Source organism: Hyla sarda, chromosome 1 (genome assembly GCF_029499605.1).
Source record: "Hyla sarda isolate aHylSar1 chromosome 1, aHylSar1.hap1, whole genome shotgun sequence".
In the NCBI taxonomy this organism is placed as follows: Eukaryota; Metazoa; Chordata; class Amphibia; order Anura; family Hylidae; genus Hyla; species Hyla sarda.
The window spans coordinates 291,668,205-291,740,293 of NC_079189.1; positions in this window are offsets into that span (position 1 = coordinate 291,668,205).

The window sequence follows — 72,089 nt, forward strand, 5'->3', positions numbered from 1 at the left end:
CGGAAACGGTGCTTCTTCAAGCTGGTATACCTGGCCACATCATCCATGACTCCTTATATAGTCGTCATGGTGGGAGGGGCCAGGGTAAGCTGTCATAGCACAATGCACGTAGGATCAATGGGAAACATAAATAAATGCACGTGATAAAAACACATCAAAACGTCACAAAATCCTGCATCAGCTACACAGTGACTAAGACAAGAAAGACGATGTACTAAGGTGGATAAAGCAAATACAATAAGTATATTCAAGGAATTATAAGGAATGGAGCCAATTCTAGACCATCATTGAGGCCGAGAACACCTGTCGCTTCGAGTCGCATAATCCAATAAGCCTCTCTACGTAGGAGGGCGGTGTGTCTGTCACCGCCTCTAGGTGGAGTAGCGACTCTTTCAATTCCGGCAAATTTCAAGACTAGTGTTGAGCGGCATAGGCCATATTCGAATTTGCGATTATTCGCGAATATATGGACGAATATTCCTCATATATTCGCTAAATTCGCATATTCGTAATCTCGTTTTATTTTCACATATGCGAAAAATCTCGGATGCACAAATTCGCATATGCGAAAATTAGCATATGCGGAAATTCGCATGCCAGCCTCACACAATAGTATTAGAGCCTTCTTTACACCACACAAGCTGGAAGCAGAGAGGGATAATCACTGTGATGTGTTATGTGAAAAAAAAAAAAAAAAAAAGAATATTCGTAATTACAAATATATAGTGCTATATTCGTGAATATTCGCGAATTCGCGAATAAAATTTGCATTGCGAATATTCGCGAGCAGCACTATTCAAGACCCCAGGATTGCCAGGATTTTCCAACCAGTGTGCCTCCAGCTGTTGCAAAAGTACAACTCCCAGCATGCACGGTCTGTCAGTGCATGCTGGGAGTTGTAGTTTTGAAACAGCTGGAGGTACAGGGTACATTCACACAGGCAGGTTTACAGTAAATTTCCTGCTTCAAGTTTGGGCTACACTACCACAAAATAAAAGGTGAAACACTACATATTCACCCCCTTACACTGCCCCCCCCCCCCCCAATAACAAGGAAAAACGTATTGTATGGCAGTGTTTCCAAAACGGAGCCTCCAGCTGTTGCAAAACAACAACTCCCAGCATTTCTGGACAGCCACTGACTGTCCAGGCATGCTGGGAGTTTAGCAACAGCTGGAGGCACCCTGTTTGGGAATCACTGGCATAGAATACCCCTATGTCCACCCCTATGCAATCCCTAATTTAGGCCTCAAATGCGCATGGCGCTCTCTCACTTTGGAGCCCTGTCGTATTTCAAGGAAACAGTTTAGTGCCACATATGGGGTATTTCCGTACTCGGGAGAAACTGAACTACAAATTTTGGGGGGCTTTTTCTCCTTTTACCCCTTATGAAAAGAAAAAGTTGGGGGCTACACCAGCCTGTTAGTGTAAAAAAAATAAAAAAAATTTACACTAACATGCTGGTGTTGCCCCATACTTTTTATTTTCACAAGCAGTAAAAGGAAAAAAAGACCCGCAAAATTTGTAACGCAATTTCTCCTGAGTATGGAAATACCCCATATGTGGACGTAAAATGCTCTGCGGGCACACAACAAGGCTCAGGAGTGAGAGCGCCATGTACATTTGAGGCCTAAATTGGTGATTTGCACAGGGGTGGCTGATGTTACAGCGGTTCTGACATAAATGCAAAAAAATAAATACCCACATGTGACCCCCATTTTGGAAACTACACCCCTCACGGAACGTGATAAGGAGTATAGTGAGCCTTAACACCCCACAGGTGTTTGACGAATTTTCATTAAAGTTGGATGGGAAAATGAAAAAATATTTTTTTTTCACTAAAATGCTGGTGTTACCCTAAATTTTCTCCTATTACCCCTTGTAAAAATGTAAAATTTTGGGGAAAAACTGCACTTTAGTTTTTTTTCTCATTTACACATCCAACAAAAAGTCGGCAAACACCTGTGGGTAGTTAAGGCTCACTGTACCCCTTGTTACATTCCTTAAGGGGCGTAGTTTCCAAAATGGAATGCCACGTGGGTATTTTTTGCTGTTCTGGCACCACAGGGGCTTCCTAAATGCGACATGCCCCCCTAAAACCATTTCAGCTAAATTTGCCTTCAAAAATCCAAATGTGACTCCTTCTCTTCTGAGCATTGTAGTTCACCCGCAGAGCAGTTAATGTCCTAACATGGGGTATTTCCATATTCAGAAGAGATGGGGTTACAAATTTGGGGGGGCATTTTCTCCCATTACCCTTTGTAAAAATGGTAAATTTGGGGAAAAAACTGCACTTTTGTGAAAAAAAAATTTTTCCATTTACACATCCGATTTTAACAAAAAGTTGTCAAACACCTGTGGGGTGTTAAGGCTAACTGGACCCCTTGTTACATGCCTTGAGGGGTGTAGTTTCCAAAATGGAATGCCGTGTGGGGTTTTCTGCTGTTCTGGCGCCATAGGGGCTTTTTAAATGTGACATGCCCCCCAAAAATCATTTCAGCAAAATTCAGTCTCCAAAATTCCATTGTTGCTCCTTCCCTTCTGAGCCCTCTACTGCGCCCGTCGAACACTTGACATACACATATGAGGTATTTCCTTACTCAAGAGAAATTGGGTTACAAATTTTAGGGGGCTTTTTCTCCTATAACCACTTGTAAAAATTCAAAAACTGGGTCTACAAGAACATGCGAGTGTAAAAAATGAAGATTTTGAATTTTCTCCTTCACTTTGCTGCTATTCCTGTGAAACACCTAAAGGGTTAAAACATTTACTAAATGTAATTTTGAATACTTTGGGGGGTGCAGTTTTTATAATGGGGTCATTTGTGGGGTATTTCTAATATGAAGACCCTTCAAATCCACTTCAAATCTGAACTGGTCCCTGAAAAATAGTGAGTTTGAAAATTTTGTGAAAAATTGGAAAATTGCTGCTGAACTTTGAAGCCCTCTGGTGTCTTCCAAAAGTAAAAACATGTCAATTTTATGATTCAAACATATTGGAAATGTGAATAAAAAAAATTTTTTTTGGGAATATCCATTTTCCTTACAAGCAGAGAGCTTCAAAGTTAGAAAAATTAAACATTTTCACATTTTTCATCAAATTTGGGGATTTTTCACCAAGAAAGGATGCAAGTTACCACAAAATGTTACCACTATGTTAAAGTAGAATATGTCACGGAAAAACAATCTCGGAATCAGAATGATAACTGAAAGCATTCCAGAGTTATTAATGTTTAAAGTGACAGTGGTCAGATGTTCAAAAAACGCTCTGGTCCTAATGTGTAAAATGGCTGGTCCTCAAGGGGTTAAGGAAAGGTTGTATCTGGTATAATTTTATACTGCTATCAGCGGGTAAGAAAAATTCTGAATGCGTTTACTTAACCCTATTATTAGGATTTTAACTGTGTCAGATTTTATATTTCTATCCTTTTCATATAATTGTTTTAAGTCCTATAACGTTACAGATATTTGGAGGAAGGAGAGAATTTTTTATTAAAAGCTTTGAAATAAAATCTGTCTTAGGTTCAGTGAGAAAGTTATTTCTTTGCCTTTTTCAGCAGCTACTAGGAATATCTTAGTAACAGAATGTAAGTATACGCTGTACAATACTAGCAGCATAATGTTATCCCCTCCTCCACCTCTACTTTTGTGTTCTCATTGTTAATTTGTTTCAATGAAAAATGCATTCCTATAAAGGGCAGGCTGCAGAACATGAGGCCACTGATAAGGACAGTTGTCTCTTTCTCTTTTTGTTATCTGTCTGATCGTCTCAGGACTTGCTTCACTAACCTGGCCTTGTTTCAGGATGTTTTTTTCCTGTGAGAACAGGACTCTGAAATTGAAGGGGCCGAGAACCCATCGGTGTTCATGGGGGATGTTCACACTTTCAAAAATCTTTTGTTGTGAGTACTTTGGTAATGTGGAAGATGGTGAACAAAGTTATAAAATTCTCCTAACCCCCAACCAGGAAATATTTAATGTGAAATCCCACACGTATTTGTTTCTGTGTCCAGCGCTTAACCATTTAAGGCCGTGGTTTTATTTGAATAATACAGTGATTATTGTATTTTTTTTCATCTCTGCATTCCAAAAACAATAACGCTTTCTATCAATGTAGCTGTAGGCTTATGTTTTGTCGCATTACTTACATTTTAATGGCAGTATTTTGGGGAGCATGTAATGTATTGAATAAGTAATTTTCCTTACTTTATTGGGGATAGAAAAAACAGCTTTTTGTATGTATTCAGAAAAATGTATATAAAAAAAAAATTCATTAATCTGCAAATACTGACCAAAAAATAGCTTGTAGTAAAGCATTTTGTTTAAGGGGGAAAAGGGTCTATACTTTCAACACATGAATAATATAGTGACATACTTTGGTATTGCACTGTTATTGTAAAACTGACAGGTAGCCTATTAGGTTCTGCCTCTGGCAGTGCCTAATAGACTCTCGTATGTGGCAGACTTGGGGCCTATAATAGAAAACCATCTGCACCCCATTATTGCATTGCAAGGGTGCTAATGGACTAAGAGGGAGACGTCCTATGTAAAACTGCCCAGGTACAGCAGTCAGTATTGACCCCAACATGTAAGGGGTCAAACAGCCAAGATCGGCATTACCACTGATTCAAGTCATTTTAACAGGATTAGAACTGACACCCACCAAGGATGGTACAGGCACAGCTCTGTAGCAAATAAACTACATACATTTTTTACACAAATATCAGTACAAATTCTAAAATATTTTCTGGATATGTATTAATTTCCATTGCTAATATAGCACAAACATACTCTACAGCATAGTGCATATGTTTTGTTGTCACTCACTAAATGTGGGAGAACTGAACGAGGTTGACAGCATTAAAGGAACATGGGGGGGGGGGGAATTTCTCAAAACCTGTCCAGAGGAAAAGTTGTGAAAAATGAAAGAAGTGACCTGATTGGTTGCTATGGGGAATTCAGCAACTTTTCCCCTGGATAGTTGTTAATAAATCTCCCCCATTGAGTATGTGCACATGTATGTTCTAAAGCATAGTTTTTACGGTCGGTTACATACAGTGGGGATGGGGGGGAAGTATTTAGTCAGCCACCAATTGTGCATGTTCTCCCACTTAAAAAGATGAGAGAGGCCTGTCATTTTCATCATAGGTATTTTTAAAGAATTTATTTGCAAATTATGGTGGAAAATAAGTATTTGGTTAATAACAAATGTTCATCTCAATACTTTGTTATATACCCTTTGTTGGCAATGACAGAGGTCAAACATTTTTCATAAGGTTTTCACACACTATCGCTGGTATTTTGGTCCATTCCTCCATGCAGATCTCCTCTAGAGCAGTGATGTTTTGGGGCTGTCACTGGGCAACACGGACTTTCAACTCCCTCCAAAGGTTTTCTATGGGGTTGAGATCTGGAGACTGGCTAGACCACTCCATGACCTTGAAATGCTTCTTACAAAGCCACTCCTTCATTGCCCAGGTGGTGTGTTTGGGATCATGCTGAAAGACACAACCACTTTCATCTTCAATGCCCTTGCTGATGGAAGGAGGTTTTCACTCAAAATCTCACGATACATGGCCCCATTCATTCTTTCCTTTACACGGATCAGTCTTCCTGGTCCCTTTGCTGAAAAAACCCCAAAGCATGATGTTTCAACCCCCATGCTTCACAGTAGGTATGGTGTTCTTTGGATTCAACTCGGCATTCTTTCTCCTCCAAACAAGATGAGTTTTTACCAAAAAGTTCTACTTTGGTTTCATCTGACTATATAACATTCTCCCAATCCTCTTCTGGATCATTCAAATGCTCTCTAGGAAACTTCAGACGAGCCCGGACATGTACTGGCTTAGGCAAGGGGACACGTCTGGCACTGCATGATTTGAGTCCCTGGTGGCGTAGTGTGTTACTGATGATAGCCTTTGTTACTTTGGTCCCAGCTCACTGCAGGTCATTCACTAGGTCCCCCATGTGGTTCTGGGATTTTTGCTCACAGTTCTTGTGATCATTTTGACACCATGGGGTGAGATCTTGCGTGGAGCCCCAGATTGAGGGAGGTTATCAGTGGTCTTGTATGTCTTCCATTTTCTAATAATTGCTCCCACAGTTGATTTCTTCAAACCAAGCTGCTTGCTTATTGCAGATTCAGTCTTCCCAGCCTGGTGCAGGTCTATAATTTTGTTTCTGGTGTCCTTCGACAGCTCTTTGGTCTTGGCCATTGTGGAGTTTGGAGTGTGACTGAGGTTGTGGACAGGTGTCTTTTATACTGATAACAAGTTCAAACAGGTGCCATTAATACAGGTAACGAGTGGAGGACAGAGAATACTCTTAAAGAAGAAATTACCAGTCTGTGAGAGCCAGAAATCTTAGGTGACCAAATACTTTTTTTTACCCTGGAATTTACCAATTAATTCATTAGAAATCTTTCCCCCATTCTGTCTCTCATAGTTGAGGTATACCTATGATGAAAATTACAGGCCTCTCTCATCTTTTTAAGTGGGAGAACTTGCACAATTGGTGGCTGACTAAATACTTTCTCCCCCCACTGTACTTAACTACAGTCCTGGCGAGTTCTACATAATGTAGTTTACAATCTGGTTCCCCTAACCCCTCTAGGACACAGCCCATTTAGGCCCTTGAGGACACAGCCCATTTTCCTTTTTTTGCATTATTTTTTCCTCCTCACCTTTTAAGAGACAAAACACTTTTTTATTTTTATATCCACAGAAACATATGAGGGCTTGTTTTTTGTGTGTTCAATTGTACTTCACAATGACACCTTTCACTTAAAAAATCATCAATTCTGACATTTGGTATTATTTTATAAGCACTGATAGATACAGCACATTGGCACTGACCTCTTTACTTCCACGATCTTTCTATTTCTCATGGCTCAGCTCATGGAGCTCAGCTGCCTTACAGGTACGTAGCCTAGTGCCTCTGCCCGCGATTTACAGTCAGTCCACAAAAATGCATGAAAGAAGAGAACGGGGGCACTCACAGTTAGCTGCCGATACCACCAAGCTTCTTTATTCTTAATCCCGGTGCACACGAATATACATAGTCGGCGGGGAGCCAGTCACATACAGGTGCATGATAGCTATTTCGAGCTGTGTCTAGCGCTTCCTCAGATCACACCGTTTTTGTTTCAGGTGCCCCGCTGACACAAACTGACACCCGCTGTGCACCGGGATTAAGAATAAAGAAGCTTGGTGGTATCGGCAGCTAACTGTGAGTGCGTCCCATTCTCTTCTTTCATGCATTGGTATTATTTTATGTTTTCGCCATTCATCATGTGGGATTATAAACATTATATTTTTGGACATTTCTACATGCGGCAATGCCAAATATGTTGTGTGTTTTTTTGTTTTTTTTTTAACTTTTTTTTATGGGAGAATGATTAAAATTTTTATTAGGGGAATTAGTCAGATGGTGTGAACTTAAATTTAATAATGGAAATGAATATCAGGGGATGGATGGGATTTTACAGTCAGGGGGTGTGAATGTTGTACTTCTCACTGTATAATCCTGCCCATCTTCTAATATTCTCTCCCATCATTAAAATTAAGACCACGCCCATCTGTCTGATTCCCTGAAGTGCCAGACAAACTATAAACCAGCAATTTTAGAACAGAAGGACATTTTTTAAGAAACTATAAAAAGGTCTCTGATTAGGATACTCTAAGCTATTCAATGATAATTGCAATTTTTTTTTTTTGTGTTGGCCACAGGTCCTCCTAAACCTCGAAATAACAATGGGCATACAGGTACACCCTTCTTGCCTGCAACTTAATGGCCAAAGGCTTAATGGCAAAGGACCAGCATGCCACAGATCGTTAAATGCCTATGAAGGGAGCACAAGAGCTGCGATCACTTCATAGGTGGTTAGTGATGGCTAATGATGGACAGCGGCAATACCCCTGCTGCCTGTCATTAATCTGTTAAGGACGAAGGGAGATCCTGTATGCCCTCACAAGCTGAGCGCACTTCATACCCAGTGGGTCCCGACTACTATCAGCAGCCAGGACCCGCGGTTAATCCCATGCATCGCCAATCGGACCGATGACCAGCATTAACCTTTTATATGCTTCGATTAAATTGATTGTGGCATCTAAATGCGGGTTCTAACATTGCTGGTAGCTCAGTGGAGTTCATCGGGACATCCGCAGCAAAATTAACCGGTGCTCTGATGTCCCCAGCCAGCCATGGCAGGCTGGAGCAGCAGAGCAATGATAACACTGACCAATGCTGAGCCAAAGCACAGCCTTGACCAGTTTATGCAATCACAAGATTGCATGTTATACACCCTATGGGGACAAAAAAAATAGTAAACACTGAAAAAAGAAAAAGTTAATAAAAGTGAATTAACCCCTTCCCTAATAAAAGTTAGAATCATTCCCTTTTTCCATTTTTTTTTTAAATAAAATGTGAGCAAAAACAAACATAAACATGTGGTACCACTGCATGCGTAAATTAACAAACTATTAAAATATAATGTTAATTAAATTTTTATGGTCGTGGTGTACACGTAAAAAACTACTAATCAAAGTCTAATATTGAGGATTTTTGGTCACTTTGTATACCATAAAATTGTGTTATATATTGTGTTATATATACCACAGATTGTGTTATAAAATAAGCAATGTCATTACAAAGTAAAATTGGTGTTGCAAAAAACAAGCCCTTATATGGGTCTGTACATGCAAAATTTAAAGTGTTATGGTTTTTAGAAGTGGAGGAGGGGTAAAAACGGAAATGCAAAAATGAAAATTGGCCTGGTCCTTAAGGGGTCAACCCTTCAGACATTGCTAGTAGCTCAATGGAGCTCATTGGACCTCTGCAACTTACAACATGTTCAGTCAAGAAATGACTTGTTGTAGATAAAGTTATGAACAAATAGCAAATTTTCTTTAATCTCATTTAGCTGTTTTATATAAAATATTGTCTTTTTTGGCATTTGTTTTACATATAAATGATGTTAATAGCTGAGAGGACTGCCTTTAAAAATCCAGCTGCACAAAGATCTTCATGTATAAGTGATACTGTAATGAATGACACAATATACCCATCTAGTGGTTGCCTTGTGAACATTTCTTGCTTTTCTGCCAGCAAGTTTCTGCTTCTCTAGAAGACAACGCTTGACTGAACGTGTTAATGGATTATCAGCGACTTGTGATGTGCGGATTTAGCAAAACTATTCAAAATCCCTCTGTGTTACCTAGCCGCACCTGTGTCCTGCACACCAGTTATCAGCAAGAAGTGCCAGCCTTAGTAAATCTGTTGCACCATAGGCAAGATTCATACTGATTAAAAAAAAAGTGTCACATAATATGTTATACTTGGGATGGGTATGTGTACGGGGGGGGGGGGGGGGGAGGAAGAAACAAAACTAGAAATTGCTCCTAGGTTTTTTGTCCATAAGATGTCAGACATGGCATTGTACCAACAGCATCAAAGGTTGCCCTTTCACCTGGTCCAGGGGCATATAAGACTGCTGTGTCCCTCAGGTCTTCATTACAGAGAGCAGCTCATGCAATGATTAGCACATTGTCCTCAGGGGATGTGCTACCTGCCACAAATAACACAGCTTTGTTTGTCTGAGCAGCTGCCAGTCTCTGAGGCCTTCATTATATTACACGCATCTGTGTTTAATATCACTCAGTGCTACAAACACTTCCTAAAATGTAGACTGAGCCCCGCAATTGTGCATGTGCCGTGAGGCTGACCTAGTCTACAGAACTTGATCTCTCTCCTGGGCAACAGATAACAGCCAAAAAAACTGCTATAAAAAAAATAAATAAAAAAACAGGGAAATTTTCAAATGACCAAGAAGTTTCTACTGGGATCTAATATCCAGACATATAACAGAAACATTTGCCGTGTGACTGTAGGGGGTTCCACACTTTTATCCGATCAGGGGTTAAAGAGCAAAAATCTGAATAAACTATTACACAGGAACTGTTTTGACACCTAAACTTTATGGATTGTGGCCTGATTGGGAACACATTCTTAACAAGTGTCTTTACCCAAGCGCATGTATTTTATTTTATTATTGCATTGGAGCGATATAGCAGAATATGCCCATAAGCAGCTGAAAACCCACTAAAATGTGCCCATAAACAGATGACTTTCTGTGTTGAATTTCTATATTCCCCAACTCAAATTCTAAATGGAATTTTGTTTTTAATGGTCAAGAATACAAATATAAAACTTGTATCCATAAGGCTCTAATCTTCATTGGTTGTTCCATCACATTTGACAGAAAGAATAGCATATGCATATTGGGGGATATTTATCAAAACTTGTGCAGAGGAGCGTAACGACAGGTGAAATTTTAATTGAGGTAGCCTGATTCTTGGCTGTGTGTTTTGGGTCATTGTCAAGCTGGAATACCCACCCACGTCCCACCGATTTTTAATGCTCTGGTGTTACCCAAGATTTCACAGATATCCATAGTCTTTTTGATGCAGTTGTCCTGTCCCCCTTAGCAGAAACCAAACCCCCAACCCCTAGCCTAAAATTTCCACCTTCATGTCGCATAGAGGGGATGCATTCCAAATATGATGAGTTGAGTCAATGCCAAAGAGCTTGATTTTGGTCTCATCTGACCACAATCATTCAGATGTTCATTACCAAAATTCAGACAGACTTGTACATATGTTTTCTTGAGCAAGGGAACCTTGTGGGCAGGGCTGCCATCAGGGGGGTAAAGCCAGTAACCTAGGAAGGGGCTGGGCTCCCAGGGGGCCCAGGTGCCCAGCTGCACCCCCCTGCACCAGCCCCAGCACATAAGTAGAAGGCCACTGTTTAAACAGCAGTCTCCTGCTTCCACTGGTGTAGCTATAGGGGTCACAGCTGCGACCCAATACTTACTGCCACCTGTCCTCTCCTCCTTGTATGAGCGGAGGCTCTTTCAGGCAGCAGCACAGTGGAGCGATTAACTGCCAAACATCGGGCTGTGTATGGGATGGCAGAGGACCTTAGGTGATGTCATTACCATGTGATCAGTCACGTGGGTGGGAGGAGCCTCACTGCTATGCTAGGGTGGCCCAGAAAGAAGTTACTGTATAGGGGTGTGAGGTGCAGAACTACGTCCTATACAGTTCTGCGTTCGCTCCTCCCCTCCGCTATCCGAGGATTGCCGAAGATACAGCGAGGGGAAGGGAAGGCAGAGCAGGGCAGGATACAACTCTGCACCTCCCTCAGCTCTGTACGTGCAACCCCAAGCTCCGCTTCTGAAACATTAATGAAGCTGTCTAATTGGTTTCCATGGGCAACCGCAGAGGTGGAAAGGAAGTGGCACAGAGGGGATCAAAGGGGGGGGCAAAAGATATGGCACGGGGGGGGGGTTGAAACAGCACAGGTGGTTGATCAAGGGGGCATGAATAAAAGTGCACAGGGGGCTAGAAGCCTGATTTGTACTGCTGATACTGGTATCACGTTGTGCGTCATAGGTTGCACAACGTGATACGTGCAACTGGCTTTACAGTGAGGGGTGTCCAGGGGGACCTGGCCTTGAGCTGTGTAAGGGGTCCCAAAAAATTCTGATGGCAGCCCTGCTTGTGGGCACTGCAGGGTTTCAGTCCTTTACAACATATTGTGTTACCGATTGTTTTCACTGTGACTATGGTCCCAGCTGCCTTGAAATCATTGACTGGATCAACTCAAGGCAGCTGGGACCATAGTCACATGATAAGAAATCAGCCCAGAACTACATAGTGTAGTTCTGGGCTGATTTCTCATCAGTGGAACACAGCCCCATGAAGCCTGTGACAGAGGGAGATTGACAGTTATTTTGCGTTTCTTCCATTTAAGAATACTATAATCATACTAACTTGAAAACTTCTCACCGAGCTCTTGGCGATGGTATTATAGCCATTCCAGCCATGTGTAGGTCTACAATCTTGTCCCTGATATCCTTGGACAGATTTTTGGTTTTGGCCATAGCAAAGAATTTGAAATCTGATAGTTTGCTTCAGTCTTTTATACAGGTAACAATCTAGTAACCTGTAAAAAAGAGCCATAAATCCTGCTAATCCTGCTAAAATGCAAATCAGTTCATAACTTATTTGATATGCGTTTTCCTGGATTTTTTGTTGTTGCTAATTTGTCTGTCTAACTTTTCATATAAACCTAACATTAAAATTATAGACTGATAATTTCTTTGTTCATGGGCAAACCTACAAAATCTGCAGATAGTAAGATATATGCATTGTCTTTTTACCTTTGTGCCTGTCAGAATTTAGGATGATTATACAATATAGAAAGTAAAATGAAACACACACATATATTAAAGAGGTAGTCCAATTTCGAAAAATGTGTCCCCTATCCGCAGGGGAGTCCAACCACTGGGACCTTGCTGCTGCGGAATTCCGCTCAGAAATTTTGACACATGAACATAGCCTTATAAAACACTTATGGGCCTCCCCAACAGTTGAAGCAGCAACACCAGGTGTAACAATAATATTAAAATAGTGCTGAAGATCAATAGGTATAATAGAATCTACCACTAGCAGATCCTGAAGCAAGCTTTCATTCAGGCTCTGTCTCCATGCAGGGGTAAGTGGAGGCACTAGTTCAAGGATTGTTAAAATCACTGCATGGTCCGAGAAAGAAATGGGGCATATGTTTACTGAGAGAACTAATGACAAATGTGAATGGGGAAAGAATAGTCAAAAATAGTACAGATTATAGCGCTGTGAAAAATAAGTAAAGTCTTTATCCACTGGGTAGAGAACTCCACACATCAATAAGTTGAAAGGCGTGAAGGGAATGTTTCCCTCTGCGCAAGGCACAATAGGATAGGGAAGAGTTCCTCGAGGAGGTATGTAAATTGGGGTGCAAAGCCAAGTTAAAGGAGTACTCCCATGGAAACTTTAATTTTTTAATCAACTGGTGCCAGAAAGTTAAACATATTAGTAAATTACTTCTATTAAAAAATCTTTACCCTTCATGTACTTTTTAAGGGCTGTATACCACAGAGCAAATGCTTTTCTTTTTGTATTTCTCTTCTGTCACTATCACAGTGCTCTCTACTGACCTCTGCTGTCCATTTTAGGAACTTCCCAGAGCAGTATATGTTTGCTATAGGGATTTCCTCCTGCTCTGGACACTTCCTAAAATGGACAGCAGAGGTCAGCTGAGAGCACTGTGGTCGTGATAGAAGAGGAATCAAAAAAGAAAAGCATTTCCTCTGTAGTGTACAGCCTCTAAAATGTACTGGAAGGATTAAGATTATTTAATAGAAGTAATTTACAAATTTGTTTAAGTTTCTGGCACCAGTTGATTTAAAAAAATAAAAGTTTTCCACGGGAGTACCCCCTTAACCACATATGGACCCAGGGCGTACAGGTACGTCAAATACATTTTTTACACTAACATGCTGGTGTTGCCCCATACTTTTTATTTTCACAAGTGGTAAAAGACCCCCAAAATTTGTAACGCAAGTTTCCAAAATAGTATGCCATGAGTTTTTTTTTTTTGCTGTTCTGGCACCATAGGGGCTTCCTAAATGCAACATGCCCCCCAAAAACCATTTCAGCAAAATGTGACTCCTTCTCTTCTGGGCAATGGCAAAGCATTTTACGTCCTAACATGGGGTATTTATATACTCAGAAGAGATGGGGTTACAAATTTGGGGGGGGGGGGCATTTTCTCCCATTACCCTTTGTAAAAATTGTAAATTTTGGGAACAAACTGCACTTTAGTGAAAAAAAAAATTTTTTTCATTTACACATCCGACTTTAACAAAAAGTCGTCAAACACCTGTGGGGTGCTAAGTCTCACTGGACCCCTTGTTACGTGCCTTGAGGGGTGTAGTTTCCAAAATGGTATGCCATGAGGGGGTTTTCTGCTGTTCTGGCACCATAGGGGCTTCCTAAATGTGACATGCCCCCCAAAAACCATTTCAGCAAATTTCACTCTCCAAAATTTGATTGTCGCTCCTATTACCCCTTGTAGAAATTCCAAAACTGGGTCTACAAGAACATGCGAGTGTAAAAAATGAATGAATTTTTTACCACTAACATAAATAGAATACGTCACAAAAAAAGGATCTCGGACTCAGAATGAAAAGTAAAAGCATCCCAGAGTTATTAATGCTTAAAGTGACAGTGTTCAGATGTGCAAAAAATGGCCGGGTCCTTAAAGGGGTACTCCGGTGAAAACCTTTTTTCTTTTAAATCAATTGGTGGCAGAAAGCTAAACATATTTGTAAATTACTTCTATTAAAAAATCTTAATCCTTCCAGTACTTATTAGCTGCTGAATGCTACAGAGGAATTTCCTTTCTTTTTGGAACACTGATGACATCACGAGCACAGTGCTCTCTGCTGACATCTCTGTCCATTTTAGCAACCATGCATAGCAGATGCATAGCAGATGTATGCTAAGGGCAGCATGGTGGCTCAGTGGTTAGCACTGCTGCCTTGCAGTGCTGGGGACTTGGGTTCAAATCCCACTAAGGACAACAATAAATAAAGTGTTATTATTATTAATATAATAATGTCAGCAGAGAGAACTGTGCTTGTGATGTCACCAGAGAGCATTCCAAAAAGAAAAGAATTTCCTCTGTTGTATTCAGCAGCTAATAAGTTCAGGAAGGATTAAGATTTTTTAATAGAAGTAATTTACAAATATGTTTAACTTTCTGCCACCAGTTGATTTAAAAGAAAAAAGGTTTTCACCGGAGTACCCCTTTTAGGTGAAAATGGGCTGGGTCCTTAAGGGGTTAAGATCCACTCCCATGATCTCAATCCTCTTAGAAAACTCACCTGTTCGGCAGGTATATACAGCCCAAGGTGCATAATACTCCAGAGATCTTTCCCTTAACAAAAAGATATCTGCTCTCTTCATCTGATTGTTGATCAATGTATTCCCATTAGATTGTATTAGATAACAATATTGCTACCCCCTTAGTCTTCAATTACTTTGAGCAACTGTAGTGCCCCTCTGGGAGCTGTTGGTTATGTAACCGAGGGATGTTATTTCTATGAAAGTGAGTCTTTTGTAAGAAGCTTCCTGGAATCCAGCAGCCCTTTGTAACCCTTTACACCAAGGTGTTCCAGACACCTCTCCTGTCCCCCCTGCCTCACAACATGCCCCTCCAGCTGTGTGCTCCCAGCATGCCACTGCGACTATGAATTTGGCCTTACCATCGCCTCATACTTTCATGAGCAGCTGTTCTCTGCATTGTCTACTGCCAATACTGCAACATGCCCACTAGCTGGAGCTATGGGGCGCCCTGACACCACCACAGTCCAAGCACAGCCATCGCTTTTGGGGGACCTAAAGACAATGCTGCAGGTAATGTTGCCAGCACTCCCTACTAAAGCTGATTTAAATCAAGTGTAGTACCTTTCCTGTTAGTTGGCAGTGTGATAGACCATTAAGGCAGGATAGGGAACCACACAGTGGGGCAGGGGTACCAGGGATGGCTGTGGAGAGCAGCAGTCTTCTCTTATGAGACCTGTTCTTGCTGGATCTGGCCCTAAGGTCCAGGTAAAGTGAAGGCCGAGGTGCAAAAGTGCCCTGGGAGTGGTGACCCCAGGGTGCCGGAACTCACTTGGGATTGGCAACCCCACTTGACGCATGGCACGTAGCATGCACTTTTTCTCTCACCTTCTGGGTACTCACCCTTAGTATCCCGGCCTTCCGGCTAGTAAAGGGGATTTTTTATAGATGCGGTTGGATGTCCGAGCAGTGTTACACTGCGCACATTCAATTATTAATTTACTTGTCACTGTGTCCACGTTTTGTGTTCTGTTTGTTCACTAGGATTGGTCAGGGTGCGGTAGCCCTTCTGGGTGTCCCTCCTGCCGATCTAGGGGAGGTGTGTGTGCCCTTGAGGTCCCTCACCTCCCTGCTATACCCCGTGGCATCCCTGCTTCGTTAGGATGCCGAACCGGTTTTACTGGCTTTACTTTCAGTCCCTGAGTAGCATCGGTGAAAGGAGACATTGAACCTTGCAGGTGCCTTTTGGCCCGGAGGTGAAGGGTTTGGTTTGTTGGGGGATCTCTCTCCTTTCAGAGAAGGACTTGCGATAGACCGCATTCTCGTGCAGGTTTTTTTTTTTGTGTGTGTGAACACTTGCACTTTTTACTTGCACCTCGGCTCTTTAAAAAATAAAATAAAAATGTTATTTAAAAAAATGTAACACATATAGATGTTTGCCATGCACATGATATGGAGGGGTTTAAGCCATCCCTTACCTCAGTAGCAGACTCAGTGACTGCACTCTCAAATGTCACAGTGCACAGTGTCAAATCCTAGGTGCATCCACTGTACATTAGCTCTACAGGTGACTTCACAGTCAGCTACATTGCAGGACCTTAAAAATCGATGATCTCTAAAACTGGGGTCATCGCAATAATGTTTAACTGCAAGGCATTCAGGAATCGATACAGGCAGTTGTACAGCCAATCTTGAATCACTATCTAGAAACAGCAGATGACGCACAACCGGAGTAAGACCACATCCTCAGGGCAGCAGGTCCCCGCCAGACAAATCTATTTCCCAGTACAGGTACATATATTTGAAAAGGGGCCAAAAAGTCATAGTTTAATCTCAGTTGTATGTAAATTGTTTTAGGGTTTTCATAGAAATGCTATATTGAAGTATCTCAATGAAAATAAATGCATGACTCAGCATGGGTTTATGAGGGATCGGTCCTGTCAAATTAACCTAATCAGTTTTTATAAAGCTATAAGCTCAAGACTGGACCAGGGGGAATAGCTGGATGTCGTATATATTGACTTTTCCAAAGCATTTGATACAGTGCCACATAAAAGGTTGGTACATAAAATGGGTATGTGGGTAAGTAACGGGCTCAGTGATAGGAAACTGTGTAGTTATTAATAGTACATACTCTGGAGCTTCTTACAAAAGATTCACTTGCTCTCTCTCAGTTTTCTCTCCCAAAAATGGCAGCTACAAAGTAGTACATGGGTGCTTTATTAACCTTTTTGAAGGGGTACTCCGGTGGAAAATAAAAAAATGTAAATCAACTGGTGCCACAAAGTTAAACAGATATGTAAATTACTTCTATAAAAAATAAAAAAAAATCTAAATCCTTCCAGTACTTATCATCTGCTGTATGCTCCACAGAAAGTTGTATTTCATTCTGGAGTTCTTTTCAGTCTGACCACAGTGCTCTCTGCTGACACCTCTGTCCGTATCAGGAACTGTCCAGAGCAGGAGAGGTTTGCCATGGGGATTTGCTTCTACTCTGGACAGTTCCTGACATGGACAGAGGTGTCAGAGAAGAGCACTGTGGTCAGACAATAAAAAATTCCAGAAAGAAGTACAACATTCTGTGGAGCATACAGCAGCTAAAAAGTACTGGATGAATTAAGATTTTCAAATAGAAGAAATTTACAAATCTGTTTAACTGTTTAACTGGCACCAGTTGATTTTTGAAAAAAAATTGTTTTCCACCGGAGTACCCCTTTAACCCCTTAAGGACAAAGCCCATTTTTACCTTAAAGGGGTACTTCTGTGGAAAACATTTGTTTTTTATGAACTGGTGCCAGAAAGTTAAACAGATTTGTAAATTTCTTCTATAAAAAAAATCTTTACCCTTCCTGTACTTTTTTAGCAGCTGTATGCTACAGAGGAAATTCTGTTCTTTTTGAATTTCTTTTTTGTCTTGTCCACAGTGCTCTCACCTGATGCCTGTATCAGGAACTGTCCAGAGCAGGAGAAAATCCCCATAGCAAACCTATGCTGCTCTGGACAATTCCAGATACGGGCATCAGGTGTAAGCAGAGACTGTGGACAAGACAAAAAATAAATTCAAAAAGAACAGAATTTCTACTGTAGCATACAGCTGCTAAAAAGTACTGGAAGGGTAAAGATTTTTTAAGTCATTTCCAAATCTGTTTAACTTTCTGGCACCAGTTGACTTATAAAGACATAAAAAAAAATGTTTTCCACTGGAGTACCCCTTTAAGGACCAAAGCATTTTTTTCCCCCAAAATTTTAACATTTTCACAGATTTTTCCCCAAATTTTTCATTTTCACAAGGGTAATAAGAGAAAAAGCCTCCCCAAATTTGTAATACCATTTCTTCTGAGCATGGACATACCCCATATGTGGATGTAAAGTGCTCTGCGGGAGAACTACAATGCTCAGAAGAGGAGAAGCGCCACTTAGCTTTTGGCGAGAGAATTTGTTTGGAATGGAAGTCGGGAGCCATGTTCGTTTACAAAGCCTCCATGGTGCCAGAACAGTTGACCCCCATTCTGTCCCCCCCAATATGACCCCATTTTGTAAATTACACCCCTCACAGAATTTAATAAGGGGTGCAGTGAGCATTTACACCCCACTAGCATTTGACAGATCTTTGTAACAGTGGGCTGTGCAAATTAAAAATTTAATTTTTCATTTTCACTGAGCACTATTCCAAAAATCTGTCAGACATCTGTGGGGTGTAAATGCTCACCGTACCCCTTATTACATTACGTGAGGGGTGTAGTTTCCAAAATGGGGTCACATTTGGGTGGGTCCACTGTTCTGGCACCATGGCGGCTTTGTAAATACACTTGGCCTTCAATTCCGGACACATTCTCTCTCAAAAAGCACAATGGAGCTCCTTCTCTTCTGAGCATTGTAGTGCAACCTTAGAGCACTTTACATTTCCATATGGGGTTACAACATTTGGGGGGGCTTTTTCCCTATTATCCCTTGTGAAAAATTAGAGGTAACACTAGCATTTTAGTGTAATTTTTTTTTCCATATCCAACTTTAACAAAAATTCATCAAACACCTGCTGGGTGTTAAAGCTCACTATACCTCTTGTTACGTTCTGTATGGGTATTCATTTTTTTTGTTTTTGTCAGAACCGCTGTAAAATCAGCCACCCCTGTGCAAATCAGCAATTTAGGCATCAAATATACATAGTGCGCTCTCACTCCTTTACGTCCACATATGGGGTATTTTCGTACTCAGGAGAAATTGCATTACAAATTTTGGGGGTCTTTTTTCCTTTTACCTCTTGTTTAAATAAAAAGTATGGGGCAACACCAGCATGTTAGAGTAAAAAATGCATTTTTTTTATGATAACATGCTGGTGTAGACCTCAACTTTACCTTTTCATAAGGGGTAAAAGGAGAAAAAGCCCCCCAAAATTTGTTAGGCAATTTCTCCCGAGTACAGAAATACCCCATATGTGGCACTAATCTGTTGCTTTGAAATACAACAGGGCTCCGAAGTGAGAGAGCGCCATGCGCATTTGAGGCCTAAATTAGGGTTTTGCATAGGGACAGACCCGGATGCAAGAATTACACTTGCCTCCGATACCAAAATTACCCTATGGCAGTGTTTCCCAAACAGGGTGCCTACAGCTATTGCAAAACTCCCAGCATGCCTGGACAGTCAATGGCTGTCCGGCAATACTGGGAGTTGTTGTTTTGCAACAGCTGGAGGCTCTGTCTTGGAAACAGTGCAGTACCAGACATTTTTCATTTTTATTGGGGGGGGGGGGCGGTAACTGTGTAGGGATATATGTATATGTAGTGTTTTACTTTTAATTTTGTGTAGTGTAGTGTTTTTAGGGTACATTCACACAGGCAGGGGTTTATAGCGAGTTTTCTGCTGGGAGTTTAACCCCTTAAGGACCAGGCCATTTTACACCTTAGGACCAGAGCGTTTTTTGCACATCTGACCACTGTCACTTTAAACATTAATAACTCTAGAATGCTTTTAGTTACCATTCTGATTCCGAGAATGTTTGTTCGTGACATATTCTACTTTAACATAGTGGTAACATTTTGTGGTAACTTGCATCATTTCTTGGTGAAAAATCCCAAAATTTGATGAACAATTTGAAAATTTTGAATTTTTCTAACTTTGAAGCTCTCTGCTTGTAAGGAAAATGGATATTCCAAATAAAAAAATGTTTTATTCACATATGCAATATGTCTTCTTTATGTTTGCAACATAAAATTGACATGTTTTTAGTTTTGGAAGTCCCCAGAGGGCTTCAAAGTTCAGTAGCAATTTTCCAATTTTTCACAAAATTTTCAAACTCACTATTTTTCAGGGACCAGTTCAGGTTTGAAATGGATTTGAAGGGTCTTCATCTTAGAAATTCCCCACAAATGACCCCATTATAAAAACTTCACCACTCAAAGTATTCAAAATGACATTCAGTCAGCGTTTTAACCCTTTAGGTGTTTCACAGGAATAGCTTCAAAATGAAGGAGAAAATTCACAATCTTCATTTTTTACACTCGCATGTTCTTGTAGACCCAATTTTTGAATTTTTACAAGGGGTAAAATGAGAAAATGTATACTTATGTTTGTAGCCCAATTTTTCTCAAGTAAGCACATACCACATATGTCTATGTAAAGTGTTCGGCGGGCGCAGTAGAGGGCTCAGAAGGGAAGGAGTGACAAGGGGATTTTGGAGAGTACGTTTTTCTGAAATAGTTTTTGGGGTGCATGTTGCATTTAGGAAGCCCCTATGGTGCCAGAACAGCAAAAAAAAAAAAAACATGCCATACCATTTTGGAAACTAGACCCCTTAAGGAACGTAACAAGGAATTAAGTGAGCCTTAATTCCCCACAGGTGTTTCACGACTTTTGCATATGTAAAAAAAAAAATTTTTTTCACTAAAATATGTGTTTCCCCCCAAATTTCACATTTTTGCAAGGGTTAATAGCAGAAAATACCCCCCAAAATTTGTAACCCCATCTCTTCTGAGTATGAAGGTACCCCATAAGTTGACCTGAAGTGCACTACGGGCGAACTACATTGCTCAGAAGAGAAGGAGTCACATTTAGCTTTTGGAGAGCAAATTTTGCTCGGGGGGGGGGGGCATGTCGCATTTAGGAAGCCCCTATGGTGCCAGGACAGCAAAATAACCCCCACATGGCATACCATTTTGGAAACTAGACCCCTTGAGGAACGTAACAAGGGGTAGAGTGAGCATTTACCCCCCACTGGTGTCTGTCAGATCTTTGGAACAGTGGGCTGTACAAAATTTTTAATTTGCACAGCCCACCGTACCAAAGATCTGTCAGACACCAGTGGGGTGTAAATGCTCACTGCACACCTCATTACATTCCGTGAGGGGTGTAGTTTCTGAAATGGGGTCACATGTGGGTTTTTTTTTTTTTTTGCGTTTGTCAAAACCGCTGTAACAATTAGCCACCCCTGTGCAAATCCCCTCAAATGTACATGGCGCACTCTCCCTTCTGGGCCTTGTTGTGAGGCCCCAGAGCACTTTGCGCCCACATATGAGGTATCTCTGTAGTCGGGAGAAATTACATTACAAATTTTGGGGGGCTTTTTTCCCTTTTACCTCTTGTCAAAATGAAAAGTATAGGGCAACACCAGCATGTTAGTGTAAAAAAATTATTTTTTTACACTAACATGCTGGTGTAGACCCCAACTTCACCTTTTCATAAGGGGTAAAAGGAGAAAAAGACCCCAAAATTTGTTAGGCAATTTCTCCCGATTACAGTGATACCCCATATGTGGCCCTAAACGGTTGCCTTGAAATACGACAGGGCTCCAAAGTGAGAGCGCCATGAGCATTTGAGGACTAAATTAGGGATTGCATAGGGGTGGACATAGGGGTATTGTACGCCAGTGATTCCCAAACAGGGTGCCTCCAGCTGTTGCCTGGACAGTCAGTGGCTGTCCAGAAATGCTGGGAGTTGTTGTTTTGCAACAGCTGGAGGCTCCGTTTTGGAAACACTGCTGTACAATACGTTTTTAATTTTTATTGGGGGGGGGGGACAGTGTAAGGGGGTGTATATGTTGTGTTTTACCCTTTATTATGTGTTAGTGTAGTGTAATGTTTTTAGGGTACATTCACACTGGCGGAGGTTTACAGTGAGTTCCCTGCTAGGAGTTTGCGCTGCGGCGAAAAATTTGCCGCAGCTCATACTTGAAGCAGAAAACTTACTGTAAGCCTGCCCGTGTGAATGTACCCTGTACATTCACATGGGGGGGGGCAAACCTCTAGATGTTTCAAAACTACAATTCCCAGCATGTACTGACAGACCATGCAGGCTGGAAGTTGTACTTTTGCAACAGCTGGAGGCACACTGGTTGGAATACCTTCAGTTAGGTTCTGTTATCTAACTCAATATTTTCCAACCAGTGTGCCTCCAGCTGTTGCAAAACTACAACGCCCAGCATGTACTGATCACCGAAGGGCATGCTGGGAGATGTAGTTATGCAACAGCTGGAGGGATCTCAACTACAACTCCCAGCATGCTGGGATTTGCAGGTTTGCAACATCTGGAGAGCTACAGTTGTGTGGGCATGCTAGGAGTTGTAGTTTTGCAAGATCTGGAGGGCTATAGTTCAGAGACTACCATATAGTGGTCTCAAACTGTAGCCCTCCAGCTGTTGCAAAACTACAACTCCCAGCATGCCCAAACAGCTGTCTGGGCATGCTGGAAGTTGTAGTTTTGCAACATCTGGAGGGCTACAGTTAGAGACCACTGTATAATGGTCTCAAACTGTACCCTCCAGATGTTGCTAGGCAACTCACCGGCTTCCGTCGGATCCAGCCGCACGTCATCGCCACCCGCCGATCTCCATCGCACGCAGCCTCCGTCGCCCGCCTGGATCGGTAAGTGGATCTTCGGCACCAGTCCCCGTTGTTTCCCCGTCCTGCCCCGCCTATTGTGGGTGGGCAGGACGGGGAAAACGAAAGTTAACCCCCCCCCCCGCCCCCAATCTGCTATTGGTGGTTGCGTCTAGACCACCAATAGCAGGGATAGGAGGGGTGGCACCCCTGCCACCTCACTCCTATCGCTTCAGGGGGATCCTGGGTGTCTTAGACACCCGCGATCCCCCTTACATTCCCAAACTTGAAGCAGGAAACTTACTGTAAGCCTGCCTGTGTGAATGTACCCTGTATGTTCACATGGAGGAGCAAACCTCCAGCTGTTTCAAAACTAAAACTCCCAGCATGTACTGACAGACCGTGCATGCTGGGAGTTGTACTTTTCCAACAGCTGGAGACACACTGGTCCAACCAGTGTGCCTCCAGCTGTTGCAAAACTACAATTCCCAGCATGTACTGATTGCCGAAGGGCATGTTGGGAGATGTAGTTATGCAATAGCTGGAGGTACGCAACTACAACTCCCAGCATGCCGAGACAGCTGTTTGCTGCTTGGACATGCTGTGATTTGCAGTTTTGCAACATCTGGAGGGCTACAGTTTTAGAGAACACTGCAAGGTGATCTCCAAACTGTGGTCCTCCAGCTGTTGCAAAACTACAAATTCCAGCATGCCCTGACAGCAAACAGTTGTTTGGGCATACTAGGAGTTGTAGTTTGGCAAGATCTGGAGGGCTACAGTTTAGGGACCACTATATAGTGGTCTCAAACTGTAGCCCTCCAGCTGTTGCAAAACTACAACTCCCAGCATGCCTAAACAGCTGTCTGGGCATGCTGGGAGTTGTAGTTTTGCAACATCTGGAGGGCTACAGTTGGAGACCACTGTATAATGGTCTCAAACTGTACCCTTCAGATGTTGCTAGGCAACTCACCGGCCTCCGTCACAAGCAGCCTCCGTCGCCCGCCCGGATCAGTAAGTGAATCTTCGGCCCCGGTCCCGTCTTTTCCCCATCCTGCCCTGCCTATTGTGGGTGGGCAGGACGGGGAAAACTAAAGTTAACCCCCCCCCCCCCCGCCCCCGATCTGCTATTGGTGGTCGCGTCTAGACCACCAATAGCAGGGATAGGAGGGGTGGCACCCCTGCCACCTCACTCTTATGCCTTCAGGGGGATCGTGGGTGTCTTAGACAACCGCGATCCCCTTATATTCCGGGTCACCGGGTCACTATAGACCCGTAATGACCCGGAATTGCACAAATCGCAAGTGTGAATTCACTTGCGATTTGCGCCGATCGCCGACATGGGGGGGGGTCTGATGACCCCCCTGGGCATTTGTGCGGGGTGACTGCTGATCGATATCAGCAGTCACCCCGGTCCGGTCCCCGCCCGGCGCGCGGCAGGGGCCGGAATTCCCACGGACGTATGAGTACATTCCTGGTCCTTAACCCCTTAAGGACCAAGGACGTACCGGTACGCCCTTGTCCTGCTCCCGTGATATAACGCGGGGTTACACAGTAACCCCGCATCATATCACGGCGGGCCCGGCGTCAAAGTGAAGCCGGGACCCGCCGCTAATAGCGCGCAGCGCCGATCGCGGCATCCCGAACAGCTTACAGGACAGCGGGAGGGCCCCTACCTGCCTCCTCGCTGTCCGATCGCCAAATGACTGCTCAGTGCCTGAGATCCAGGCATGAGCAGTCAAGCTGCAGAATCATCGATCACTGGTTTCCTATGAGAAACCAGTGATCAATGATAAAGATCAGTGTGTGCAGTGTTATAGGTCCCATAAAAAAAACACAGTGTAAATAAAAATAAACATATATGGTATCACCGCGTGCGGAAATGTCCGAATTATAAAAACATATCGTTAATTAAACCGCTCGGTCAATGGCGTATGCGCAAAAAAATTCCAAAGTCTAAAATAGTGCATTTTTGGTCACTTTTTATATCATCAATAAGTCCTATCAATGCAAAAATGGTACCGTTAAAAACTTCAGATCACGGCGCAAAAAATGAGCCCTCATAAAGCCCCATACGCAGAAAAATAAAAAAGTTATAGGGGTCAGAAGATGACAATTTTAAACATATTAATTTTCCTGCATGTAGTTATGATTTTTTCCAGAAATACGACAAAATCAAACCTATATAAGTAGGGTATCATTTTAATCGTATGGACCTACAGAATAAAGATAAGGTGTCATTTTTACCGAAAAATGTACTATGTAGAAACGGAAGCCCCCAAAATTTACAAAACAGACTTTTTTTTTTCAATTTTGTCGCACAATGATTTTTTTTTTCCGTTTCACCATAGATTTTTGGGCAAAATGACTGACGTGATTACAAAGTAGAATTGGTGGCGCAAAAAATAAGCAATCATATGGATTTTTAGGTGCAAAATTGAAAGAGTTATGATTTTTTAAAGGCAAGGAACAAAAAACGAAAATTCAAAAACGGAAAAAACCCCAGTCCTTAAGGGGTTAAGACCCAGGGCGCAGGGACGTACTCATACGTCCGTGGTCCTTAAGGGGTTAAGCTGCAGCGGAAAATTTGTTGCATCTCAAACTTGCAGTGAGAAACTCGCTATAATCCCCTGCCCGTGTGAATGTACCCTATACATTCACTTGGGGTGGGTGGCAAACCTCCAGCTGTTGCAAAACTACAACTACCAGCATGCCCTCTGGCTGTTCGTGCATGCTGGGGGTTGTAGTTATGCAACAGCTGGAGGCACACTGGTTGCAAAACACTGAGAATTTGTTACTTAACTCAGTCTTTCACAACCAGTGTGCCTACAGCTGTTGCAAAACTACAACTCCCAGTATGTACGTTCTATCAGTGCATTCTGGGAGTTGGAGGCACACTGGTTGCAAAACACTGTTAGGTAACAAACTCAATGTTTTGCAACCAGTGTGCCTTCAATTGTTGCAAAAGCTACAACTCTCAGCATGCAGTGACAGAAGAAGGGCATGCTGGGACTTGTAGTTATGCAACAGCTAGAGACATACTAATAAAACTCCCAGCATGCACTTTGGCTTCCCGTGCATGCTGGGGGATGTAGGTATACAACAGCTGGAGGCACACTGGTTGCAAAACACTGGGTGTTTGCTACTTAACTCGGTGTTTCGCAAACAGTGTGCCTTCAGCTGTTGCAAAACTACAACTCCCAGCATGCACTTAAAGCCAAAGGGCATGCTGGGACTTGTAGTTATGCAACAGCTGGAGGCACACTACTGCAACTCCCAGCATGCCCTTTGACTGTCCGTGCATGCTAGGGGTTGTAGTTATGCAACAGCTGGAGGCACACTGGTAGCAAAACACTGGGTGTTTTCTACTTAACTCAGTGTTTTTCTACCAGTTTGCCTCCAGCTGTTGCCAAACTACAACTCCCAGCATGTACAGTCTATCATTGCATGCTGGAAGCTGTAGTTTGCAACAGCTGGAGGCACACTGGTTGTGAAACACTGAGTTAGGTAACAAACTCTGTGTTTTGCAACCAGTGTGCCTGCAAAACTACAACTCTCATCATGCACTTACAGCTGAAGGGTATGCTGGGACTTGTAGTTATGCAACAGCTGGAGGCAGACTACTGCAACTCCCAGCATGCCCTTTGGCTGTCCGTGCATGATGGGGGTTGTAGCTATGCAACAGCTGGTGGCACACTTTTTCACGGGAAAAAATGTGCCTCCAGCTGTTGCATAACTAAAACCTTCATAGCAGGTAACGACTCCTGGCACCCGGTCTCGACCTCAGGAACAGGGGCAGAGTGGGTGCTGTTAGGGACGCCCCCACAGCAGGAGTCCTGATTCGTTGGCCGGTAACGGCCGATGAATTAGGACCCTCATGAGGTGGCAACAGTGCCACCTCACTCCTGCTGCTAAAGGATCATAGGTGCCTTCTCGGACGGCACCTATCAACTTTTTTTCCGGGTCACCAGGTACCTGATTGTCCCAGAATCGCCGCAAATCGCTGATCTGGTCTAAGGAAACCCCAGGCATTGTCACGGGATGCCTGCTGAATCATTTCAGAAGGCATCCCGGTCCGGTCCCCACCCGGCGAGCAGCGAGGATTGTAATTCCCACAGGTGTACAGGTAAGCCCTGTGTCCCTAAGTACCAGGACGTCAGGGCATACCTGTACGCCCTGTGTCCTTAAGGGGTTAAACCCACCCCTATGCTGTGTCCTATTGGCCTGGGAGCTGTACGACACATATGCTGTATTCCTAGTTAATAGTGGGGTACCACAGAGGTCAGTTTTGGGTAGAGATAAATAAGCTGAGCCCAGCAAACCCAGTCTTGCTCCGAACTTTGGAGTGACAGCAGCTCACCAAACATTGCTAGGTTTTTGAACATTGCTAGCATTTAGCTCGCTCAAACCTTGCAACGTTGGTAATAACAGAAGAGATGATGACAACATGGCGTTATGGCACTTAATTGAAAGGAGGAAGTACTTGGAACACTGCGATGAAGTCGGGGTAGCCCAGCATACCTTGTGGCTATCAGCAAAATCGCATAACCCCAGGTTATCCAATCATTGCATGCACTTATGTGTCACATTGCTCCTAGGCCAATAGGACATAGCATAGGGGTGGGTTTAAGAGGCTAATAGAGCCCCATCCCTCATTGCAGCTGACATTTTTGGGAGAGAGAAAGCCGGAAATATTGTTTAATATCTTCATTAGTGATATTACAGAAGGTCTCGATGGTAAGGTATGTCTTTTTGCTGATGACACAAAGATATGTAACAGGGTTGATGTTCCTGTAGGGATCCGCCAAATGGAAAAGAATTTAGGCAAACTAGAAGAATGGTCAGAACACTGACAACTGCAATTTAATGTGGATAAGTGCAAGATAATGCACCTGGGGCGTAAAAACCCTCAGGCAAAACATAGATTATTTGACACAGCCCTGACCTCAGTATCTGAGTAGAGGGATTTAGGAGTAATTATTTCAGAAGACTTAAAGGTAGGAAGACAATCTAATAGAGCAGCAGGAAACGCTAGCAGAATGCTTGGATGTATAGGGAGAGGTATAAGCAGTAGAAAGAGAGAAGTGCTCATGCCGCTGTACAGAACACTGGTGAGACCTCAATATGAGTATTGTGTGCAGTACTGGAGGCCGTATCTCCAGAAGGATATAAATACTCTAGAGAGAGTTCAAAGAAGAGCTACTAAACTAGTACATGGATTACAGGATAAAACTTACCAGGAAAGGTTAAAGGACCTTAACATGTATAGATTGGAAGAAAGAAGAGACAGAGGGGGATACGATAGAGACTTTTAAATACATAAAGGGAATCAACACGGTAAAGGAGGAGAGCATATTTAAAAGAAGAAAAACTACCACAAGAGGACATAGTTTTAAATTAGAGGGGCAAAAGTAATATCAGGAAGTATTACTTTACTGAGAGAGTAGTGGATGCATGGAATAGCCTTCCTGCAGAAGTGGTCGCTGCAAATACAGTGAAGGAGTTTAAGCATGAATGGGATAAGCATAAGGCTATCCTTCATATAAGGTAGGGCCAGGGACTATTCATAGTATTCAGATTATTGGGCAGACTAGATGGGCCAAATGGTTCTTATCTGCCGACACATTCTATGGAGAGAGAAAGAAAGAAAGAGAGAGAGAGAAAGAGAGATAGAGAGAGAGAGAGGACTACTGATCTCAGAGAGCCTTCACAAATCCTATAAAATTCTAAAGAAAGCTGAGCAAAACAATTATCAGTGGGCTGACCTCAGACAGTGACCTCCAGTCACCTGCAGTGCTGTGTCCAGTTGATGCACTACAAATCCTAGCTTTTGTGGACTAGTTCACTGCTGGCTATCACATTACAATATCTAGCAAACTCTGCTTCAGGCAGCTTTGCAGCACAAGGCGTTGGGCCCACCAGAGACTGACTGTTATCTGAATTATGTTTGCACTTTACTGAAAAGTTATATATTTGTGGTGACCCACAGTGATGGCGGGACCATGGGGTGTAGCGGTGTAGGTGGAGAGGGCAAGATGGTATTAACCCCAGGGGCAAGGTGTTGTTAACCCCTAATGTTCGTGACGCCAGAGTGGTTTTTGGGTACCGGAACCACATGAACGGTATCTCCGCTATTCCAATGGCTAGGCAGTGAAAGGAGAGTCCACAACCAAGTTATGGTTTAATGGTGGCTTTACTGACTTAAGAAAGGTGTTATTATCTTCACAGCTAGGCCAGAATCCCAGAGAGGTGGCTAAGAACACAGAAGGACCTCACAGCTTTCTGGGACCAATTATACTTGTAATAGACTTTAGATGCTTGACTTTAGGCTTGGCTAGACTGTATGCAGTGACAGCAGACATAGACTTGAGTTACTGGAATGACTGTAGATTTGATGCCGTCCAGGTAGCTGGACACTAGCACCGAGACATCTGATCTTGACTGTTCCTCAGCAGGGAGCATAAGAGAGCAAATTGTAAGGGCTGCCCCCTTATATAGAGGGGGCTGAGCCAAGGCCCATTGGTCAAGCTGCGGGTCTTGTGTTAAACGAATGCCCTCTGGATAACATGTGATAACATAAACATAACATGTGACATCTCTCAGGTCCTTTAGATGACCTCTCGCATATCCTTTATACTAACTATACATTAATACACTGACTACAGTTCTATTACAATAAATGACAGTACAGTGACCCCTCGACTTATGATGGCCCCGACATATGATAATTTCAACATATGATGGCCTCTCAGAGCCCATCGTATGTTGAAGGCAGCATCGACATATGATGGTGCTGTGTGTCGGGTCCATGGTACAAACAGCTATCTGACAGCGCTGACAACTTCAGCAACTGACAGATAGTTGTTTAATGTGCCCCGTGTGCCCCGTTCTGCCTCCTGTTACTCACATGCTGTCCTGCTAACTCACGCAGGCTTCCACTGTGAGCTCCGTGTAAGCCCCGCCCCCCCCAGTGCAGCCATAACCAATAGCCTGCAGCATCTTGCTGCAGGCATCCAATGAGCTGCTGGCTGCCCTCCCCTTCCTTTCCTATAGAGCTGTAGTCGGCAGGATCATAATGGACGACATTCTGTCTCCCCTGAAGGTATTTAAAGAACTGTACAGTACTGTATGTGATGTCACACATCACATACAATACATAGACACACTATACACCCCATACATCAATGTTTCCCTATCAGTGTGCCTCCAGCTGTTGCAAAACTATAACTCCCAGCATGCCCAGAAAGTCAATGGCTGTACATGCATGCTGTGAGTTGTAGTTGTGCAACAGCTGGAGGCACCCTGGTTTGTTAAACACTCCCCATACACTCCACATACAATGGTCATCCGAGAACCAATTAGCAGTTTCCCATAGAGATATGTATTCAACATACAATGGTTCCGAGGCCCCAGAACCAATTACCATTTTTACATAGACATATGTACTCGACATATGATGGTTTCAACATATGATGGTTCTCCTGGAACCAATTAATATCAAATGTTGAGGGACCACTGTATAGTAACAGCAGCGGAGACACTGCAGGAGAGCCCCAGGTCACTGAGTGCAGTGCAGGACCATGACCATGTCCTGTACTGGGGCATTGCAAACCCCCCTACTTAGCACAAGTCGCCCCTCGACGCAGGTGCTGTTAGAGTTGAGAGTCGAGGTGACCCTGGGGCCGGATGCAGTCCTGAGGCATTTTCTGCAAAGAAACGTCCATTCCAGGCTGGTAAAACTGATAACAGAAGAGTCTCTGTAATATTGTCCATACATGCTCTGATTTTTGGTGTTCAACCGAGAACAGGATTAATAATGACTAGGACCAATACATATAACTTTACTTTAAGGACCTTTGACTATGCATTTTATGACTTGACTATGCAAAACAGTGGTTTAAACACAACATGACATTTGGACTATGCATGTAACATAATGCTCATGACTAGACTTAATACTTTACACCAGACATTTGCGGATTGGGTTGCTTGAGGCTTTCTGCCCAATGCCTTGGCTACTGGGGTCCCTTGGCATTTAAAACACTTCTCCCCAGAACACTATATTAAGTTTATTCTAGACATTTTTGCTAGACAACAGATATAGATAACATTTTGACATTTCTGTTACCTCATATTGACAACGTGCATTACCTAGTATCATGAGTACCTTCTGGCCAGTAATGCACCCTGTGCACGAATACAAGAACATATGACATTAGACATTTGACATATGACATTAAAGTAGACTGTCTAATTTTGAGTGCTACAGCACTACTGTATGTGACTTAAGGTGTACATTACTTATGGTGTACATAACTATGTGTACATTATGTGTGGTACACTACTGTTTGTGTTATATGATGCTGGTGATGAGGTGACATGTTGCTTTTCCCGAATGGCTCAGGGAAAACCCCTGTAGAGTTACAACCAGTCATCAGAAAAGACTGTACACAGTGACTTCTGGTGTACAACAACTTATAGAAATTTTATTAGACCTGGGTAAACATAATACCGGACCATAACATTTCAGTTTACCTCCGTAACCATTTTTATAGAACAGAATATATTACTTTAGGTATTTATATGACAGTTCATGTACTGCTTAGTAGTCCATGTACATGAGTCTATGGATATGGCTCAAGTCAGGGTCCTCTTTCTGACTTGTTTTTGCCTATATAAAGCTAATAGTGAATCTCCTCTACCAAGGAGTCTCTTGGCCAAAGCTGGGCACATTACTTACTAATCTTGGTTGCAGTGAACTTATCTTGACAAGTCTGTCAGGCACAATGCTTGAATGTTACAATAATCCTGTAACAACAAAAGTGTGCTACTGTACTACAGTCAGTTAGTCTGGTGACCAAGTCCGGTTAATTCACTGTACACAAATCACTTAGATAGCTTGCTCTCCCAGTCTAGCCTACCAGGCTGGGCCCTGAGTTGTGAGATGAACCTGGGGATGAACCAGACTGGGCCTCTTGCATGGGGTGAATATGGGTGTTTCATGAGACATGGGACAAGCGGGAGTCAGTAATGGTTGTACTGACTGTAACCACTACTTGCACTGCAGCAGCTTACACCACTGAGGAATTATTTGTTGTTGCCTGCTGATCCAGCCAAACCTCCGCCACTGCAGGAGTAGGCCGAGGCACTTGAGTTGGTACCTGCGGGTTAGGCCAAACCTCCTTGACAGCTGGAGTAGGCCTGGGTACTTTTGTTGGTGCCCGCTGGTTAGGCCAAACCTCCTCGCTCATAGGAGTAGGCCTGGGCACAGCTGTACAGGTACTTTGATGTAGGTACTTGGGTTCCATCGCAGGTGGATCTGTTGGCTTAAACAAGTATGGTGGAGCCATGGCAAGCTCCTCGGATACGCCTGTGGAGGCCTGTAGACCCAGCCTCAGTTCTGTGGCTGCTAGAGTGGGCCGGGTCAGGCCCCCAGGCAACTGGGTTAGCATCCTGACTTTATGGACGTAGACATCTTAGAGAGGATAGGTAGATTGACAGGCCTCTTCAATGTTTAGGCCTATGCTGCCTGGAATCAGTTTGTTAACAACTTCCTTCAGGACATTTGTTTGCACCTCCCGGGTCAGGATTTCCAACACCTTTTTGCAGAGCTGACAGACTTGTTGATACTGGGCAGGGGATGTCTTCTCGCCCTGATTGTTGCGCTTTTTTGGGATGCAGTGCAGCTGAGACAGAGAAGATAGCCATCTACCATTGGCACGGCAGCATGTGCTTCCATTTTGGCCCACCGTTTTCTTCTCATGGCTGGACCCCTTAATAGCTTGTGGGCTACTGACCCTTTAAGGGGCCTAATGTGGGGCTGCAGCAGCCTGGATTGGACTAGGTGGGACCCCCCTTCTAGTGCTTTCCCCCTAGGGTGCGAGTCTTTTGGGGCACTGCTGGGCACCAAAGGGTGAATATAAGGCCCCCCCCCCCCCGGCATCAGCGACTTACTTCTTTCATCTGTCGGCATTTGCAGAGTCTGCGCTGCAGCGGGTGCTGTACCAGGACTTATGGAGCCGAACGCAGCCACCGGGATTCGTTGCGCGGCTGCTTTGGTCCCCTCGGCAATGGCCTCTGATTCCATCTTGGGACTCCTGGCACATGTGGAGTGCTGTGACTCTGCCATCTTGCTGCTCACTGCCAGCACTTCCTGTAGACTGAAGAGGTCAGGCTCCTCTTCGCCTTTTACATCGGTCTCCAACAAGATGGCCGCCGGCCGGAAGGACGTCATCAGCGGGGCCTGGGACTGGAAGCGACTATGTGGCGCATCCTCTTCATCCGCCCTGCTGACAACAAGGGACGGACCTTTCAAGTTCCACTTTGGGCTGGACACTACGACATGATCTTCACGCCCGGGGGCGGGATGCTGGCTCTGGTGGGAACCCTTGGCGCGCTTCTCGACCATCAAGTTAACCCTTGCAGGTACAAAGCCTAACTTTGCACATAGTTGATTTAACTCTTGCAGCTTTCTTGACAATAGACATTACAGTATTCTTCCCCTCCCCCTCTACTTTTTCAGTGCCACGGTAAAAACACATTTTAGTAACACAGTCCCGTACACTTTCGCGGTGCACACTTTTTCACAACTTCATGCAATTTCTCACTTGAACACAGTTCAGACTAGGGGGCGAGGACTTGCGGCACTTTGCTTATGGCACACACCCGTATCTTGTTAATGGATGGCCTAACTTGACTTGACTTGGTGGTTAAGGCACACACCCGTATACTGTTCGTGACACCATGATTGTGGTGACCCATGATGATGGCGGGACCACGGGGTGTAGTGGTGTAGGTAGAGGGGGCAAGATGATATTAACCCCAGGGGCAAGGTGTTGTTAACCCCTAATGTTTTGAGTACCGGAACCACACGAACGTTATCTCTGCTATTCCAATGGCTAGGCAGTGAAAGGAGAGTCCACAACCAAGTTATGGTTTAAGGGAGGCTTTACTGAGTTAAGACAGGTGTTATTATCTTCACAGCTAGGCCAGAATCCCAGAGAGGTAGCCAGGAACACAGAAGGACCTTGCAGCTTGCTGGGACCAACTATACTTGTAATACACTTTAGATGCTTGACTTTAGGCTTGGCTAGACTGTATGCAGTGACAGCAGACATATACTTGACTTGCTGGAATGACTGTAGATTTGAGGCCTTCCAGGTAGCTGGACACTAGCACTGAGACATCTGATCTTGACTGTTCCTCAGCAGGGAGCACAAGAGAGAAAATTGTAATGGCCATCCCCTTTTATAGAGGGGAGCTAAGGCAAGGCCCATTGGTCAAGCTGCGGGTCATGTGTTTAGCTGGTGCCCTCTGGGTAACATGTGATAGCAAAAACATAACATGTGACATCTCACAGGTCTTTAGATGACCTCATAGGTCCTTTATACTAACCATACATTAATACACCGACTACAATTCTATAACAATAAATAACAGTATACTAACAGCAGGGGAGACACTCCAGGAGAGCCCCAGGTCACTGAGGGACTTAACCTGACAGGGCCTAAGTGTAGTGCAGGACCATGTCCTGTACTGGGACATCACATATTTTTCTAATTAATTCTATTATTGTTATCTATATTTGTTATTCCTGTGTTACTGTACCCTTAAAAGAGAGCAGTGAACCCCATGTGACCCGGCCTGCCAATGGGAACCCCTAAAGTCTCCCCTATGTAGTGTAGTAAATACAAAAGAAAGAAGCGCTCCATAGTGCATTAACCGGGCAAGTTGATATTCACAGTAGTTTACTGGAAGCGCTTACCCGGTAAGTTGTGCTAGTGTGCCAGGCACAACACTGTTAAGAGTTTCCAAAATGCAGCCAGTCCCGCCACCACATAGGTGTAACGAATACAGGAGGAGGTTGCTGTACTATGTAGTGTAGTGGGGGGGGGGGGGGGGGGGAGTTGGAACAGTGTGGTTCAGGTGTGTTGTGCTGTGTGCACTGAGGGAAGGCCTAGCTGAAATCTACTTCGTCTGTCATTCTTCAAGGATCTCCCATATGGTGGAAGTTCATGTCCGGCGGAGAAGGCTTCAATACCTTGACAGAACATTACCTACCAGGATTCATCAACCCGTCTTACAAGTCACAATGAATCTGTTTGGTGAAAGCACCACAAATCCCAGCAAGGTAACAGGGCTCCCAAGGGGTTATGCTGCATCCTCTCATCCACAATCATCTGCACCCAGCTGAGTAGACAGTTATCCATAACCTGACATTGGTGTATTCATTTACTCCCCGTGTCTGTCCCAGGGGAAGCTGTCTCCAACCTCGGACCGTGTATGTATAGAATAACGGTGCCCTGGCATCACAAAGTGATAACATATTTTTCCTTACACCCTGTGGTACCACAAATCTTGGCATCAAACAGGATTCGGGTGTGTGCCTATGAAAACCCCCAGTTTGAACTGTGTGGTAGAAGCCGTACGGGACTTTGTTTATGACGACCGGCGCCAACGAGGGGGGAGCACTTTAGGGGGGGGAGCACTTTATTCACGGCCATACAGTGTGTAAAGATTGTAATAGACTGTGTAACACAAGTTCATCAGTATGTGCAAGCAGCGCAACAAATTCACGCTGCGCCACAGATTCCAGTCCGCCCCAGGAGGGGTTGATCCAGAGAGTGTGAAGCTCGCAAAGAATTCCCGGCAGATGAAACGACCCACCCCTGGGCGCAAGAACAAAGTAGCTGTTCCAAAGCCACAGGGGATGGTTGAAGAGGCTGCACGGACAACGGCTTTCTGGTTGGCGGCCATATTGGGGGAGCCTGCTATAAAGGCAGCAGCAGGACTCCACCCACCAGTTGTGCCTCGTGTTATCGCCAGAGGGCATCAAGAAGGAGGCCGCCACTTCACTAAAACCTGACTGCGATATTGCTGAGTTGGTGGTTATCCGTCCCGCAGCCAAGAGATGATGCCTGGTTGGACACCCTAGGACCCCAGAAGGCGGAAGAGCCTGCAGCCTCACAGCTACCCATGTGGGGTTCTCTCTTGGACCTGGCTGCACCTCTGGAAGCAGAACTCTCTTCTGACAAGTCAGCAGCTGGACCCGGTAAGCAACCTAAGTCACAGCCGCTGCCACGGTGGGTGTTTGGCGACGAGTTAGCAGTCATCCGGGCCATGCACAGATTCCTGATACCTCTACCTAGGTTTGCTGCACTACTGTCTAGGCCCAGTCACCTCCACCAGAGGAAAAAGATGAGGGAGCAGCTTCTGCAGAACCTCCCGCCCGAACGGTGCCAGCTGCCTCTGTACAGATGGTGGTTACTATCAGTCCGACTGTATCACATTCAAATCTTTCTAAAGTATCCTGGACCAACACAATTAATCCGCCAGAGGGTTCTCAAGGAAGAGCTGCAAGATTCTTGTCCCAAGAGGTGGTGACCGCTGATACTGGGATGGCAAATATCTGTTTTGGCATCAAAGCCTAACGTTCCTGAGTTCATCTGCATATTCACCAGCCTGTGCAGGACATCTGTAAAAATTCCCCTAGGACTGATATTTGTTCCTGTTCCCAAGTTCAGCAACCGTTCAAGAAAATGTGCCTGGCCTTGGGCCAAGAAGTAACCAATACACTTTTATATGTGCCCAGCTATGCCGAGAACTCTCTACATATTCTTATACCTTCCTGGTTGGTTGCCCAAATGCTTGAAAGTGCCTTAAAATATTTTGTCTAGTTAGGATTGTCTAGAGGAAGAAAAAATGTATATCTTAGATCAGGGGTCTCAAACTCAAATTATCTGGGGGCCACTGGAGGTAGCAGCTGGGTGAGGCTGGGCCGCATGTGTCCCTTACATATAATGCCCCCATCATGAGCCCCTTACATATAATGCCCCCATCATGCGCCCCTCATCATCCACCAGCAACCCCCCCCCCCATCTCCATGTGGTAATAGCATGAGCTGACGGATGATGGGGATGCTACTTCTGGAGGTTCCCCACATTAGGTAGGCAGCAGGTTCCCCACATTAGGTAGGCAGCAGGTTCCCCACATTAGATAGGCAGCAGGCTCCCCACATTAGGTAGGTAATAGCAGTTTCCCCACATTAGGTAGGTAGTAGCAGGTTCCCCACATTAGGTAGTAGCAGGTTCCCCACATTAGGTAGAAGCAGGTTCCCCACATTAGGTAGAAGCAGGTTCCCCACATTAGGTAACATTGTTACCCCCCCCCCCCCCCAACTCTCACACACAGGCACACAGACAGACACACATACACACACACAGACAGACAGACACCCACAAATGCACACGCACATAGACACACTTACCTGTCCTGCGCTGCGCTTCTCCTCTCCGCCGGCGGCCTGACGCGTGACATCACTGACGTCCTCCTGTGCGAGTCTGCGGAGGGACGTCGCTTGCGCGACGTCCCTCATTAAACTCGGGCTGGCCGGCCAACTAGAGACCGGGAGAAGGAGGGAGGGGTAAGTGAAGCCTTCCGGCATTTAGTGCTGCTTGCCCAAAGCAGGGCTAAATGCCTGAAGAAGTTACCTGCCCGGCGCCCGGAACTGCATGTCCCAGGCGTCGGGCAATACAAATTACACATACCTTGTGCGGGCCACAAACTTTCGTTCCACAGGCCACAAATGGCCCACGGGCCGGGAGTTTGAGACCCCTGTCCTAGATAGTCTGATAATGTACTTGTTATATTTTCTTGTTTCATCTTATCTTGCTTTCTTTAACCCCTTAAGGACCCAGCCAATTTTCACTGTAGGATTCAAAATGTGTGACCCATAATCCGGGACACAGAAAATGGGGATTTGATTCCAAAGAGCTTCTCCTCCGGTTAGTAAATGGTAAGTCCAGGCAGGAAGATTCTTAGGTATATAAGGAATTTATTGCAACACTTAGTTTCAAGCCTTATGCCAGGCTCTTCCTCAGGCATATAAAATACACTGCACATGTTCAAGGTTAAAAGCCCGGTTCAAATCTACATCCGGGTGAAAGGTCATGCATAACCCAATTTAAAATTGCACCAAAGGGGCTTAATGAAACGGTGGAAACGGTACTATGAGCCCACAAGTACACTTCTGTTCCATATTTATCATTTATCCCCTTTTATAATCTATCACCGCTTTTATATATTTCTATATGGACCTTACATACTTTTGTAATAGGCCTCCTTTGGTTTTTTTCTGAGATCCAATACCCCTTTCAGGAATGACATGTGATTATAACAACACTGCTTTACTGTTCTCTTAATTGTACCTCTTTGGGGGTCCTTTTCCACCCATTTTTCATATGGTAACTTCCCTTAAGGACAGGTCCCCAATGTGGGACAATGGTGTGGTCTCTTCTGGATTAGTCCATGTAAGTTGAGTCTGCAACTTTTATGTAGTCAATCTTTCATATTAATGAGAAAAATGTATTATTTTTTCTACATTAAGCATGCTCCTTTTTACTATTACTATTATTATATTATTATTTTTTAATTGTGTTCCTTACCTCATGATAATTATGCTGCTTGCCCAGGTCCAATTATGTTGCTGGCCCTGTATCACGGAGCCGCGACACTAAAGCCCCTCATGTGTTGTAGTTACACATAATTAAATTAAATTAAATTATATTATGTAAGCCAAGAAAATTTCTGTTTTAAAAAGGGAAGGAAAATATCAATTTTATAAAATAATTTCTCTCATAATGAAAGAAAGAGAAACAATCCATTTATGTTTCATTTGCCTATGCAGAATTTTAAGTATTTCCTATCATTCCTATTGTATATATGTATTAATGCTGTACGCTTCATGATATAAAAAGATTGCGCTTAGAGGCGAAATTTTTCTCCACCATAGAATGAACACTGTTGCGAACGGCAACTCCGTTCTCTCATCACAGTGTTCTGTACCAGCGCTTACCTTGTAGCTGTATGACAGCTCGGTTTGACATTCCCCTTTGTTTACTAACTCTAGCGCATGCGCTCTATTGATTTAGAGCCATGTGTTTGAAGCCTCTCCATTTGTTTACAAGTCGCTACATAGTAGCGCACGCGTATCAGTAACCTGCAGCTCCGTGATGAGCGGCGGTTTTACGAGCCTCCAGCGCTGCCACAACAAATGTATTGTGCCTTATTTTATAGCTCATGACTATATGTTTTAATGAGAATGTTTGTGTGTTTCATTATCTTCATTGTTTTTTCTTTATGTTCTTTATTTTATGATATTTTAAATTGGGTTATGCATGACCTTTCACCCAGATGTAGATTCCTTTCACCCGGATGTAGATTTGAACCAGGCTTTTTAACCTTGAACATGTGCAGTGTATTTTATATGCCTGAGGAAGAGCCTGGCATAAGGCTCGAAACTAAGTGTTGCAATAAATTCCTTATATACCTAAGAATCTTCCTGCCTGGACTTACCATTTACTAACTGGAGGAGAAGCGCTTTGGAATCAAATCCCCATTTTCTGTGTCCCGGATTATGGGTCACACATTTTGAATCTTACCTTGATACTGAGCGTTTAGAACACTCAGAGGGGATCCTGGAGCAGCTGACCTCACGTCCATTGAGTGATTCTACATGCCTGCATAGGTGTTGTGCCCTCAGCACAACGCCCTCCGGTAAGCCTTACACTTGGTTTCCTAAGGGGCTCACCTATTCTGACATATTACACTAGGAGCGCATCTCTTTCCTTTTTTTCATACACAATTTTCACTGTAGGACACGGCCATTTTTTGCACATCTGACCACTGTCACTTTAAACATTAATAACTCTGGAATGCTTTTACCTTTCATTCTGATTCCGAGATTGTTTTTTCGTGACATATTCTACTTTATGCTAGTGTACAATACAGGAATATGGGTGCACTACTGTGGTAGATGTAAACAATACATTGGCTATCCCTCAACACTGATGTTAAAATTGAGACATTCGCCAGTGTATCCTTATATGAAGGACACACCAGAGCCCGCACACCAACGCCAAGGTTTCTCAAATTGGTACGAGACCTAACGCTAATCCTACCTGTGCTTGATATTCAAAACAGGGGCCAGTGGGCAATTACAGCAGCATTCGGTTGACTCACAACTTCCTCCCAGATACCCTCCAGCGTGACTGAGCACACATGCAATGGGAGGAGGGAGGCAAGCTGCAAGCCCCACCTGAGTTGGCTAATATGGGTGCCTGGCCTCACAGGTGCTACCTTAATGCTGCCTTGAAGATATTCAAGGCGCATTAATGTTGGAGTTTACACACCTCCATATATAAAATTTAAACAAACAACAAAAAACGTGGTCTCAAATGGCTGGAGGTGCTGAGGCTGCTGATGTCTGGCAGTATCAGGCCACACATCCGGACCGCAGATGTAAACATCCGGGGTCCAGATGTGAGTCAGAACAGCTCTGACAGCGGCCGCGACGTGTAATGCGAGGACGCGCGTCAGGGGGGAGTTGCCCCGAACGCGTTGCTAAGGTGCTTGCGTCACGTGGCTACTGCGACCAATCAGGAAGCAGTGATCACGGAGAGCTGTCAATGGTATGCTGACAGCTCCGTGCGCATACCACTGACAGCTCTCCGTGATCACTGCTTCCTGATTGGCCGAACTAGCCGCCCTCTCATTACACGTCGCGGCCACTGTCAGAGCTGTTCTGACTCACATCTGGACCCCGGATGTTTACATCTGCGGTCCGGATGTATGGCCTGATACTGCCAGACATCGGCAGCCTCATCTTTGAGCCACACACTGAATTCCCTGTCTAATAACATTTGGTCACCACTGTTACCTATATAAGATGGACATTCTTTGATTACATTCGGTTTCTGTGGTTTTTCCTATTGTTTCACATGTATGTAATTTGCATAACTCCGCCCCCTAATGTACCTGGCGCCCTTTTTTGCAGTATTTATAGAATCTCTGTTTGTATAGTCTGCATACTGATCTGAAGAAGGGGGTGGCTCCCCCGAAACGCGTAATCTTAACTTGTATAGCTCTTTTATTGCTTTTTTTGGTTTTATTCATTTGCAATAAAATCCACAAGCTTTTACAATATTCCACCTTGGATTTTGGTTTATTCCTACATTTCCATGGAACCAGCAGCGCCATTTGTGAGGTCTTTTTTGCTATTTAATGATCACCTACTCTCTCCAGGAGACGGTTTTTACCTCACCTGTTACCTCAGGCTCAGCAGCGGTTCCGGCTATTTTGTAACCCGTGCATTGGGTTGATATGCAAGTTTAATACTTGCTCTAAGGTGACCAGTTACTACCTAAGGGGCCTGCAAGCCCCGCACCTACTTCCCTTCCTTTTCCCTCAACCACCCAACGGTATCACACGAGGCGCCCTCTCTGGTCTCTTTTTTTTCTCCCCATACACATTCCAGTTTAGAGATGGGCCCGTCGAAGCACTAATCAGTGCGAAACATCTGTGTCGCCTCTCTGTGATACCCTCCCCCCTGTTACCATCTGTTGTCCTCCCCTACTAAGGCTGTGAGTATGTGCAATAAATATTGCTGAACTGGAAGAACCGGTGAGTGCCGACTTTTCATTCTTCTATCAAGTGTACTGAGATTTGTAAATTACTTCTATTAAAATATCTTAATCCTTTCAGTACTTATGAGCTTCTGAAGTCAAGGTTGTTCTTTTCTGTCTAAGTGGTCTCTGATGACACGTGTCTCGGGAACCGCCCAGTTTAGAAGCAAATCCCCATAGCAAACCTCTTCTAAACTGGGCATTTCCCAAGACACGTGTCATCAGAGAGCACTTAGACAGAAAAGAACAACCTTAACTTCAGAAGCTCATAAATACTGAAATGATTAAGATTTTTTAATAGAAGTAATTTACAAATCTGTTTAACTTTCTGGAGCCAGTTGATATATAAAAAAAAAAAGTTTTTTTCCTGGAATACCCCTTTAATTTTTGATCATGTTTATGTCCTGACATCCTGTGACATCATGATGGAAGTTTTAAAAACCCCAGCGCAGCGTTTTTTTACTTAGTGCCCGCTTGCCTCTTGATAAAGCTAATCCGGTAGGGAAACATATCGAGGGGGGCCTTGTAAAATAGTTTTTAACTTTGGGTACCTTTGTCCTATACAGTTATGAGCACATATTTTTCTTTGATATATGGGAAGAAAAGGGTATTCTTGGGTTGCCTGATGGTAGCCTATGAGTTAGTGGTCAAATTTCCACCCTCCATATATTGGTCTCACCAAGATGTATTTCATTTTAACACTGGCGGGCATCTGCGACCCAAAAACTATGTATAAATATACCAGGGTACTGTACAGAGATCTCTCCCATGATCTTTCTATACCCAGGACTGTTTAAAAAGGGGGCATCTTCTACATCTAGAGGAAAGAGGGTTTCTACACCAGCACAGATGGGGGTTCTTTACTGTAAGAGCAGTGAGACCATGGAACTCTCTGCCACAGGAAGTGGTTATGATTAACTCAATAAAAAATTCAAAAGAGACCTTAATACATTTCTAGAGAGTTATAACATTGTTAGTTATAGATAGTAGATTTGTAGGCACAGAACATTGGTCCAGGGATTTATCTTTTCATATTTGGAGTCGGGAAGGAATTTTTCCCCCTGGTATGGGGCAATTGGCATCAGCCTCATAAGGTTTTTTTTTGCCTTCCTCTAGATTAACACAGCAGGGACACAATAGGGATTTATTTAGAATTTGATGGACTCTTCATATCATCATATTACCTAATGTCTCGCAGAGAACATTAACAATGAGAAGGCTGCTTAAGCCCCTGCTATGAAAGAGGATGGGGCATCATAAGGATGGAGTCACACCCATTTCGACTGGTGATCAGTAAATTAAGGGCTGACTTTTTTCAAGTGCCCCTTCTGACTTGCCTGATGCCTGCACTTTTGTGAATATTGCCCCATGATGATTTCAAACTGGACCACTCTGATATTGCAGCACTGCTATGCTCCAGGAATCCATGACAGCCTGGAGCAATGGAGTGCCGTGTGATCAATGTGCTACAGCACAGCATTGAACAGTGTATACAATCTAATACATGTAAAAGTCTCCTATAGGGACAAAAAAATGTATAAAAGAAACAAAAAAGTTAATTAATGTGAAGCCCCTTCCCTAATAAAAGTTTAAATCACCCACCTTTTGCCATTTTTTTAAATAAAAATTATGTAAAAAAAAAAATATGTGGTATTGCCACGTGTGTAAATTTCCGAACTATTAAAATTATTATTTATATTATTTAAACCTCAAGATCAAATGCGTACACAAAAGTCCAGAATTGCTTATTTTTGGCCACTTTATATATAAACAAAAAAGAATTAAAAGCGATCAAAAAGTCCCAGCAAAAAAAAATAAAAAATTAAGATATCTGGAAAACATATATGGAAAAATTAAAGTTATATGGGTCAGAAGAGGACTATTTTAAGCACATGTATTTTTGTACAAAAAGTTTTTATGAATATTTTTTTAAATATACTAAATAAAAAAAAAATAAACCTCTATAAATTAAGTATCATTTTAATCATATCGACCTGCAGAATAAAGATAATTGGGGAGATTAATCAAAACCTATGTAGAAAAAAAATTGATCAGTTGCCCATCCTTTTATTTATCTGAGGCCTTTTTTTTTTTTTAAGAAACAATCTGATTGGTTGCTATGGGCAACTGCTCAACTTTCCCTCTGCGCAGATTTTGATAAATCTTCTACAATGTGTCATTTGTATCAAAGTGCACTGCGTAGAAACAGAAGCCCCCAAAATTTGCAACAGTGGTACAATTTGACTTTGTAATAATTCCTGCCAAAAAACTATGGTGTTAAATAACTGAGTTAAAAATGTGAAATGAGCTTTTTTTCACAAATGCATTATTTGTGGGACATATTGTTTGTACATCGCTTCTGATATTGAAAGAAATGCTCCCTATATTTTATTGAGCTGCTCGGCCGTGTTTGGAAACACCCCTGCTTAGGCCATATTTTTTTCCTTGGTCCCATGGTGGGACCCAGAAGGAGAGGACATAATTTTAAGCTGAATGGATTATAGGCCGCACTTCATGGCTGCAAAGGGTTTTAGCTGCCAGAACCATAAAGGGCCCCCACAAGTGACCCCTTTTTGGAAACTACACCCCCTAAGTATTCACCTAGACCAAAAGTAAGTACTTTGTAACCATTCCAGCCGCACAAAAAGGACTCAAAGGACACAAATGCATAATTTGTGGGACATATTTTTTTTGTACATTGCATCTGAAAAGGAGGAAATGCACCCCATATTTTATTATGCTGTTCATCCCGTGTTCGGTAATACCCCCCTTAGACCATATTTGGTTGCATGGCCACATGGTGGGACCCAAAAGGAGAGGAGCACCATTTGGCTTTCAGGATATCATTATACAAATTATAGGCCGCACTTCATCTTGCAAAGCATTCTAGCTGTCAGAACAATACCGCACCCCCAGATGTTACCCCATTTTCGAAACTACACTCCCTAAAGTATTCACCTAGGGGAAAAGTGAGACATTGAGCCCTTATTGTGTGGCTAGAATTATTTCAAAGTCAGTGGGAAAAAAATAGCAATTAGCTTATTTTTTCAACAAATTCTTTATTTGTGGGCCATCATATTGGTAAGTCGCTTTTGAAATGGAGGAAATGTGCCCCATATTTTATCATGCTGTTTGTCCCGGGCTGGGCAGTACCCCCACTTAGGCTATATTTGGTTGCCTGACCGAATGGTAGGACCAAGAAGGAGAGGAGCCCCCTTTGGCTTTCAGGGCATAATTATATGAATTATAGACCCCACTCCATGCCTTCAAAGAATCAGAGCTGTCAGAACAATACCGCACCCTACAAGTGTATTGGCTGGACCATAGACTGCTCTGATTGGCAGTGACACGCGGCTGTCTGTGACAGTTAAAGTTCCTGGTTGATATATCCTCCATGTTGTGGGAATAAGCACACACTCATTGCGAATATATCCATCACTGGGCATTGAAAAAAGAAAATTTGAAAAAAAAAATGGTTTCTTTTGTTGGGGGGGGAGGTGATAGTCCCCATTCATACTGCATTTCTGCAGTATAGGAGTAATGTTAAAAAAGGGATGCCAATGTATACTGTAGCAGTTTTTTTGAGAAATGAATGGAGCTGCTACTGTATACATCAGCATTACTTTTTTTGTGACCCTACACTGCATCCCGTTCATACTGCATTTCAGCAGTATGAACGGGATGAAGTGTAGGGTCACAGAGCACATCCGCAGCGTATTTCACACCGCGGATGCATCTGGCAGTCACAAGGGCTAGATCACTGCTGTGGCTGGGTAGCTCAGTGTGTCCACCCATGACTGCCAGATGGAAATCCGCCGCTATGAGTGGACACACAAAGCTACCCAGCTGCAGCAGGGAGCTCATTATTGTGACTGCTGGCGGGCATCCGCAGCATATTACATGTATGTGCGCCGTGTGATCCTACACATTATTCATTTTTATTTTTTATTATATTTATTTAATAAATGTATTTTTAATTTTATTTTTTTACACTTTTTAACACATTTTTTCCACTTATTGTTTTTATACTTTTTTTTAGACTTTTATTTATTTTATATTTTTTTTTTTACACTTTTTCTTTATGCTTTGGAATACTTAGTATTCCAAAGCATTGTAGTTATATGCTGCCTGCCAGTTTAACACTGGCAGCAGCATATCAGGACGTGCCTCTGGCAGGCAATAACCTCTGGCAGGCAATACCGTCCTAACAGGCAATAACCGGGGCAGACCTGGGGGTCCTTTTAAGACCCCTGGCTGCCCAGGTAACTAGCAGCACCCCGCGATCATTGCAGGGTGCTACAGGAGAGAGACAGAGGGAAACCCTCCCTCTGTCAAACTCCTTACAGCTCGTGGTCGCTTCCGACCACGACTGTAAGGGTTAAACTGCCAGGACTGAAGTTTACTTTGGTCCAGGCAGTACGGCAGGCCCCCGCATGCTGGGGATTATACACAGCACCCTGCGATCACTGTGGGGTGCTGCAGGGAAGACAGAGGGAGCTCCCTCCCTCTGTCAAAACACTTACAGTCTGCAGTCACTTCCACCCGCGACTGTAAGGGTTAAACTGCCGGGACTGAAGTTTACTTCAATCCCGGCAGTGTGGCAGGGTCCCGGCTTTGTGCTACAGCCGAGTTCCTGCCACGTCCAGGTGTGGGAACGTGCATCCACCCTGGACATGTATACACATCCATGGTCGTTAATGTGTTAAAACCACTTAAAAACATGTACAAAACATGGTGGAGGATCATAATCCTACTGTCCCACCTGACCCAGGCATTTCCATTGATTGTTAAAGGACGTAATAAACCGTAGACTAGTGTCATCATCAGAAAATCCCCATAGCAAACATATGCTGCTCTGGACAGTTCCTAAAATGGACAGAGATGTCAGCAGAGAGCACTGTGCTCATGATGTCAGCAGAGAGCTCTGTGTTCCAAAAAGAAAAGAATTTCCTCTGTAGTATTCAGCAGCTAATAAATACTAGAAGGATTAAGATTTTTTAATAGAAGTCATTTACAAATCTGTTTAACTTTCTGGCACCAGTTGATTTAAAAAATAAAAAATAAATTTTCACCAGAGTACCCCTTTAAGTTGTCTCCTTGCCTCTGAAACATAGAGTTCAACAGGCCATAAGACAATGTTCCCTCCATTGTCAGCCTCCTTTATGATAAAAGAGGACTGTTTTTCAACTTCCTCAATGCCAACTGCTCCTTCCTTGTAAGATTCTGACCAGAAGACCTAACATTTGGCAAGTTTTTAATCTCCTGGACCATGACATTAAAAAACACCTGTATAGCAGGAAAATTAGCAGAGGGAGGGGCATACTTGGTGGGGATTCTAACAGGAAATCGCACAACATTGTCTTTAGTGGCCTCACCTTCAGAGAGCAAATCCAGTAAATCCTGGAGCACTTGTCAATCAATATCGAGGATAGTTTGGGTGCCCCTGGGCTGTGAATAAATTATCTTCAGGGCAAGTTTCCTACAAAAGGGTAAACTTATCCACTTGTGCTGTAGGCGAGAAGGACAACCCCCTCTCAAGTACCGACCTCTCCTCCTGGTTAAGGTTATATGTTGACAAATTTATGATTTGTAGGGTATGTGGCAGATCCTCTAATATTTTGTTTTCGTCAATAGTTCCTTATCATGTTCCAATAACATATTAGTGATGGTACTGGAACACTGTGCCAATCCTGTCCCCCAAGTATCCTTAAAGGTGGGCGTCACCTCCCAGGAGGTATAAATCGCCACTCTAAGTCCCCTCGGGTACATAGATCTTTTAAGATATTCCTCTAAACTCTTGACCAAACTCTAGTCATCAACTTATGAGCTTTAATTCTTACACTTATCCATTAGGTTTTTTGGTTTATTTTGGTTATTCACGATTTGGTTTTGTGCATCTTTCCTTCCTCCCTTTTTTTCCCCCATACAGCATCAGATTTTCCAAAAATTTTTGCCACTATTTTTAGTTTAACAGTCATGTTCACAACACACATATTAGTTGTCACACATAGCAACATTCATTCACATCAAGCACACATACATTGATTGATTGTTACACATAGCTACATTCACTTCCCATGTATTCCACGGTGCTCCCCCTCATTGCATCCATTCACACTGTCACCCACCTTACATGGTACAAACAGGATTCACACATATTCATAATCACTTTATTTATTTTACTTTTTATTGTAGGTGTTTTTTGGTGGTTTTCTTTTTTTTTTTCTATTTTATCTTAAATTTTTTGTCATCTTAGGTCCGTATTGTATTGGAAGATGTTTATCCGTTTGCCCGAATCACTGCACCTCCATCTTCACAGTATCAAGATCCATTGGACCTATATCCTCTTTCTTCCTTTTTACTGTGCTTCATATTATTATTGTCTATTATTAAAGGGGTACTTTGGTGGAAAACTTTTATTTTTAAATTAACTGGCGCCAGAAAGTTAAACAGATTTGTAAATTACTTCTGTTTAAAAATCTTAATCCTTCCAGTACTTATTAGCAGCTGTATGGTACAGGGGAAATTCATTTCTTTTTGAATTTATTTTTTGTCTTGTCCACAGTGCTCTCTGCTGACACCTCTGCCCGTGTCAGGAACTGTCCAAAGCGGCATAGGTTTGCTATGGGGATTTTCTCCTGCTCTGGACAGTTCCTAATACGGGCATTAGGTGTCAGCAGAGAGCACTGTGGACAAGACAAAAAAGAAAAAAAAAAAAGAATTCCCTCTGTAGTATACAGCTGCTAATAAGAACTGGAAAAAAAACATTTTTTAATAGAAGTAATTTACAAATATGTTTCCCTTTCTGGCACCAGTTGATTAAAAAAATGTGGTCCACCGGAGTACCCCTTTAAATAATGATTTATCATCCTCTGAAGCCCTAACGGGGGGATTATTAGTTGTGTACTAATAAGTGTACGCTTGTGCATATATTCTTTTGGTGTGTTATTTTCAGTTGCTGATATACAGTATCATTTTCATATACCATACCCCATATAAGCAAATTAGGGTTGGTTATGTGGTGTTCACCTGTTGCTCGGATGTCCGGCACCCTGACACGAGAAGACCTTGCTTTTAGCGGGTCAGCTCGTGGGGAGGCGGGGCTCTTGGGCTACAGGTCACAGTGTGAGAGGCGTCTTTTTTGACGCGTCTGGAAGATGCATCTTCTTCTATTCATATGATGTTTATATGTTGGGATAATTGTTATTCTTATTATTTAATAGTCTACTCCACATATGTATTATTTTGTATGTAAATTGATTATAAAGGGGTCACAATGAGGTGTAGTTAAATATATATATTTAATTTTTGTGCACTTTAGTCTTTTATTCACACTTATGATATTGTTTTGAGGAATTATCATTATACATTGCTGCATATTAGTGTTCTTATCTCTGTTAGGTACACTATTTCAGAGCACTCTGCCATTCAGGTCTGGTAAATGATTTTAAATAGTCCCGCCAGATTTTAAATAGTCCCGCCAGATTTGAAATAGCCCCGCCAGGTCACACGCCGCCCGACCGTGCTGGGAACCTTGCTTCCGGTTACGGTGTATGCTGCCATACAAGTGTGAGAGCAATAGAATAGGTATGTAATCAGATATGCCCAGCACATAAGGTACACAGGTGTTTAATGTTTCATTTGCTATATATACTGCCTCACTATCTAGCACAAATCACTCCTGAGGAAGCTGCCGCCAAGGGCAGCGGAACGCGTGAAGCTGGTGTGTCCCCCCTTGTTGGTGAGGGTGCCCCTGACAACTTTGTTACATGCTACCTTCTAAATAGCAGTTGGGCATTAGTGGGTATCAGTTACATGGGTTATTGGTGCTTATTCCATCACGTATTACTCTTCACATGCATCTGTATTATGGTTTATTTTATTGTTATATAAAGGCCCGGCAGTGTTATGCACATGTCACACGTCTTTTGCTCACATCATACTTCAGTGAGCCTCCCATTGGGTCATTTGTGCCCACTAGGGGGCTGGTGTTTAGTAGGATTACGATCCTCCACCATGTTTTGTTAAGTGGTTTTAAATGTTTGTGCTATTGTTGGTGTTTATAATAAAGATTGCATTTTGTACTTTATACAGTACAGACCAAAAGTTTGGGCACACCATCTCATTCAAAGAGTTTTCTTTATTTTCATGACTATGAAAATTGTAGATTCACACTGAAGGCATCAATGGGGTACACGTCCAAAATTGCGCTTTTTTTTTTTTTAAGTCAACTGGTGCCAGAAAGTTAAACAGATTTGTAAATTACTTCTATTAAAAATCCTTCCAGTACTTATCAGCTGCTGTTATGATCCACAGGAAGTTATTTTCGTTTTGAATTTCCTTTCTGCCTGACCACAGTGCTCTCTGCTTACACCCCTGTCCATTTTAGGAACTGTCCAGAGCAGGATAGGTCTTCTATGGGGATTTGGTCCTACTCTGGACAGTTCCTGACATGGACAGAGGTGTCAGCAGATAGCACTGTGGTCTGGCAGAAAGGAAATTCAAAAAGAAAAGAACTTCCTGTGGATCATACAGCAACTGATAAGTACTAATAGAAGTAATTTACAAAACTGTTGAACTTTCTGGCACCAGTTGATTAAAGAAAATATGTTTTCCAGTGGAGTACCCCTTTAACCTCTTCAGGACATAGGGCGTATGGATACGCCCTGAATCCCGAGTCCTTAAGGACCGAGGGCGTATCCATACGCCCGTGGGAATTCCGACCCCACCGCTAGCCGGTTGAGGACCGGAGCCGGATGCCTGCTGAAATCGTTTAGCAGGCATCCCGGCATATCGCCCAGGGGGGTCATTATGCCCCCCCATGTCGGCGATCGCCGCAGATCGCTGGACAATTCAGTCCAGCGATCTGCGGCGATTCCGGGTCAATCGGGTCTCCAGTGACCCGGTGACCCGGAATTACTGGCTGTTCGGGGCCGTCTCTGACGGCCCCGAACAGCCAGAGCCTGCAGGGGTGAGGTGGAACTGGTGCCACCTCACGATCGCCCTGATTCGTCGGCCGGATTACCGGCCGACCAATCAGGGCGCCTGCTGCGGGTGTCACTCCCGCACCCACTCCGCCCCTCTTCCGGAGGACGTGAGCGGGTGCGGGATGTGCACCCCGGGTGCTGGGGACCCCGATCCCCGGCTCCCCTGTTGGGATCGGGGCCCCAGGAGCAGCTGCGGCGGCGGAGACGACGAGGGACTGACCTGTGCGGCGAGGATCGTTGGAGGTGAGTGACAGCCTCCTGCTGTTGCTTAGCAACAGCTCCCAGCATGCAAAAAGGGCATGCTGGGAGCTGTAGTTATGCAACAGCAGGAGGCAGACCACCACAACTCCCAGCATTCCCTTATGGGCATGCTGGGACTTATGGTTTTGCAACAGCTGGAGGCACATTCTTTCTATGGAAAAGTGTACCTTCAGCTGTTGTCTAACTACAACTCCCAGCTTGCACAAACAGCTAAAGTGCATGCTGGGAGTTGTAGTGGTGCATCTGCTGTTTGCATAACTACAACTCCCAGCATGCCCGTTGGCTGTCGGTGACTGCTGAGAGTTGTAGTTTTGCAACAGCTGAAGGCACACTGGTTGTGAAACTCAGAGTTTTTTTTTACCTAACTCAGTGTTTCACGACCGGTGTGCCTCCAGCTGTTGCAAACTACAACTCTCAGCAGTCACCGTACACCATGCACCGTACATGCTGGGAGTTGTAGTTTTGCAACAGCTGGAGGCACACTGGTTGTGAAACACTGAGTTAGGTCACAAACTCAGTGATACATAACCAGTGTGCCTACAGTTGTTGCAAAACTGCAACTCTCAGCAGTCACCGACAGCCAACGGGCATGCTGGGAGTTGTAGTTATGCAACAGCTGGATGTCCCCCCCCCCCCAATGTGAATGTACAGGGTACACTCACATGGGCGGAGGATTACAGTAAGTATCTGGCTGCAAATTTGAGCTGCCGCAAACTTTCTGCTGCAGCTCAAATTGCCAGCGAGAAACTACTGTGAACCCCCGACCGTGTGACTGTACCCTAAAAACACTACACTACACTAACACAAAAAATAAAATAAAAAGTAAAAAACACTACGTATACACATACCCCTACACAGCCCCCCTCCCCTCTCCAATAAAAATGAAAAACGTCTGGTACGCCACTGTTTCCAGAACGGAGCCTCCAGCTGTTGCAAAACAACTCCCAGTATTGTCGGACAGCCGTTGACTGTCCAGGCATGCTGGGAGTTTTGCAACAGCTGGAGGCACCCTGTTTGGGAATCACTGGCGTAGAATTCCCCTATGTCCACCCCTATGCAATCCCTAATTTAGGCCTCAAATGCGCATGGCGCTCTCACTTTGGAGCCCTGTCGTATTTCAAGGCAACAGTTTAGGGTCACATATGGGGTATCGCCGTACTCGGGAGAAATTGTGTTACAAATTTGGGGGGGTATTTTCTGCTTTTACCCTTTTTAAAAATGTAAAATTTTTGGGAAAACAAGCATTTTAGGTAAAAAAATTTTTTTTTTTTTTACATATGCAAAAGTCGTGAAACACCTGTGGGGTATAAAGGTTCACTTAACCCCTTGTTACTTTCCCCGAGGGGTCTAGTTTCCAAAATGGTATGCCATGTGGGTTTTTTTTGCTGTCCTGGCACCATAGGGGCTTCCTAAATGCGGCATGCCCCCAGAGAAAAATTTGCGTTCAAAAAGCCAAATGTGACTCCTTCTCTTCTGAGACCTGTAGTGCGCCAGCAGAGCACTTTTCACCCCCATATGGGGTGTTTTCTGAATCGGGAGAAATTGGGCTTCAAATTTTTAGGGGTATTTTCTGCTATTACCCTTTTTAAAAATTAAAAATTTTTGGGAAAACAAGCATTTTAGGTAAAATTTTTTATTTTTTTTTTACATTTGCAAAAGTCGTGAAACACCTGTGGGGTATTAAGGTTCACTTTATCCCATGTTACATTCCCCGAGGGGTCTAGTTTCCAAAATGGTATGCCATGTGGTTTTTTTTTGCTGTTCTGGCACCATAAGGGCTTCCTAAAGGTAACATGCCCCCCAAAAACCATTTCAGAAAAACGTACTCTCCAAAATCCCCTTGTCGCTCCTTCCCTTCTGAGCCCTCTACTGCGCCCGCCGAACACTTTACATAGACATATGAGGTATGTGCTTACTCGAGAGAAATTGGGCTACAAAAACAAGTAAAAATTTTGTCCTTTTATCCCTTGTAAAAATTCAAAAATTGGGTCTACAAGAACATGTGAGTGTAAAAAATGAAGATTGTGAATTTTCTCCTTCACTTTGCTGCTATTCGTGTGAAACACCTAAAGGGTTAAAACGCTGACTGAATGTCATTTTGAATACTTTGGGGGGTGTAGTTTTTATAATGGGGTCATTTATGGGGTATTTCTAATATGAAGACCCTTCAAATCCACTTCAAACCTGAACTGGTCCCTGAAAAATGCTGAGTTTGAAAATTTTGTGAAAAATCGGAAAATTGCTGCTGACCGTTGAAGCCCTCTGGTGTCTTCCAAAAGTAAAAACACGTCAATTTTATGATGCAAACATAAAGTAGACATATTGTATATGTGAACCAAAAAAAAATGTATTCGTAATATCCATTTTCCTTACAAGCAGAGAGCTTCAAAGTTAGAAAAATGCTAAATTTTCAAATTTTTCATCAAATTTACGGATTTTTCACCAAGAAAGGATGCAAGTATCGACAAAAATTTACCACTATGTTAAAGTAGAATATGTCACGAAAAAACAATCTCGGAATCAGAATGATAACTAAAAGCATCCCAGAGTTATTAATGTTTAAAGTGACAGTGGTCAGATGTGCAAAAAACGCTCCGGTCCTTAAGGCCAAAATGGGCTCCGTCCTGAAGGGGTTAAGGGAATGTTGAAATAGAGGATAAGGGAATAGACAGATAATAAATATTGTTAATCCATGTTACTGTTCTTCTTTGGGGGGGGGTTATTTTTCTTTACCATACTTAAAGGGGTACTCTTTAAAGGGGTTTATTTTGACTGTGCTACAGGGGCTGTAAAGTTAGTGTAGTTCATAATATAGTGTCTGTACCTGTCTTTGATGGCTGGTCTCGTATTCGGATGTGATCTTTGTTCTGGATGTTCATTTTTAACAGCAGACAAAATGACTCCTGTATTTCCCAGGATGCAGTGCGGCCGAGACCTGACATCACTAGTTAGGTGATCAGAGGAAGCCTGTTCTGCTTCAATGGGTGGGGTGGCTGATGTTTGGGAGGCAGGACAGTGGAATTCTGGGATTTGTAGTAAAAAAGAAAACTTCTACAAGAAATACTGAGGTTCACAAAAAGAAAGCCACAACCATTTAACCCAAAGACAAGCACAGATCCTTCCTAAGCATGTCCATTACTGTCTGGCAGGTACATACTAAAATCACCTTATGGTGGATAACCCCTTTAAAGGAACCCCGGAGCCCCAGAGTGGCCCTAGTTGTTTTTTCCTCCTAAGCTCTCCTGTTTTAGAAGACCAAATAACTTTTTCTCTGTTTTCTTTCCTATTTCATTATTTTAACAATCTATTTTTATCTTTTAGATGTCTAACATGGACAATGAAAAAAAAGCTAAAGGCTTTTGGAATTAAAAAAACATCTTGCCTGTAAGGAGTATAATGCTCCACTGTCAGAGGAAAGTGAGCAAATGGTTCTGATTGCAGACCTACTATGTCTCTCATCTTGCAGTGTTTGTTACTCACCTGCCCCAATACCCTGCCCTTCTGATGGTTCCCAGTCCACGCTGCTTTTCTCTTCTTTTTAGTTCCTATGCCATTTCATTAGTGCAGAAAATGCCCAAACAAAACAACATGGGAAAAGAAAAGGAAAGCAGCAGCTCTATGTCAGAATGGCAGCGGTGGGGGATTGGGGAAGGTGAGTATTCATTCATTTTTATTTTCACTGAACCACAAGGCATTATAAAAACAAGCAAAGATAAAAAAAATTCCATGCCCTAAAATCCTGCTTAATGTTATGAAAACTAACAGTAACTTGACACTTATGCAAAACAGAATTTTTATATACTCACGTGTTACGCCGAGCGCTCCGGGTCCCCGCTCCTCCCCGGAGCGCTCACAGCGTTCTCCTATTCGCAGCTCCCCGGTCAGACCTGCCGACCGGGTGCGCTGCGATAATGTACCCAGCCGGGATGCGATTCCCGACTCGCTTACCAGACCCGTTCCTCGTCTATGCTGTCCCGGCGCGCGCGGCCCCGCTCCCTAGGGCGCGCGCACCGGGTCTTTGCGATTTAAAGGCCCGGTGCGCCATTGATTGGCGCATGAGGTTTTAATCAGTACCGTCATCTGTGCACTTCCCTACTTATACCTCACTTCCCCTGCACTCCCTTGCCGGATCTTGTTGCCATTGTGCCAGTGAAAGCGTTTCCTTGTGTGTTCCTAGCCTGTGTTCCAGACCTCCTGCTGTTGCCCCTGACTACGATCCTTGCTGCCTGCCCTAACCTTCTGCTACGTCTGACCTTGCTCTTGTCTACTCCCTTGTACCGCGCTTATCTCAGCAGTCAGAGAGGTTGAGCCGTTGCCGGTGGATACGACCTGGTTGCTACCGCCGCTGCAAGACCATCCCGCTTTGCGGCGGGCTCTGGTGAATACCAGTAGCAACTTAGAACCGGTCCACCGACACGGTCCACGCCAATCCCTCTCTGGCACAGAGGATCCACCTCCAGCCAGCCGAATCGTGACATCACGTACTTTTGTATATCATTTATCACACCCAACTTTTGAATCTGACCCAGTAAGAGGGTATAAAAAATATTTCACGATACATTGACACCGTAACTAAACTGAAAACTGACACTTTTTGTAGGATTTTTTGCTTTATTTTTTTTACCATGGGTTGTCTTTTGCTAACGAGAAAAACCCAACAAAAACAGTTGATGATCTAAGTAGCTCAAAATTCTTAAGGCTAGATTCACACTACAGAATTTGTCTCTGAAATTCTGCTTAGGAATTTAAGTTGGAAATTTTGGTTCAGCAGAATCCCATTGCTGGCAATGGGATTTCACTGCACAGTGCACACTGAAAGTACAAAAATCTTCAGCTCATCTACCAATGGTCTCGCGCAGATCCTCAGCCTGGCCCAGCTTGATACGTAGTAGTGAAATAAATGTGTTCTGGATGTGGATGGACAGTGCACACTACAGAATTTTAGTGGAGGATATTCTGAGGACAAACGAATGATCTTGCTTATTCTATAGGCATTCTGAAGACATTACTGTCTATAAAAACAGCAAAGTGAAGGAAAAAAAACAGACAAATGCAAAAAGCAGAAATCAGAAGATAAAAATTCTAGCATGATTGAAAATGTCTGCCATATTAGGTTTTCAATTTCTCAAGCAGACAATCATAGTAATTCTGGGGTGTTGTCTTACAAAGGCACCATATGTGGTATACAGAGCACCTACAAACAGGATATGATTGGGTTCACAGATAGCATTCTGGCCAGGATATGAAGCCTATTTTACAAAGGCCAAAAGAAAAAAAAAGTACAAATTTTAATTATGGTTTTACTCTGTGTCAGTTCCACTCCTTGTTTTGAACAAAAATTCTAACCAAGAGGAGCTCCAAAATAATAACCTAAGGACCGATTAATACCAAAGTACTACATATGACCCCGGCCAATGTATACTTTGCTAGTATGGGGGTGGACAATAAGGAGAATGCCTTTTGAACATGAGAAACTCATATATGAAGACTTCCAAGATTTTTCCTAGCCTATGCTTTACATAAAATAATTGGCAAAAGACATGGCCCAAGAAGAGGAAGTTGTGAAGAGTTGGTGGCAGACCACATGGGGAGAGGAGAACCGCATGAAAAGCCTGTAGTCTAGTGTGTTCATAAAGAAGCTGAACTCTTCAATGACTTCTAATCTTCTTACAATTTACATCTGTATTGTATTATAACTAGTCTGTTTGTTTTTCCCAACTGCAGGTTCTCTAATTGCAGTCAATATAATAATGTGTAATTATATTATTGCTAATTTTCTTTTCTTATATTTTTCTAAATTAAAATTTGTGAAGTTGGAAACAAGAAAATTCTCTGTGTTTTTGGTGTTAAATATTGCATCTATATATCACTCGGATTTTCAGCAACCATACACATAATGAATTGGAGATGTAGAAAAACCCCACCACATTCTGTTTAGTTAATTAATCCTAAATTGTCACATTGCTGCAATTGGCCTCCGGTGCTCATTTATGCATTGAGATTTGAATGGAATCAGATCTTGATAAACATTTCATCCAATTAATCGGGTGCTGGGTGACTGACTAATCTGTCTATGGTATCTAAATCCAGAAGCAAAGTATTAGATTTGGATGCCATTCACGACACAAGGGTTAACAGCACGTGTTCAGACTGCACACACACATTCTCACATCAGTAAAGGGTTCTGTGCCCTGGAGACTATGACGTGACCTCCTTATTAGATTGAAGCTGCATTAACAAGTAAGAGAAGCCGCCTTACAAAACAACGCTACATTTTGCCCCCCACCCCTCCCCCACAAGGCACAGGAGATTTCCTTCTCTGAATCTGCCTCTTTAATCTCAGAAGTCTTTGACAACCTGTCTGCTTAGTTCCCTTTCAGACACTCACTAATGGTGCATTAACCTTGGCTGGTGCTTGCAAATTATAGGAATAGTTAGGCTAGTTTAACCCCTTAAGGATGCAGCCCTTTTTCACCTTAAGGACTGAGCCCCTTTTCTGACCACCGTCGCTTTACGAATTAATAACTCGAAAATGCTTTTACTGAATATTCTGATTCTGAAATAGTATTTTCGTGACATATTCTACTTTATTTTGGTGGTAAATTTTCGGCATTACTTGCATTCTTTTTTGGTGAAAAATACCCAAATTTCATGAAAATTTTGAACATTTAGCATTTTTCTAACTTTGAAGCTCTCTTCCTGTAAGGAAAAGGATATTCCCAATACATTTTATTTTTATTCACAAATACAATATGTCCACTTTATGTTGGCATCATAAAATGGACATATTTTTGCTTTTTGAAAAAATTAGAGGGCTTCAAAGTAGAGCAGCAATTATCAAAAAATTTCATGAAAATTGCAAAATCTGAAGGGACAGATGTTACAGAACTACAACTCCCAGCATGCCTGGGCAGTCTAGGCATGCTGAGAGTTGAAGTTTGGCAACATCTGGAGGGCTACCGTTTGGACACCACTGTAACAGTGGTCTCCAAACTGTGACCCTCCAGATGTTGCAAAACTACAACTCCCAGCACTACAACTCCCAGCCTTTGGCTGTCTGGGCATGCTGGGAGTTGCAGTTTGGCCTTCCTAGTGGTTGCCACAGTAAAGATCCCATTACTTTCACTTTCATCCCCCCCCCCAACGTGGTTTCCCTACCTGTGCCTGTCTCCAGTGACAATCGGGGGTCCCCAGGCATCTTCTCCTCCAGGTACCAGACTCCATCTTCTCCCCACGTTCCACACGACATCCAGGGGTGGGCAAAACGGGGGTTGCCATGGCAACCCACTGTCCTGCACTGCCATTGGTCAGAATCACTTTTGACCAATGGCAGCACTGCGACCTCGCTCCTAGCCCTCAGGATGATCGGGACTGTCATTGACAGCTCCGATCATCCCTATTTTCCGGGTGATTGGGTCACTAGAGACCCAATCAGCCCGGAATAGCAGAAAATCGCATGTCTGAATTGACATGTGATTTTCTGCGATCGCCGAATGATTTCAGCAGGCATCCCGGTCCGGTCCCCAACAGGCTAGCGGCGGGGACCGGAATTCCCACGGGCGTATGCATACGCCCCACGTCCTTAAGGACTCGGGATGCAGGGCGTATGCATACGCCCGGCGTCCTGAAGAGGTTAAGCTGCATTTTTGCACTAATATTACGGCCACAAGTCTGGGCCCAACTGCAGGTATAATGACCGATACAGTTTCCCATGATGCTGTCAGTTAAGGGTCATTAGACCTGTGGTCGGACTAGCAGCCATAATATAGATGTAGAACTGTGGCTATATTACACTAGTCTGGCCTTAGGGTAAGTTAACACTGGTCAAATTTTAACAGCAAATCCACAAATCTGCACCGAAGGGGATTTTACATTATGAATTTTGCAAATAATAGGGGGGGGGGAAAAAAGAAACCAATGATTTTTAGTTCTGTTATTTGCCGAAAAATACAATAAAATAAAAATACAATAAAATGCTACAGAAATTGAAATGTTGTGGATTTAAAATTTTGCACCACCGCTAAATAGTTTTGACACAGAACATTTCTAAATGGCATGAGATTAGTTAGGGCTTGTTCTCACTGAGGAAATTCAGAGAGGAAAATTTTATAGCCAAATTCCTCTGCTTTTGCGCTGCGGATCTTCTTGCTCCATGGTAAATGGAGCTGAAATGATCTGGACAAAAGCACCATCATCCCATTGACAAATAGTAGTTCTCTGCCAAGGATCTTCTGATGTGTGAACTGAGCAGCAGAATTCCCATTGAAATCAATGGGTGACTGATGAAAAGCGGAATCAGCACAGAATATTGTTGTAAATATTCCACACAGATTCTCCATTGTGTGAGTAGGGCTTTAAAGGGGTAATCTGATTATACATTAAAAAAAAATCCTCTAACATCCAGGCTACCTTTATTATACCCTTTATTATGCATAGATTTTGTCAAGTTTTGTCCAGTTCCACTTCTGTCTGCACACAACCAGGAGGTCTCCCATTGGCCACAAAATCTCTGATCCAGCAAGCAAACGCTCAGAAACAGACTCCATGAGGGTGGTAAGGGCCCAACGTCCACAGGTAGAGGTTGTGCTTACAGCCCAACACTGTGCAGGACGTTTGGCATTTGCCAGAGAACACCAAGATTGGCAAATTCGCAACTGGCGCCCTATGCTCTTCACAGATGAAAGCAGGTTCACACTGAGCACATGTAACAGGCGTGGTAGAGTCTGGAGACAGCGTGGAGAGCGTTCTGCAGCTTTCAACATCCTCCAGCATGACAGGTTTGGCGGTGGGTCAGTAATGGTGTGGGTGGCAGTTCTTTGGGGGCGCACAGCCCTCCCTGTGCTTGCCAGAGGTAGCCTGAATGCCATTAGGTACCGAGATGAGATCCTCAGACCCCTTGTGAGACCATATGCTGGTGCGGTTGGACCTGGATTTCTCCTAATGAAAGACAGTGCTAGACCTCATGTGGCTGGAGTGTCTCAGCTGTTCCTACAAGAGGAAAGCATTGATGCTATGGACTGGCCCACCCGTTCCCCAGACCTGAATCCGATTGAGCACAACTGGGACATCATGTCTTGCTCCATCCACCAACGCCACGTTGCACCACAGACTGTCAATGAGGATGCTTTAGTCCAGGTCTGGGAGGACATCCCTCAGGAGACCATCCGCCACCTCATCAGGAGCATGCCTAGGCGTTGTAGGGAGGTCATATGGGCACGTGGAGGCCACACACACTACACAGCCTCATTTTGACTTGTTTTAAGTGTGGTGTCCCGGTACAGAACCTGGTCCTGTGCCTTGTCTAAGGTCCCCGCAGCTAGAGTCCCTCCATGTCTATAGGGCTCTCCTGTAGGGCTTACCCCTAGTCGCCTCATATAAATGTGTTATTTAATGTATATATATTTAATGTATAGGAAATATATGTATAGGACCTTAGTTGTCACGTGATACACAGTTGTAATGTATAAAATGCTTAAGGACCTTTTGAGGTCATGTGATGTACCCAGAGTTCATAACTTACAGGTTTGCTAACCAATGAGCTTTTGTCCAGCCCTCTTAATATATAAGGGGCTGCAGCCACTAAATTCTCTCTCTTATTTCCTGCTCTTGAGACCTGTAGATGAAAGCAAGCACATCTCATCATCTCATCAGCATCAATTCAATTCAAGCTAGGCCCAAAGCCTAAGAACCTGCAGCCACAAAACGTGATTTACTTAAAGCTCAAACTACTAAATCCTTTGTTACAACTATCAGCTCAAATATTCCAAAATAGTAGCACAGTGGCTAGCATCAAAAGCTCATTGCTTCCAAGTCCCAGCAAACCTGTGAGGAACCTGTATCCCGATTCACTCTTGAAAAGACTGTTATGGTCAATACCGTTGCATAAAATCTGCAAGTAAAGTTTCTTCAGTTTACTTCATAAAATCTGCTGTGGACATTCCGTTATTTCTCCCTGCCGTTTGTGGGACGGTTGGCGGTAGAAACATTACTATTGAGGAAACCACACCCTGGCATCACGACATTCAAGGGTTAATACCACCAGACCCTACACCAGTGTTTCCCAACCCAGTCCTTAAGGCACACCAACATTGCGGGTTTTTTCAGTTACTCCATTGGAATAGAACAGGGAAAAATTTAAATCCTGGACTGTTGGTGTGCCTTGAGGACTCGGTTGGGAAACACTGCCCTACACTACCATTGCAACACCCCAGTCACCGTTACTCTCCCAGCACCACAACTCTTTTAGCGTCACAAACAGGATTCGGGTGTGTGCCTTAAAGAACTTAGCCACCATTATTGCAAAAGCCATAGTCCTCCCCTATACAGAAATGTGCTATATGAACTGTCCGGAATTATCGCATGTAGCGATTAAAATTAAGCCCAGAAGTGTACGGGACTTTGTTGTTGAGATTGTGCTTAGCTGAGGCAAATGAAAAAGTAAGGGGGAGGTAAAGATTTTCTTTCTGTGGCCATGTGTAAAATTCGCAGCAAAGCCATGCTGCGCTCTCCCCTGCCACAAGTACCTGAAAGGGTTAAAAATTTACCGGGACAGCGTGTGAAAATGTCCCGCGCTGGTCTGCGACCCGCCTCTGGGCGTGGACACCATGTACATGTTGCAATGCCAAAGTGGAACTGTAATTTTTTGCTTGTGTTTGCCGGGGGACAGGAAGTCAGAGTTGCACCGATGACTTCCTTCCGGCTGGCGGCCACCTTGTGTGAAAGAAGCCACACGGCCAGACCTCTACAGTCTGGAGTTTGCAGCAAGGTGTACTGACAGTGTTACACGTAAAGAGAGTCCTAAGATGGCACCGACTCAGAGAAAAGTTCGCACACAACTTTTTCAAGATCTTGCCAACCGCTTGCAGCAGTTGTCCAATGGGGCCGAGGAGGCCTACAACCTATTCCCGCTATCGGAGGATGACGAGATCACCTGGGACATCGGAGACGGCATCACCGGTGAGACTGTCCCCTCACCACCGAACATGGGGGTCCTGGGCCGAGATCCCAATGGAAGACCTGGATGTGAGTACCCGGGCGGAAGCCGATTTCTCTTCCTCATCTAGCCCAGAGAGAGAAGTCCCCCTGTCCCAAGTCTCCCTGCCTAGTGCATACCCGTGCTCACCCCCTCTCCCGAAATGGCTGTTCAGCGATGAGTCTACAGTCTTTCTGAACCTCCACCATTGAAAAAGGGGACGCAGCTCCCCGAAACGCGTCTGGTGTTAAGACAACCCTGCACATCATCTGAGACAATCGTTACCGCATTGCCGGTCCTCACCTACCCTCTCACCTGCTCCCCGTGCCGTCGGGGTAGAAAGGATACCTCCAGCGTTGCCATACGCTGCTACGATCGCTAGGCTTCACAGCGCTGCCACATGCTGCTTCCCAGACATCATCTCCGACACCCAGCACTGGATCCTATCACCCCTTCTACATTTCTCCAGCCGCCGGGACAGAGGGACGTGCATCCGGATCGCAAGCACAGCCGCACACATCTGACCGTGCACACTGTAGCCGGTAAGAGGCACAAAGTGCCAGAACTGTATAGCGATTGCCCTCTTGCATTCAGTCCCCGTGCCGTCGGGGTAGAGGGGGCATCGCCTGTATCTCTGCACCTAAAAATGTTTATAGTGGGTCCAAATCTGGGAGGCTCCAGAGCTACTGAAAATTGCCTATTGGATTATTAACTTTTTTGCCATGCACTTTCATCTGGATTAATCCCGGCTCCTAAAATATGACTTTACAGTATAACTAAACAGATACTGTTTGCACTGTCCCATTGCCCCACTTTCATTGTCTCATTGTCCAATTGTTGAAGTGCAATATCACTGTTTATATTTTATATTTTCAGTATTTTATACCATTGTAAACATTTTATCTAGTGACCAGTCTGCGACAAGGGCCCTGCCGCAGACCTCACATCATTTTCTAAATAAATGTCATTATTTTATGCTATTTTAGACACGTTTTCTCTTTCTAATTTACTCTTACCTAGCCTAGCAGGACGGCCTCCCTTTTTATACTATTAGTACATGTGGGACCATGTTCTTCCTCAGCCAAAGAAGTCACATCCACCGGTCCCCACAGCTCAAATAGAAAGGGCCCGCAGTGAGGCTGAAATTAACAGCATAATTGAGGAGCTGAAGGCTGAACACAGAGAGCGATATGGGTCAAAACACCTCTCATATGAAGACAGGGTGAAGCAGCAGAGTGATACCAAGAGGTTGGAGGCTCTGTACATAAGAATGTTGGACTACCCACAAGTGGGTGAAGCCCCCCTAGAGCGCCAACGCGCCACCGTGGTGAAATTTGATAAGGCCAGGGCTTTTGGTACCCTCCTAGATTGCAGACATGGGGGGGGACCATCCTGGTGAACAGAAGGGCCGTTCAATGGGACTATCTGCCCAAAAGTTATCACTCTCTGGAGCGAGGGGAAATTGTTGAATACACCCCAGTCCAGAGTCTGCGGGGTGAATGGGCTGCAGCTGTCACCAGACCCAAGAACCCGACACAGATCCCCTTCATCTATTTTCCGTCGGACGACTGGGAGGCAGACCCACATGGCATCCGGCCGATGATGCTACCCAACACAGCCGATGAAGAGGAAGGATTCAGAGCACCTGTCCTGCCCTCCAAGTATGTGCCAAAGTCCTATCTTTCTGCAGCAGCTCTAGCAGAGGATGTGCCGAGGCCTACTCCCCCTGAGGAGGTGAGGCCTAGACAGCGGGCACCAACAGATGTGCCTAGGCCTACTCCATGCCCGGAGGTGTGGCCTAACCAACAGGCACCAACAACAAATGTGCCTAGGCCTGCTCCATGCCCGGAGGTGGGGCCTAAACAACAGGCACCGACAGAAGTGCCGCGGCCATAAAACAGTTATAAAAAAAAAAGAAGTGCCGCAGCCTAGTCTGCTCAAGGAGGTGAGGCCGAATCAACCGGCACCAACGGGGGTACCAGTGGCCTCAGCGGCTGCTATTAGTTTTGCAGTGAGTGTTAACCCCTCTGTTTCACAGTCAAAGCTTGCTAATGTTTCATGGGACACTGCTATTCATCCCCTGAGAGAGTCCCAGCCTCGTGCTACTCGCTACATGTCCCAGAGCAGGAAGCACGCTGACCGGCGAGGCTGGGAATAAAGAAGATACCCCGTGTAAAGTTATTAAAGGGGTTCTCTGGTGCTTAAACATCTTATCCCCTATCCAAAGGATAGGGGATGAGATGCCTGATCGCGGGAGTCCCGCCGCTGGGGACCCCCGGGATCATGCACGCGGCACCCCGTTTGTAATCAGTCCCCGAAGCGTGTTCGCTCCGGGTCTGATTACGGACGACTACAGGGCGGGCGGTGTGTGACGTCACGCCTGCGCCGGAGTGTGACGTCACGCTCTGCCCCGCAATGCAAGCCTATGGGAGGGGCGTGATAGCTATCACGCCCCCTCCCGTAGGCTTGCATTGAGGGGCGGAGCGTGACGTCACGCGCCGCCCGCCCTGTAGTCGCCGGTAATCAGTCCCGGAGCGAACACGCTCCGGGGACAGATTACAAACGGGGTGCCGCGTGCATGATCCCGGGGGTCCCCAGTGGCGGGACTCCCGTGATCAGGCATCTTATCCCCTATCCTTTGGATAGGGGATAAGATGTTTAAGCACCGGAGAACCCCTTTAAATTCTTTTGTTTGCTTACTATTAATTCTGTGGTACTCCAGTACCTTTATTTCTCTACAGACTGTTCTGTTCCGGTTGTAACCTGTTAAGAGGAAGGGCCTTGCAGGACTATGCCAAGAAGTTACCTGTTCTGTAACGCAACCACCTAAGCTTGTGCCCAGCCCCAGGCCGAGAGACTCCTTGTCCGAGGAGATCCTTGTAAGTTTATACCCAGCTCCCGTACAGTCTTGATGTTTTTGGACTCATAATGTAGGTGGATTGCTGATCCTTACGTGCCTGTTTGTTGTACATATCCTCACAGTAATATATTTTTGTGCACTAAAATGTTGCACATATACAGCAGGTAAATGTACCTGAATGCATCAGAAGTTGTGCTACTATCAAGTAGCCTTTGTGCTCTAACAAATAAAATGTCTGTTATTAAAAAATGTCAAACCAATGTCCGTGGTTATTGTACATAAGTCTCAATTCCTGTATACAAAATACTTAATTTCTTTCAGGTGTTATAGTGTTTACTTAAAGGTGCCCTCCCAGCTCCTGGGAGTAACAAATAGTGTCACCACTCACTAACGCCTACGGGAAATATTCCCATCAGATACCAAGACTGACTTCATCTATTCACTACAGTGTACACATAGTACATTATACAAAATTCATTAGTATACATTCAGAATCCAGTACTCATAACTCAGAAAAACAAATATATATCTCACAGACAACAACATAAGTGTTAGGGACTGTAACATGCTATTACTCAGTCCATACCACTGTTATGCACTAATGTCATGCACTAATATGTTCTTTTGTCTCTTACGTGTTCAGGATGCTCTTCCTGGCCAGAAGTTGCTCCTGTAGCTCAATAAAAAATGCACGTATCCAGAAAGGTAACAGTATGTCATTGTTATCTAGTTCAGAGAGTTCTAGGGGTAAGTGTGTTATACCTATTGACGCTAGTAGCTAAGGCATTGGGCAGAAAGCCTCAGGCAACCCAATCCGCAACCAGTGTATAACTCTAGAAAATAAATATGTGGTATAATAAATATTTGGTATAATATTTTCTATTTGCAAAAGAAAAAAATAGTGAGATTTGTTAAAGTGTGTAGAAGCCTTGCTGTCACTATACAAACTTCATAGTCAGTGAGCAAATAGTCAAAAATCTGTCAGTCAAGTATCAAGAGTCATATATCCTATAATGTTATGCATAATCGATAATGCATAGTCTTATATGTTAAACCAAGAAAAAAATCAAATGTCAGTCAAATGTTATTTGTTATTCAATTTCATGCATAGTCAATAGGTGCATAATAAAGTAAAGTAAAATGAAGATACCAAAAGGGTATATAGATAAATCCATACCATCCTGTTTGTGATCCAATTCCGGACAATCCTGTTGATATGTTAATTTTAGAGCTTGTATGGACATTTCACTATGCACAAAGACTCTATACCATTACTCATCTACAGCCTGAATATGGACATTTGTATTGATGCTAAGGTCTGCATCCGGCCCTATGGCCATTCCGTTCCTCTATCCTAGGGGACGTACGTCGAGGACGACTTATGTCAAGTAAGGGGGTTTGTGGTGTCCCGGTACAGGACCTGGTCCTGTCCCTTGTTTAAGGTCCCCGCAGCTAGAGTCCCTCCATGTCTATAGGGCTCTCCTGTAGGGCTTACCCCTAGTCGCCTCATATAAATGTGTTATTTAATGTATATATATTTAATGTATAGGAAATATATGTATAGGACCTTAGTCATCACGTGATACACAGTTGTAATGTATAAAATGCTTAAGGACCTTTTGAGGTCATGTGATATACCCAGAGTTCACTGGGTTCATAACTTACAGGTTTGCTAACCAATGAGCTTTTGTCCAGCCCTCTTAATATATAGGGGGCTGCAGCCACTAAATTCTCTCTCTTAGTTCCTGCTCTTGAGACCTGTACATGAAAGTAAGCACATCTCATCATCTCATCAGCATCAATTCAATTCAAGCTAGGCCCAAAGCCTAAGAACCTGCAGCCACAAAACGTGAGTTACTCAAAGCCCAAACTACTAAATCCTGTGTGACTACTATCAGCTCAAATATTCCAAAATAGTAACACAGTGGCTAGCATCAAAAGCTCATTACTTCCAAGTCCCAGCAAACCTGTGAAGAACCTGTATCCCGGTTCACTCTTGAAAAGACTGTTATGTTCAATACCGTTGCATAAAATCTGCAAGTAAAGTTTCTTAAGTTTATTTCAGAAAATCTGCTGTGGACATTCCGTTATTTCTCCCTGCCGTTTGTGGGACGGCGTCACAACATTCAATGGTTAATGCCACCAGACCCTACACTACCACTGCAACACCCCAGTCACTGTTACTCTCCCGGCACCACATAAGGACATTACATCAAAGTTGGATCAGCCTGTAGTGTGGCTTGCCAATTTGATTTCCATTGATAATTTTTGTGTGATTTTGATTCATTCAGATCTAGGATGTGTTATCTTAGTGTTCCCTTTATTTTTTTTCAGCAGTGAATGTAGCACTTCCTGGAAGTGCTATGTCATTAGGGAGAATGGCAAAGACTCCCTAAAACAGGTGTATTACACTTCACATGATGTAACTAAATCTAAGTTTTTTTTACTTATCTGGACAAGAAAAAGAAAATTCTGCACTATTTACATCCTGTATAACCACGAAAGGGTTAAAACAAAAAAAGAGAAAAGCTTAGTTCATAAAGGTTGAAAAAAGACAAGAGTCAATCAATTTCAACCTATAGCCTTAATGTTGTAGAAGAAGGCAAAAAAAAAAATACTTAAATGGGCACTTTTATTAAAACAAATTTTTGTTATTGCACTCCTTATGGTAAATAAAAAATCTTTCTAATGTACTTTGTTTAAAAAAAAGTTTCCTATGCTTTATTTGTGGTTAAAAAAAACTGCCACTATGTGTCTCCCTACTTGTCCAGAGAATATTTCCCCCATCTCTTGCACAGACTTTGAACTCCTGCTGGCCTGGCAGAAGTCCAAAATCAGGAAATGCAGTCAGTCTGTAGTGCTGAGGGGGGTGTGTGTGCAGCATTAGCCAATCGTAGCTCATCTCACACTAAACTGCTTTGGGCTGTGTGTTGCAGAGTGAGGAAGGCAGGGCCGGATCATCATTGGTGCTCATGGAGCACCTGCTCAGGGCCCCGTGCCCGCACGGGCCCCAGTCACATTCGGGACATCCCTGTGGGCTGCTCAGTAGCGGATCGGGGGGGACTGTTTTAAATGGGCTGCAGCGCCGGCTGCTTGTTAAAGGTCAGTAGCCCGACCGCGGCCACTTTAAAACAGTGGCCAGCGGCGGCTCCTGTGGGCCCGGACTTCTCCTGCTTTTTCTATATTTCATATTTCCTTACCTGGCCGCGCTCGGCAGGCTCAGGTAATGCGTCGGGCCATGTGGGCTGTGACGAGTGACGTCTCCTGCGGCTCCTCTGCACGGCGTCAGGGACATCACTCATCATTTCCTGCAGCTGCTACAGGGCACAGTTTTCTTCATTACACCCCAGCACTGCAGGAAATGACGAGTGACGTCCCTAACGCCGTGCAGAGGAGCCGCAGGAGACGTCACTCGTCACAGCCCACAAGACACGACGCATCACCTGAGCCTGCCAAGCGCGGCCAGGTAAGGAAATATGAAAAATAGAAAAAGCAGGAGGAGGGGGAGCAATGAGCAGGGGAGGATTATGAGTGGGGGAGGATGATGAGGCAGGGGGGGGGTAATGATGAGCATGGGGGGGTAATGATGAGCAGGGAGGGCAATGATGAGCATGGGGGGAATGATTGGCAGGGGGATAATGATGAGTGGGGGGGGTAATGATGAGCAGGGGGTAATGATGAGCAGAAAGGGGTGATGATGATCAGGGGGGTAATGATGAGCAGGGAGGGATGATGAGCAGGGGGGGGGGATGATGAGCAGGGGGGTAATGATGAGCAGGGGGGGATGATGAGCAGGGGGGAGAATGATGAGCAGGGGGAGAATGATGAGCAGGGGGAGAATGATGAGCAGGGGGAGAATGATGAGCAGGGGGGATGATGAGATGGGGGGAATGATGAGCAGGAGGGGGGAGGCTGAGCAGGGGAAAACATGGGAAAGGAGGCGGGGGGTTAAATATGGCACAGGGGCTGATAACAGGGGGAGGAAGGAGGGGGGGGGGGGCAAACTGAGGATCAAGGGGAATCAAAGTTTGGGGGATGATGAGGCATATGGTTCAGAGCCATTTATTTTACATTTATTTTTTTCCCCTCAAATTTTCCTGTGTTATATGCCAGTGCGTGTTATACGCAGATAAATACTGTGTCAGGACGCAAGGATATCCCGGTTACCTTTCTGTGGCCCTGCAATAACTTTTAAAACGCAGGGGCTGCCGGGAGGTAGCGCACGCAGGGACATCACTGACGTCCCGTGCATGCGCCCATAGGAGCGGAGCAACGAGGATGCACGCATGGTAAGTTACCTACACGTCATCTTCAGTGCTCCGACCACCGCATCTCCAGTCCCGGGACCTACTGCTATGGCCCCTAGGCCATAGCAGTAGATCATGACCCCGGACCAGAGGAGCGGTGGTCGGAGCATTGAAGTGGGGCAGTACACAGACATACAGTTCTCCAGCCATACACTGTATATGACTGGAGGCTGTAAGTTTGTGGGGGACACTGCCAAAGTAATGTGGGGGGACTACAACCTAATGCGGGGGAACTTCAACCTACTGTGGGGGAACTACAACCTAATATGGGGGAACTGGGGGTGGGGTTGGTGAAGAAAAGTGTAGTGGAGAAGGATCAGGAGGGCATGGGGGCTGAAGTAAGGTTGTTTGGGGGGGTGGGGTGGGGGTGAGGTAAGGTAAGTGTGGGTTTGGTAAAGGGGGCAGAGGAGTGTGAAGGGGACTGAGGGGGGGGGGGGGGTAGGGGGTGCAGAAAAGTGGAATAGTGGAGAAGGACCAGGAGTGTTGAAGAGGGGACTTAAAGGGTTCCTCCACCCCTAGACATCTTATCCCCTATCCTTTGGATAGGGGATAAGATGTCTAGGGGTGGTGTACCCCTTTAAGGACCAGGGGAGGACTAAGGCTAAGTTTCCAGAGAAGGCAAAAGCACAAGAAAAAAAATTCCAAAAAATTACCATAACACAGGAAAAAGCAGTAGCAGTTTTTCTGTGTTTTTGCAGGTAAAAAAAAAAGTCTGGAGGAGCAGGAGTCTGGAGGAGGACTTAGGGGTCTGGGGGGCAGAGAGGTCTGGGGGAATTAGGGCTCGTCCACACTGCGAACTTCCGCCAGCAGAATTTCGCTTGTTTTCAATGGGATGCTGCTGCTCTGTGCACACTACGGAAGACACAGTGTGTGGTAGTATTATTTTTAGAGGGCATGATGTTTGGCAGTATAATATACAGAGTACACAGGGTTTAGCAGTATAATATTCAGAGTACACAGGGTTTGGCAGTTTTATATTTAGGAAGCACAGTCTCTTGTAGGGTTATAATGATTGCTGTCTTTATACAGGGGATGAGGATCGGCTGGCAGAGTGAGGAACCAATGATGTCCAGGTGTCGAACTTTACAGGGGAAGATGGAGCTGGAAGAAGACATGGCGTCTGGACCAGATGAAGAAGAAAAGGAAAGACAACAGAGAAGACGTCTCCTGTGAGTCATTTTATGTTTGTGTATTCTCCTGACTGTCCCATTAGATCTCTTGTCACTTCTAAGTTTTGCAGTAATAATGGATGACACTGTACCCCAATTTGAGGCTCCAGCTGTTACAAAACTACAACTCCTATAATGCCTGAAGCTCTCCAGACATAATGGGTGTTGTAGCTTTGCAACAGCTGGAAATAGTGACTTGAACTGAGGTGATTTTAGACTATGCAGCCATTTTATTTTAACGGGGGCCTGACTCCTGTGACACCCAACAAAAAAAAAAAAAAAGGGACATAGTCTAATATACCCAGGCCTATTTTTGGTCTCAGTCTGTTCCATACTTGACAGTCCCGCAACAGGTCTCAGTGGAAGGGAAGGGGGACTATCTGGTGGGGGGGGTCCATCATAATGAAGTGCTCTGTCTTCCAGGCAGTCTTAATCTGGCCCTGGAGGGAGGAAGTTCTCCCCTGTATGGTTTCAGATAATGCGAGCTAACCTTGTGGCGCCCCCCCCCCCCCCCCCTATTACCCCATAAACATACACAAAGAGGAAAAAAATCTTTGTAACAAATATTTTCACCAGTCCCCCTTAAGCAGACTCAGACCCCCCCTTCACCAGTCTCATGTCCTTATTACTCACTTACTGTCACTCATAATCAGACCATCTCCACCCCTTCACCTCTTAATCAAACCCTCCCCCCTTCACCAGTCCCCCTTAATCAGACTTAGGTTGGCAGTATAAGTCCCCGCACATTAGGTTGGCAGTATAAGTCCCCACACATTAGGGTGGCAGTACAGTTCCCCCACATTAGGTTGGCAGTACAGTTCCCCCACATTAGGTGGGCAGTACAGTTCCCCCACATTAGGTGGGCAGTACAGTTCCCCCACATTAGGTGTGCAGTACAGTTCCCCCACATTATGTTGGCAGTACAGTTCCCCCGAACCTATGGGCTCACGCACGGGACGTCAGCGACGTCCCTGCGTGCGCTACCTCCCTGCGGCCCCTGCGTTTTTAAAGTTAACGCGGGGGCCGCCGCAGAGAGATAACCGCCGGGACATCCTTGTGGCCTGAAAAGATTGTCCAGAATGTGACGGGGGCTGCGAGCTGTGTTGGGCACACCCCAAAGGCCGGTCTTGGATAATGTCACACCCAGAGGCGTAGCGTGGGGGGTGCAGGGGGGGGCCGGCCGCACCGGGCTCAACATCTGGGGGGGCGCGCTCGCACTCGCAGCTCTCTGTCCCTGCCTGGCTCACTCACTCTCTCTGCAGTGCTGGCTGTGCGAATCCGATCCGAGCCGCCGGGTCGCCGCCCACTGTGGAGGCAGTGGCGGATCCAGGGGGGGGGCAATTGCCCCCACCCTCCCCGAGATTGTTGCCCCTCTTCCTGAACTATCGCATGGTGGAGCGGGAGCTGTCGGCTGTCCCGTTCCACCACCCCTTTCTTACGCCCGTCACCTTGCTATCACACGCCGCGGCTGCTCCATTCCTGCAGTCAGTGAGAGCCAATCACGGCAGGCCGGCGCGATGACAACACATCATCGCACCGGCGCCCGGAGATCACGTCCCCGCGGCTCTCACTGACTGAAGGAATGGAGCAGCCGCAGCGTGGGAGAAAGGGGAGGAAGGAGCAAATTATAAGTGAGAGGGGCAAATGATGAGTAAGGGGCACATGTCAGGGGGGCATTATATGTGGGGGCACATGACAGGACCCCCCCCCCCCATCATGTGCTCCTCATATATAATACCCCATGTCCTGTGCCCCTCACATATAATGCCCCCCCTGACATGTGCCCTTCACATATAATGCCCCCTGTCCTGCCCCCTCAGGGGGAATTATATGTGAGGGTCACATGTCAGGGGGCATTATATGTGAGGGGCACAGGACATGGGGCATTATATGTGAGGGGCACAGGACAGGGGACATTATAAGTCAGGTTCACATGTCAGGGGGGCATTATATGTGGGGGCACATGACAGGGGGGCATTATATGTGAGGGGCACATGTCAGGGGGCAATATATGTGGGGGCACATGACAGGGGCCCCCTGTCATGTGCCCATATAATGCACATATAATGCCCCCCTGACATTTGCCGCTTACTTATAATATCCAAAGTCATGTGCCTTGGATCATCTCCAGGGTATGGTTCCATTTTGATGTTTAGTTTTTGTTCTTGATATTTTTTGTCGTTTACGATGGTTGTGAGACGACATATAATAGCATGGCCCATGCTAGGTTACTACATTTGCAGATTTGTATTCATAGACCTGCTGAAAATGTGGAGAATGTGTAATGCATGTTCACACTCAATAAAGTGTTTGAAAATAAACTTGTATTTAGATGCATTTTACTTTAATTACATCAGTATTTTCATAACAAACAATACATGTGCTTAGGGGGTAAGGGTTTCTTTAACTAATCTAGTGGAAGAGACTCGAGTGCTAAAATCCACGGGTTGCCCCGGGTGCTTACAACCCACGCGACGCCACTGGTCACACCTGTTGGGTAATGCCCCTTCCCAGTCTGTGAATCTGACTGAGACTGAGCA